Raw genomic sequence first — 54,492 nt, 5'->3', positions numbered from 1 at the left:
AGCTTTGTACTCCCACCGTGATGTCTACATGAAACCCTCTCCGTCCATTAATTTCTCTACCTAAAAAATTAAATCAAATCCAAGGCTTAAAGTGGCCTAATAAATAAATAAATTGAATTGAATACACGCCGTTGAAACTTTCTCAAAAACTACTTTCTTTCATCCCTACTATTTCCCAAAGATGTGGCCCACTTAAGTCTTGGATCTGACTCACTTTTGGGCTCTCATGCTAACATGAGCCAGTGAAGTTGATGAAAGCAGTGGATTTCACACGGACTAACTTGCACGGGCATGTGGAGGTCCTCGACTTGTGCTAACTAATACAAGCTAGACAAACATGCATCAGATCCACACTATCCATCAGGTGAGCTATCACATTTTCACCATGGATTCTAAAGATCGGTCAAATCCAAGACGTAGGTGGACCACATCATAGGAAACAGTGTAAAATACTTAAAACTCTTAAATTCACTTGTGGTGGCCCACATGAGTTGTATCCTGATTTTCAGGGAATCAAATTTCTGATAATGTACACACAATAATGGACGTTTTCATCACTTGAATTTCACTTCTAAATTGTTTCCCACGTTGGAGCCCACACGTGTTGAACAGGCCAAACATTTGATTCCCTTTTTCAAATACAGGTGGATGTGATACACGTGAAGTTGTTCAGTCAATATCAGTGAAAGTTATGCCCTATGTATTCACACAACAATAAGTAAAAAACAAAAATCATAAAAAAGTAATATAATAATGTTTGTGTTTTATATTCGATCTTGATAATTAAAATCCTAGTAAAATTTTTGATATAAGAAAAAAAAATAAAATGAAAATGGCAAAAAGTTAGGCTTTATTACATTTCCATCTTATTTATTTATTTATTTATTTTTAAATTGCATATTAGCATACATAGGCCAGTTTGTTATAAAAGATTAAAATAATGGCTCCCGAGAGCTATTAAGATCCAAGTATAGCTGCCAAAAATAATTAAAATCTGATTATAAGTTTTATTAATGATTACAATTAATTACAGGTTCAAGAACGAACACTTTTTAATTATAGGTCTTTAAAATAATTATAGTTCAAGTATAGACATTGAAAGTAATTATATTCCAATTTTCACAGTAATATATAAAATTAAAACAATGACAATTTCTACACATTAGCAATGGAATAGTGTTTTTTGTCTCTACCCACTACATTCTTTTCAAGTTATCTGCATCTACTAAAAATTGTCACATTTTACTTAGATTAAGAGTGGCAGGTAACAGCCAATCTTTAATTTTTAAATTTCTGCAAGAGAAGTCCTGTTGAATGAAATGCATTTTATTAAAAAAATATGGATTTGTTTAAAGAAAATGACTTCTTTCCCTGTCTTCTAAAATATAACTTTAAACGTCTAATCAATTAAGAGATTTTTCGAGGGATAGGTAGTTTAGAACCTGGGTTTTGCTAATAGAGATCCGTACAAAAGTCACGTGCAAGCGTTTCTTTGAATAAAAAACGTACTGATAAACAATTAAATATTTTTCACTTGCCAACATGTTACGTATGCTCGACATCCTAACCGTAAAGATGTGGACCCGAATGACAAGAATCAGGGCTGTCTATCAGGTGAGGTACGCCAGTGCATCTAATCTGACCGCTGACGGCTATGATATTCGTGTTGATGATTTCTCAGAGGGACCACTTTCCCGTGTTAAGATGTCATGCACACGTGTTGCACGTACGTTTGGAGCCTGTATGCGAAGCTCGCATGCACATTCAAGTACTACCAAAACAGCCAAGTGCTTTTCTGGGTAAGGTTATCTTACACGTCACGCATGTGAATGATCAGGACAATTGATTTGGTGGGCCAGCCATATGTCATAGAAGTTGTGATAATCAACGATCTTACCGCGCTGTTGATGTGATTTTCGCCTGTTGAATGTGGGCCGTTCCTTTTTTTTTAATGGATGCGGACTGTTCATCCGCCGCAAATTTCGGCTGTAGAGGTAAACGGATCTGCGCGGGTAAAAAGGAGGGATGTCGAGATTTCTATCCGGCGTTTGCTGTATACAGTTTCTATGCGGCAGCCTCCTCAAACGTGTAGAGACAGTAATTATTGATAGAACATATGCAAAAAATGGAGGGTAATGAACTGCATTAGCCATGTGATAAAATGGTATCCGTAAAATAAACGGTTGAAAAACGAAGTCAGAATTGAACCATTAAACCTTGTGAAAGTTGCATTGCTAGAGTTGTTCAATCACTATAAATTTTGGTGCCTATTTTATCCACATGGTGACCCACTAGATCAACGGTCGGATCATCATATGTTTTCCAAATGCACCTTGAGGAAAAAGATACATCGAACTTCTATCCAGCGCCCCACCGCAGCATACTCTCTTTTTCTCAAATTTTATACTCCACGGAGTAGCTGTAAGGTGGAAGAAAATCAAAAGGATGACTTCACAGAGGGTCCAATCGTACCTCTATCTTTTTAAGGCTCTCAATTACCATGATAGTTTACCACCATGTTCATGGTGGTGGTGACTAATCACACGTGGAATATATCTACACCCATCTGGACCATGACCCCTGTCGCTGATGGATAGTAGCTTGATAATCATATTGATCAAACGATCCTAACCTTCTGATTTAGCCCATTGAATTTGAACAGCCGTCCACCCCTATTGTACACCACGAGATCAACAGAGGGGATCGCTGGATCACTTTGGTTTTTGAGCGATGATATGTAAAAAATGGGGCCTGTGATTTGGATGGTTAAGATTGCTGTAAATGCATGTGATGTGTATGGCGGGAAAATCACTGCCATTAAAAATGGTGGTGATCTAGCACTGAAGCCGCATCTTGAAAAGAATAAAGGCATCCTCTCGGCCGAAACCTCAATCAAAGCACGGGATTAGAGACAACTATCATATCTCATTTTAGGAAGAGCTTGTACTGGTGATTTTTAGAGCATTGGGAGTTACAGTGCTACTATTTTCACTGGAATACTTAAACAGTCCAATCCATTGATCTAGATTGATCGTTAGGTCAATCTCACATTTCTTGGGCCACCACGAAAGCATCAGAGTAATACGACAAAAATTAACCATTTGACAGTGGCCTTAAATGTGGATGATGCATATCATTTTCACAAAAATAGGCTTAAGCAACAATTTGATCCGTCGATTTGTTAGGGGCCATTATGGATTATGTTGATGCAAAAATTTGATTCATTCATTTAGACATTTAACTATCTTCACTGGAAGAAGATAAATGAGACCCTAGTTAAAGTAGAGGATCCTCTGATGCCAAAGTCGGAAATCTGGGGATAGTAGAATTGGTTTAAGGGTAAATATGATATATGTATGTGTCCTGTGTACGTGTACTTTCTCAATAAGAGATGCCCTCATTATAGCTGAGGAGAGGTCATAATGTGGAGGAAACCTTTTTATTTGGAAAGTATGTGGGCTCTTGACATTTAGGAATTCTCCCTGCGATGCTTGGTAGAGGGCTCGGGATCCCAAGTTGTGGATACCTCCACAATCCATGGAGAGAACTTTGAATCGCTCCCTCGGATAAAGTCGAATTGCAACCTTGGATATGGTTGGATGCTCGTTAGGGATCGATGTGGATTTGTCTGGCTCTCGGATGAGGTTGGATAAGCTCACCCCGCCTACTAATCTGTCCTTTCAATTAGGAAAAATGTCTTTATGATGTCCAATTTTCATAGCCTTTAACTACTTAATGAGTACTAATAGTCTCTTTAAGTTATCCCTTTGGGAGTCTATTCTAGGTCGTGCCAACCTTAGTCGTCCCAACCTTCCTCCTTAATCCGAGAGTTGGGTTTCTCATCCTTTATTGAGCATCGAGGCATGCCAAATCTTGACTTGACTTGCCTCTACGTGTCGGTCCATTTTTCCCCATAATAAATTGCTTATGATTCTAAAGAATCATTTTTGTGAGGCAATCGTAGCCATCCCATCTATGGATTGGAAAAAGGATGGGTATTGTAAATAAGAACAAATCAAGGGTGGATCGGATCATCCAATCGCTATGATTTTAGCACGATAGCCCATGAAATGTGTTTTGACCTTGGTGTACAGTTAAGATCAATGGATTGGACTGTCCAAGTTAACTGATGCGAGAGCATTGGAGCATTTCTCTTCTTTCAATGCGATCCTGTCCCTCAAATATTTCCAAGTTAGATAAAAACTATTGAAAGATAATCAGAACTATAAGCGGGTTGGAAAGGGAGCCGACATGGTAATGCCCATATCGGGCTAAGAAGTCGGGTCATCAAGGAATAAACGGATACAATTGCCACCCATTTGTTGGCCTCATCATGAACGGGCCATTCGAGAATGCTGGGCTGGCCCATATGATCAGACCCAGACCGAAATAGGTTGGGCTTGGGTTATAACTTTAGGCCCATTGGATGAGCCGCGGTCCAAGTTTTCACAGAGAAAAATGGGCTGGGCTTGGGCTTAAAGTCTACAACATTTTCAATTTAAGGCCTGTCCGGCTCTAAGCATGGCCGAGTAGTTGATCGGGCTGGAGTACTGTTGATACACCGGTTTTCCTTTGTTCGAACCAACTTATCCTAATTCAGGAGTGCGCCATTTAGGTGGGCCGCACATGATGAGTGGACTGACTTGAGTATGGGGCAAGGGCACATGTCCATGAATGGATTGTTCAATCTCTCTTTAGTCGCATCCCCCAGTCATTTTCCTTTCCATCCCATGATGCTTGTTTTGAACAATACAACTTTTTTCCTTTTCAGATTTCCAGGCCATACATCTGGTGGCCCTCATCATGAATGGGCCATTCTCGAAATCTCTCTCCCATCAGACCATCATAACCATCCGATGACTGGTGTGTATGAATTCATAAATTAGGAAATTCAGAGGCCGGGTCCTCTAGCCAACAAGCTTATTCTAGGATGCTGCTTATGGGGCCCACCTGGATGTTTGCATGGCATGTAATCCGTTCCTCACTTAGCGAATTTTATATATATATATATATATATATATATATATATATATATTATTGAATTTATATTATGGTATCTTCTTCAAAAGGTTACATTAATCGATATAATTATCATTTTTTAATCTTCCGTTACATTTCTTTAATGTGCGGGCTAAGAACAAATGAGTTGGTTACTTAGATGGGCCCCACCTTAATGTTTATGTAAAATTTGTTGGGGGACCGCAGAAGCATACAAAGATGAATCAAAACATTCCAATTGTACAATCAACTCCAATCACAAACACTCCAAAATTTACGCGAAATTTTTTTTAAAGAAATAAATTTTGACACAAAGCGACAGTATTAATAGACTATGAAAGCAAAAAATTACAAGAGATAAAGATTATTTGATTCGAACAACCCTCGAATCTACCCAAGTTATGCCCCTGAAACCCTTAGGAACGAATTTAAAAAACTTAGAACACCTCTCTATATCTCCTAAATCCCTATTACACCCATATATATATATATATATATATATATATATATATATATATATATATATATATATATATATTGTCTTTATGAGAATTATAATCGAAATCGAAATCGAAAACAAATCTCACATTTATGCAATTCTGCACGCCCTTGATGACACCTTCGATGACAATTTGATGGGCATCAAATACCCTTGATGTCATTGAATAGAATACCAAAACGTTCCAACGACTAAATATGGATTTTTTAAATTTTTTCGATGGCATCTTTAATGTGACTTTGATAGCATTGACAACCTGTTGATGGTATCGAACCCCTTTGATGACATCATGCAAAACACCATAAAGTGTCCATCAACTAACATGGGATTTTCGGATTTTCTTGATGGCATCGAACAGTTGTCGATGGCATTGAACAGTTGTTAATGGAATAGAACGGTCTCTCGATGGCATCGACAAACCCTGTTGCTAAAAGAAATTGACATCAACAACAATCTCTACAATGTCTTCAATATTCGTTCTTCATAGTTTCTTTTCGTCATTTCTAATTATGCGTTGGATCATAACTCCATCATCACTTCTCGTGCATACTCTGTCTTCTATTTATGTCTTCACCAAGCCCATAAAAATTGCACAGAATTTAAACTTATGTGTGGGAACCAGTTTAATGAGTATGTTAGCCGAATTCACGCTCGTATGAATTTTCTCTAGAGTCACACCTCCATCCTTAAATATTTATTGGATAAAATAGTAACGTACATCAATACGTTTAATACGTGAGTGATAAACATAATTTTTAACAATGTATACCTCGAATGTATCGAATTAGCCATTTTACTGCTTCCTAATGTTTTTTTTTTCAGAATTAGACATGTATCTAATAACAACACCCACTGCATATGAAATATCTAATTTAGTACAAACCATGACACACATCAAGCTGCATTACGGTCGCTTTGTGCCATGATTTTATTTTTTTTTCATAAGAATTTTTTTATATAAAATTTAGAATGTTTGTGATTGGACTTGTTTATGAAATTGAAATACTTTACTTGATTCATCCTAATATTGTTCGGCGGTCTCCCAACAAAATTCACCTTAACCACTCAATCTCTCACCTATTGTTAGGCCCAAAATTCACCTTCATCTATAATTCAGGTGGATCATATGATTGAAAGAGAATATAGGGCAAGAGTCCCCTCTGAGCTGTTTACCCTGGGATGGACCCCTTCACTTATAAATAAGCTTACTTTTAAGATTCAGGATATTTAATAGTTGGAATGAATTTTATATAATCTTCACAATAGTAGTCGATGTTAAAAGCAAAAGTTGGCCTCTCCCTCACAACTGTTTTTCTGGTGTGGCCCACTTAGAACAATGTCAATCAGCCTGACATTGTAGCTTTGGGCCAAAACCTAGATGGCACATCTATTGTCCAAAGTACACGTCATGGTTGCTTCTCAAAAATCAAGTCCTCTTCAGTCCCTCTCTCAAAATAGACTGGGTGGGAAAAAATGAATGGTAAAGGTAGCTGCCCTTGATTTTGACGGCACCCACCGTAATATTTATATAAGAAAAACTATGACTGATCTAAGAGCCGCCTCCCTTGAATTTTCATAGGCCCATATCATAATTATATAAAATCTAATCTCCCCATTACAAGCAAAAATTTAGTCGTGTAGCTCAAAATTCATATTCATTTGCAGTTCACATCAGCTGTCCACATGATTCATAAATACAGCTGAATTTAAGCCATTGGAATAACATGAGGTGATACACGTGGTCAAGAAGAATTTTATATAAATATCAGGATGGGGCCCACCGGGGCTACCGATCCATTTCTTGCAACGTGGACGTGCGAGGGAAGGCAATGGAATAATAATCATGTCGTAGCTTCCTCCCTGAAAAAAATACAAGTTTTTCATCGGACCCAAAAATCTTGCCGCCTAAAACCCACGTGGCCGCGCGATGTAAAATCTTGGCTGAAACATCTCTCAAATCATATGGTGGCCCACCTGAGTCTTGGAATGGACCGAATTTTGGTATGTCAATTTATCCTTGTGGGACGCATCTTTTGAATGGATTGGATGACATATGCAAAAACACGATAGGGTACTTTTCGGCCCACCTGTATTTTTTATCTGCCTGATTCTTTGGGATACAATGTTAATTTAGAAGGGGCGCACCTTATGGACGGACTAAATGCCGGCCGTACATCACGATGGGCCCCACACGCCGCCTGGGGGGAGAGGGGGTGGAACAGGTATATATATATATATATATATATAAACTCGAGATTTTCCGACAAGAAAATTCTTCATCGAGACAGAAATAATATCTAGCTGGCCCACCACATGAACGGTCTCTGCACGTTACCACATAAAGTCATCCACGCAGGAAAAGGAGGAGGTTTTGGCTTCCACTTGATGGATTAGGAAGGACTATTCGTCTGACACGTGCCAGAAGGGCACTGGTCCATGCTCTCTCATTCCAGAAATCGGATTGTGTACTGAGTTACTCAGTACGCTCTTATCGTACTGAGTAAACTCAGTTGGGCCCACCGCGAAAGCATGTGGTTTATCCACGCCGTCCATTCGTTTTTCCAGATCATTTTATGTGTTCAACCCAAAATTGATGCATATACAAAGCTCAAGTGGGCCATACCACTGGAAAAAGTGGAACTATTGATTTCAACCATTGAAAATTTTCTAAGGCCCGCAGTGATGTTTATTTGTCATCCAACCTGTTCATAAGATCAGAAGAACATGGATGAAGGGAAAACAAAAATATAAGCTTGATCTAAAACCTCTGTTGTCCCCAAGAATTTTTCAACGGTCGATGTTCAATTCACACAGTTTCTGATGGTGTGGTCCATTTGAGGGTTATATATACTCCATTTTTGGGATTAAGCACTAAAATTATGTGATAAAAGAGATGGACGGAGTGGATATAATACATGAATGACAAAGGGGCCCACGGAGTTTTCTCAGTACGCTTACCGTACTGAGTTACTCGGTACGCACCTCATTCCAACCCAGATTTGGGGAGGTCGTGATCGTGGCCCTTCTTGATAGATGTGTCGTATATCTGCGCCGTCCATCCGCATGAATTCAAAAATGAATCGGATCCAAATCTTAGGTGGACCATATCACAGAAACATAGTGATTGAATGCTTACAATAATGTTTGGATAACGTTTATTTGTCTTCCAATTTTGTGGCCCACGGGAAGATTTTAATAGTAAATCAATACTTTTTCTTATGCTATGGCCCACTTGAAATTTGGATCTGTTTCATTTTTGGTTTTATACCTTAACATAATCTAGCAAAATGAGTGGATTGAATGGATACAGAGTGCATACATCAAGGTGGTTCCACAGCAAAGACAAAACCTGGAAAATAACACGTTGCTTTTTAATCCGGTCAACTCGTAGACATCTAAAGGTGGGCATGGGACGGCCCGATCCAACTGACTTGACTCATCTGACTTAACCTGAGTTGAATGGGTGAGTCGGTCCGAACCAAACTCAAACCAAGTTGAGTTTGACTAATCCATTAACTCAATCTAACTCGACTCAAAATTTGATTGGGTTATATTCGACTTGATCCGAAACCCGACTCGACCCAATTCTCTAAATCTAGGTGGACAACCTCTCTCTCCCCCTCTCCCTCTCTCATCCTCCACCTCTGCCAAGCTTGGCAGCCGCCACCACCATCACCCTCCTCTTCCTCCTCCTCTCCACTCCCTCCCTCCGTCATCTCCCAATCCGACTTGATGCCAACTCAACCCGACTTGATACTTCTGATCGAATTGGACTCAATCCGGATCAATTCAAGATAGATTGAACTCAGATTGAGCCAGGCATGCTGGACTCGATATCAAGGTAGATCAAGTTTGGGTGTGGCCTATTTCAAAACCATATCGAGTCAAATTAGCCCTAACTTGGTCCATTTGGAGTCGACACCCAGCTCTATGGACATCTAATGCACGGTTAATATGAAAAATATCCAATGGTCCAGATTTTTAATGTGCAATAATCTAATGCTAAGGTGGTCTAGTAGTCTGCTTGTAAGGCTATGACCTATCAAAGATGGGTCCCACAGTTTTGACAGTCTGTCTAAGTTAGAGGAATGGCATTAGTATAATTTATGAGTGCATACTTGCGATCCACCATGCTATGCCAAATTATAAAATACTATAGAAACCCCTTCGTTTCCCCTATTTCTAAATAACACCCACGGTTACAGGGACGTGTCCTCTGGTACATGCAAAGATTCGGCCCCGTCGTGAAATCAGTTGCCTTCAAAATACGCGAATATCTCATGCGGACCGCACAATTGAAATCAATGGAAGGCTGAGGATCAAACTCAGCGTAGAGTTGCAGTCCATATAATGAGTGGATCCGATCAATTTTCACAGTGGCCCATGGCCCATCTTCATGATGGGACACACTTTTACGACGGCTCGGATGTCGATCAGATGCCACACGAGTTAGGAGGGAAAAAACGTGCAGTATGGTAGTTGGGGATATATCTGATCAATGCTCCTCCAGACGCGGATTCCGTAGCGACCACGCCACCACCGACCTCCGTGGTTGCAGGACACTGTGGGGCCCACCGCTATGCATATGCTTTATCCACACCGTCCAACAGTTTTTTGAGTTCATTTAGTAATAAGAGAAAAATTGAAGAATATCAAAATCTCAAGTGGACCACACCACAGGAACAGTAGCGATTGAACGACTACCTTTGAAAAACTAACTGGGGGGGGCAGAAGTTTTGGATCAAGCTGATATTTATTTTTTCCCTTCATCGATGTCTATATGACCTTATGAACAGGATGGATGACAAGTAAAAATCACTGTAGGCCCTTGGAAGATTTCAACGGTGGACGTCAGTATCCCTAATTGTTTCTTGTGGTGTAGTCCACTTGAACTTGGTAAATACTTCATTTTTTCCTATTGCCCTCAAATGTTCTCGTAAAAAGGATGGACGGCGTGGATAAAACACATACATCACGGTTAGCCCACAGAGTCCTACCACCCTGGACGTCCGTGGCAGCGGGGTAGCCACGCAATTCCCCCAGTCGGCGAAGACCGATTCCGACGGAGACTTCCAGAGCCTTCCACATATGAGAAGATACGGCAGAACCGAGAGACCGTAATATGGTACAATCATCTCTCCGTAGTACACGTGGAAAGGAAACGCGTCAATCGGGTCAATCCATCTACTGGAAAATAGATTGGATGACGTATTTGTTTAATTATAAAACCTATATATATATATATATATATATATATATATATATCGCTATACTTCAATAACCTACGAAATATATGACCGTGAATCGTTTCCGTTTTCTACAGTCTCTTTAATTTTAATCAATCCTACGGATAAAATTTTATAATTGGTGTGTATTTTTGGTTATGAGCCATCCATTCTAGGGGAAAATATATGAATGGGCCTGATCGGTACATTATCATGCCACGTGTATTATGAAGAGATGGATGAACGGTATTCCGGTTCTTGCAACTCTGCTATATTAACGGCCCTTCAATAAACCCTTTAGGTCAAGGCAGCAACATTCGTCGGTAGTTGGTGGAGTAAGGGTCACGGAAAGCCAACGTGTCATCTAGGCTATTCTTCTACTGGGCCCCACCAGTGCTCTGAGAAAGGGAAGCGAAAGCTCGTGCGCGGGACTTTCGGTGCCTTTCGGGTCCCACTGTTCCTCAGGGTCAACTCACCCCACGTCATACTTTCCAGTCTCACACGTAGGTGAATAATCACAAGCGCCCTACGCGTGCCGGATGTGGCACACTATTAAGAGATCCTGGACGTTGATCAGATAGGCAACTATGCTATATTTATCAAAGTAAATTTAGATTGGATCACTCATCAGGTGGATGCACGCATGTAAGTTGAATGTGGACCGCCAGCTATCATTTTCTGAACGCTCATTGTTTGGTGCATCTGTGGCCCAGTATGATGAGTATACACACCAGAATCTAGATATAAGGATTTCACGATGGATTCCATCCTGATGAATGGTATGGATCTCAACAAAGCGTGCCACGTCATCACATGAGGCCCCGCCTGTGTTTGGTGTATGTTGATGGTCGGCTGCAATCATCCCTTGGTATTTTTGTTGTATGCGACGAGAGCCTGATAATGCTAGAATCAAGTGGGGAACGATGAAAAGCCTGTGCTTGACGACCTGAAAAAGGACGATTAGAAATTAAACTCTCCTTCTTTGTTAGCTATTCATTAGTAATTCGTCCTAGTGGTCCACCACCACACAGTTTAAGGTGTTATTCTGGGACACGTCCCTTGTCTGTCTATTATGATTACAGCAGCAACGGTATCCAATTACAGCCCTTGATCTGAGTACAGTCTCAGACCAGTACGAGATCTAAATAAGATTGGTTAGGCCGGCCGATTGGGCTCTAGGCAAATGCTAGCCCATGTCTACACCTCAATTAGCTATATCAAAAATAGCTCTGTCCTGGATTCAACCCATGCGCCACTATGATAAGTCCGTGACATCCAATCCGTCCATCATGCGATCTGCCTTATGTTTCCCTTGGAGACCAAAAATCTGAGTGATCCAAAAGTTAGGCGAGCCACACCATGTAAATCATGCCCAAAACCTCTAAAAATCACGCAGCATGACCCACCTGAGTTTCAGGACTGTTGTGTTTACTTGGGGTGCCCATTGGTGGGGGTGCGTCTTTTATATAGGCTGCATGGTGTAAGCAAAATACTTTGGACCCGACACAAAATCTGAAAAGTTTAGTTGTGGAACGCCCAAATCCCAACCGTTTCCTTTGGTGCCTTGATTTGTTTTCTATCCTGCTATTAGAATTGATAGAACAGCTCAATTCAAATTGACCAACTTTGACCCATACATCTAACTAAACAATATATGACCAGAAGATGAGGAAATTGGTCACCTACCCAACTATTTACAGAATATTTGTAATAATCACGCAATTGTTGAAAAGTGGGATTCTTCCTCCCAAGATGAACTGTACCTTGACTTTCACAAGAAGTAACTTTTCAATATGACAGTGCAATAAAATAAAAAGAAATACTTACAATCATTTACAAAAGAGCAATTGCAATAAATTTTTTTTTAAAGTACTTGTATTAAATAAATATCAAGTTTAACGTATGTATGTAAATTTAAATTACAACTAAGAAATTATTACTATTGAATTATTACTATTCCTAAGATAAAATGATCTAAATTAAATTAATAAATTTGATTTGTTTGTTGAATTTGATTGTGTGTGTTTGCTCTCCCAATCTTCCTGCTATTTATAAATTTCTTCAACAGCTATTCTTCCAACATTTTTCTTCTTTATTTGAAAGTTATGACAACTAAGGTATCGCCCTTTAGATACTTTTATTGTAACATTTTTGCTTTTGATTGTTCGTCTTTTTTAAGCCAAGCTCTATTCCTCTCAATCATGAATTGCTCTTGAAAAGGTGTTCAGCTTGTAAATATTTCCGCCGCACTCATGTATCCTTAAAGATCCTTTGTATGATATACCTTTCCTGCAATGACACATGGCCAATCTGGATTGACGGTTCCACGAACGGTTAAAAATATGATATACAACAGTTTTAATATCGGCCTGATTTTTGGGTACCAAAGAGAACACGATGGGCACATGATGGACGGATTGGATGTCTTGCACAAGTCAAGGTGGGCCCCACATATTTCGTTTTAGGTTAATCTCAACGTATAAACCTCTGCACGGAATCCCGTCTCTATTCCTCTAACTACTCAGCTTGCAAAGTCAATTTGAAAAATGAATGCAGTCTCAGTCAATCTATTGAAGGGAAAAAGGAACACAGACCCCTGATATAGTACCATGCACCCTACATAAAAAATGCAAACCATACCATCCACCTTGTGCCCGCTCTCCCTCCTAATCGCTATGTCAGACGACGACCACCACAAACGCCGACATCATTACGGTGTAAGCAACAAGGCCATGCTCATCGCCTTCGGCTCATTGCTCATTGTCGTCGGGCTCGTTATCCTTCTCCATCTCTACGTTAGACGAGTCGCCCGCCGCCAGGCAAGACGGCGTTTTTTGATCGGTCACCTGGCCACAGCCGCCCAAAGGGGGACCCCTGAGCCACCCAAGACGGGGCTCGATCCGTCGGTAATCGACACCCTCCCAATTTTCACATACAAGCGTTCCGACCCACTCAACGATACCGGCGCCGAGTGTTCAGTCTGCCTGAGTGCATTAGAGGAAGAAGAGATTGCTAGAATTCTACCAAACTGTAAGCACATGTTCCATCTACAATGCATTGATATGTGGTTACACTCTCACTCTACGTGCCCCATATGCCGGACTGATGCAGAACCTCAAGCCCAGGAGGCCACCGCGCCGATGGTGTTTGTCGCATCAGCTCCACCGTTGGATCGCACGATGTCGATGGCCTCGGAGGGTCCGTCGGACGCTGTAGGCCAGTCGTCGAAGGGGGGTGAATCGGGTTCACGGCTGAGCTCGTTTCGGAGAATTATCACTAGGGAGAAATCAGATAGGAGAATGCAATCTTGTGGCCAAGCTGATGCTGTTGAAGATATTGAGAGGCAGTGAATTCTGGTATACATCTACCCTATTTCATACACCCCCTCTTTCCTCACCTTGGACTGATATGTTACCATCCAACTACTGCATAAATGTCCATGTTTCAAGTTTGTAAAAATCCAACTCATCAGAAAGAATATCAGATTCGGAAATCAGGTAGGTACACTTATCAAAGACCACCACACCCTACAAAACCATGGACAGACATGGATTGGATGATCAAAGTGCATGTGTGGCCCACTTGATAAGTGGATTGGAATGATTTTTACAATGAATGATATTCATGATGGGGCAACAGGCTGGATTTCATACAAGCATACATGTGAGCAATTGTGCATTGATTGGACTGTAACTTAGTGGTCCAACCAGTTGCATGTGAGACCTCTTATTTGTTATTATTTTAAATTTATACAAGCGGTTCATGTTATAATAGATTGGTTATTTGTACTTTCTGTTTGTGTGTATATTGGGTTTGATAGACTATATATTTATATATTTATGAATCGCACAGAGATTTCTATGGTTATGGACATGGTTTTTTTTTTTTTTTTGGAGGAATTAGTGTTAAACTCAGATTTATACATGATGGGTGACAGTTTGTAATCCGGATCTTCAGTTTTTACAAGTGGGGCCCATAGTTCGGTGATCGATGCCGTTGATATGTTGTATGTGAATTCTTACTGTATTTTCACCTATTGAGGGCTATGATTGTTTTGTTTTGTTTTGGGGGTTTTGGGTGTATGACCATCGACAATGAGGCACATCATATCAATGGTTTTGATCAAACAAAGACCATAGCTCCATTTGGTTAGGTGCAAACGGCATCCCAATATTGTATAGAAAGTCTCAAATTATATTGCAGTCTGCTTGACTTGGTGGGGAAGAAAGAAAAGCAAATTTCAAAGGGTTTGGTAGAAGATTGCCTTTCTTTCCAAGCAGTCATGCACATGTATTATTGAGGAATCATTCGGAAAGTTCGGGATATGCTGATGCACCAATCTACTGAACACGTGGCATGCGTGTATGAAATCCAGGCCACCCATATTGAGGGTCTCTTTGTGGTTCTGAAAGGCCCAAAAGTCACATTGATTGGATTTATCCTAATTCATTTTGCTTTTCCAGCTGACCGCGTCTTTTTGAATCTGTTCATTCATGGCGAGAGGATGATTAGGATCATCCAAACAGTTGAATTTCTGTTGCCTTCTGAAGGGTGATGGAAAATGGGTACTGGTGCTAATAGCCAACACTTGGAATGACGCATTAATCAAAGCAAGATCTGGGAGCATGCTGGCCGCTCGTTTAAGCTGCAAATCATACTCATAGATGGCCTGTCGGAGTCTCTAAAACCCCAATTAAGACATAGGCGGTTTTTCAGATCGTTGGGATCCCAACATCAACCAGGAAAAATAGATTTTGGTGAAGTAGTGTACTGTGGGAGCAGTGGTGACAGCATTCCTTGTAGATGCATCAGTTCTAATGGAAATTTCATGGACAGTGGACAGCTTTGTAAGTCCAGATGGATGGACAGGAGCTTTCGGAATTGAAAACTGGTTTTCAATACCATTGATAACTTCGGAAGTTGCATAAACCATGCAATCTTCACATAGATCTTGAGTAGGATAGTAAAGGGTACTCAAGAAGGATGGACATGCCAGGCTGCCATTAGCAATGATAGTGCAGGCAATAAGCACTACCTTGCCTTTGAAGTAGGAATTACAATGTCCATCCCAGCAGCAAGCCTATGTGCAGTCCTGTCCAAGTGGGGCATGTAGTCGTGGTAATCCCTACCATCGATCTGATCTGCCTCGTGAATGTGGGATGCCCCAAAAGTCTCCCAGATTGAGATATCCTATGCTTTTAATCCATGGCCTACAACAGAGTCATTTGTAAAATAAAGTAATAATCTATATTCAACAAAAACTCATAAATTTGACAGTTTAGGATAATCAGATGTGGAATATTTTCGGGGAACTGATCCGATGGAGGGTTAGAATACCGAACAGTTGCAAACTTCGTCGCTGAACATCAACTTGTAGTTCCTCTTGAAGCAGAGCAGCAAGTTCTCTGTATGACTGTCAGCGCTCCGTGCGGTGGCCATAGGTGGTAATAGCTCAACTAGAACATGAAGAGTTTGTATTCTACAAATTGGAATCTAAAAATGAGCATCCTAAAAGCACAATGCTGACAGCCTACTTTGATGATGACAGAGAGTATCATGTCACCCTCCAAAGCCATGACCCAGTCGAGGAAAAGACAGACATGGCCCGCCCTCTTCACACATTTGAAGCAACAGGAGCTGTTGGAGGGGAAGATGAGACCAAACTGAGCATTGGACAAGATGCAAGTGATGCAAGACAATTAACCACTTGCTCTAAAAGCTTGAATTGATAGAGCATGGCAAATTAATTTATTTATCTTATAACCCAGGCCCCACATCCCATGGATTAAAACACCGGCTGAACCCTCCTCGTGAACCCCACTTCACATGGGTTTTGCTTTACACGAGCCACCCGCCTCACACGGGTGGGGCCTACCTCACACGAGCCACCCACCTTACATGGGCCGCCCATCCCAAGTGTGCCCCTGCATCCCACCGGATACCCCACTCAAGCGCGGTGTGAAAATGCCCTGCATCAGCAAGGCTATTGGCAGCCATTGTAGGCTGAATCTAGGAATCTAGAAAGACTGACACCAGAGACTCCTCGTGAATTGAAGCCTCTTAAAGGTTGATATGATCAATGTACTCATCGTGCCAATGATGCTTGATGGGTTCTTTAACGCGACTCCCCAACAGCCCTTAGTCTCTTAGGGCGATCATGTCATTGATGAATTTAATGGTTTGATGGGTTCTTTCTGGGTGACCCATCAACAGCACAAGTCTCTCGTGCATCAGTAGAACTCAGGGCACAAAACCAAGAGGACTCTCCAGAATGAAGATATAACATTCTGTAATTCAGCTCCCTTGATTGGTTTGGTCAACATCATACACAGTTGAATTGCCAGTATAGTCGGGCTGTCATGCTCTATGAACTTCCATCTTGGACTCTTTTCTTTTCCCCTTCTTTTGTAACACATCTAAGAGCTAGCATGCAGCATTGCAGATTACTGCCTATCAGATGTTTTTATATATTGTCATTCTCATAGCAAGTGTTGTTTCTCAGTCGCTATGAGATGTACTTCACTAATGCCTTGGTTCCTTCCAAAAATCTTAAGGGCGTTTTGATCTATAGTGTGGCTCCATGAAATGTTAAATGACGACCCACTTCATTTTCTCTAAACCTGTTTGGATTGGTGGAAAAATAGATGAAGAAAGGAAAATGTCACATTTGAGAAAACTAGGGAAAACGTGAAAAGGTTTCTTTAAAAATTAAAAAATTAAAAAATTAAAAAAATAGGTCTAAGAGTGGAAAAGGAAATCTGAGGAAAAGGAAATCAATTTCCTCAATCCTCTAGTCTTTTGCAGACGAGAGAAACTGTCAGATTTGAGAAAATTGATTTTATTTCCTCAGTTGCTTTTTTATTTCCACCAACCAAAACAGCTCCACTAAAGGAAAATATATAAACACAATCAAAATGGCAAGAACAAGAAGGCTAGGCTTTTGACTTCAAGAGAGATGTGCTAAACAAAGTCAGATAGAAAGAAATTCATGGAGACAGGATTCTCATGTTGTCATGATCATGCTAGATCCACTCGACATAGATTTCATGGCGGATTATAGGTACTGATGGGCCCCAACTAGTTTGTAAGTTTTCCTCTCACGAGCAATGATAAGGATGTTTTGTCTAACATATCTGCACGATCCTTGTCATCTACACCCTGAATGGTGTTGCCACCAACATGCAGCTACTTTTCAAATGAACTCAAGGGGAATTATCCGTAATAACACTCCGTGACTTAAAAATGTATTGCAGCGAGTCTTGTCACCATTTTATCTTCAATGATGGTGCTGTTAGTTGAAAGAACATGATACCACCTCCTCAGGGGTCAAAGCAAGTGGAGCTCACTTCACATATCACCATAAAGCTTGGGTATGATAAGATTTACTTGTAAGTCATAGAAAGTGTTTTAATATGGATCTTTCACCAAGAATGGCAAGGTTTCATATGGATCATTCAATAAGAATGCCAAGTATTCTACTCAAGATTGAGCTTTTGATGTTTAGGGTGATTAAAAAAAAGTCAAAATCAAATGCTCATGATTTGAGCTAGAGCGGCAGCAGCAACAACAATAGTCACAATAATAATAATAATAATAAAGAATAAAATCTACAAATCCAGTTCACTCTCTACATCACATCTAGCTTAAACCAGAATGAGACTGCAGCATAACTTAAATGCTCAAATGATGAAATGGAGAAACAATTTTGCTGAATTAAGAAGCTGCGTTTGTTTCTCATTTCATTGTAAAGTCAATACAGTCATTACTAACATCATAAGGGCTGAAATTAAAGGCCACACCCACATACATGTAATCTGGCTACCGCTTAAGTCTGCCCCAGCAGGTCCAACCCCAGTAATTGTTCCTCCAGTCAAGCCAGTAAAGCTTCCGTTCTTTGCTGCCGAGCTGCGACAGTTTATACAATCACAAAATGTTATACAATTATGAGAAAAGAATAGAAAGAAATCATCTTTGATCAAGAGGATAAGTGATCAAATATGCCATAAATCACTATGCTCCACAAGCTTTCATTAAAATGTTTGAGCACTTATCACTTATCCAGTAACTCTAATGCACACCTCTACTAATGCAAAACCCTCCTTAGATAGGGCAAGGAACCTTCTAGCAAATTTACATGAATAGCTAGGATGAAGGTAACCTGACGATCATTCAATGACCAAGAACACTCTAAAATCTTTCTAGATTTTTGTACACCACCCTATCTACATGAACGAACTAGAGATCTATAGAAACTTCTAAAAATCTCTTCACTACCATATACACTTCTATCATTCTCTAGAATTTTCTAGGGTTCTCTAAATTGCTCAAGCCTCTTAATCTACAAAAAGAATCAAAATTGGCTAAATACCTGGAATACCCTCTTGGGATTGTCTGGTCTGTGACAACATGTTCTTTAGATAATTAAAAACAAAAAAAAAAAAAAAAAAGAAAAGAAAAAAAGGAGCTTAATTCTTACAAATATGTCCTAAAATTCTATGAGAAATAGAAAGCTGGAGTACACGTTGTTTATCACCACCATCAAACATGTGCATGATGATTAGAGCCATTGATCTGATGAGCTGCCATGTGGATGGGCCACAGCCCTGAATCAAGGCAATCCTAGTCAATGATTGGGGTGATCTTTTCCCGTTGAACAATGGCTTATATTTTGTTCATCATGTTTGAAAATGTCCATTTAGATGCCACTAATATGATAGCTAAGAAAGTCCCAACAAAACAACTAGAGTTGGCCAATTAGTGTATTTTTTTAAGCTACAGGCCCTCCACTATAGAGCTCACCTGACGAACAATCGGGATCTTGTCCAGAAATGTGACATGTTTTGGATCAAAGACAGGGTTTTCTGGATCCATCACAGACACAAAAGTCTACTTCATAAAACAATGGGATCACTAGAGCATACTTTCTCAACAATGACCAAGTGTCCTCATCTCTCTGTTTTTTAATTGGTAATTCTGTCTTTTTTTTCTTTTCTTTTTTTCTTCCTCTAAAAAGTGGTGAAGAAAAGCATTGTGGGCCCTTGTGGTGTGCAGATGACATTCAAAAGTGTCCAACAAATGCACCCTGCTATAATGATTAGATAAAATGAAAATTAGGCCAATCCAATTCATCAGGTGGGCACACGTGAAGTCAGAGTTTTTGGGCGGTGTACACTTTTTTATGGTGCAGCCCTCCTGATGATTGAATCAGCCTAATTTTCAGTTTGTTTGATCAACATGGTGTTTTGCACCAATTGGATGGGTTAGATGTCATACATGCATCACATGGACCCCACAATGCTCGACTTCACTTTTCGAAAAAGGTAAATGAGTAAGCTTTGGTCATTTCAATTCCTCAAAGCACTTTTCAGGCCTTTCAATTAGTCAAGGGACTGTAGAGCAAATTCAGAATTCTTGAGGAAATTTGGGGTAGAATCCCTAATTTTTAACTAAAGCTCACATTTTATCAAGTTTTGTGTGTGATGTGCATGTGGATAGAGGGGGAGTGGGATTACGCTCTTAAAATCAATTTCTAAACGTGTGAGGTATTTGATGAATTAATCATATAGACGCAATTGCAAATTTAATGGACAGAAGTTTCCAATATATATATATATATATATATATATATATATAGAGGACCTATTTTTGTATAACTGATATGGAACTAAAGGCTGATGATTAGATAGTTATGATTATCAGATTATTCCGGTATTTCGATGGTGGACCTAATGTACAGTCTAGATCAGGCGATTGGATGGTTCAAGTATCCCAATGTTACTAGGAGCAGTATAACTAATAGTGATCAAAGAGCACTGGAGCATTTCTCTTAATTTATTATTTTCTTTTACCTACTTTTAATTGTTTTTGTTTTTGAGAGATTACTTTTAAATTTCAATTTTTATTAAGTTTTTGTTAAACCAAGTAAAACTTGATGAATATGGGTCGACTCATCTAGGTCTTCACTCATTGGGTGACTGAGCGGAGCCCTGAGTTCCTGGTTTTCTAACAATAGGTAAGAGATATTATTATATACATATCCATTTCATTTCAGGCGGGAAACATAGCAATGCATTCTCCTCAAACAAGAATTTCTACCATTCTACTCTAATTACACATAATCTCTAGCCAATTCAAGAGAGAAAAGAAAAGAAAAAACCAAAAGAGGGTGCATGTAACTATGTATAAAATAAAAAAAAATAAAAAAAAAGGAAGATTGTAAGTATCAATTTCTTGGAAAACATGGCTGTCCAACCATTTATTTGCTGGGCCTGAAATTCATGCCCAGTCAATCACTCCAAAATCAGGCCCACATGACAAAGTGACATGGCGAAGGTGCCTCGCTGAACACGAACGTAGGAGGATTACGTGTCAAATCGGCACATTTAACAGGTGGGTCCTAGATTGAACATGCCCAGGTCAAAAACCGTGCTGGTACATTCATCAGGTGGACCACAATTGTAAATTGTATGTGAACCGTCGATCTCTTTCCTCATCGACCAGCCTTTTTTTAGAGGTTTGTCCCAAGTGATGACGGGAACGGCCGGATTTTCGGGCAAGGGGTGCTAAATTGGATTGCGTACTGAGTAAAATCTGTTGGGCCCACCACGAATGTACATAGTTTATCCACGCCGTCCATCCATTTTTTCAGCTAATTTTAGGGGTTAAGCCCAAAATTGAAGCATATCCAAGACTCAAGTGGACCACACCACAGGAAACAGTGGGAATAATGATTTCTACCGTTGAAACCTTCCTAGGGCCCACAATGATGTTTATTTGTCATCCAACCTCTTCATAAGATCACACACACATGGATGAAGGCAAAACACAAATATCAGCTTCACCCAAAACTTCTGCTGCCTCCGAGAAATTTTCAACGGTGGACGTTCAATTCACACTGTTTCATGTGGTGGGGTCTACTTGAGCTTTGGATATGCTTATTTTTTTCCTCAAGCCCTAAAATTATATGGTTAAATGGATGGCCGGAGTGGATAAAATACATAAATAACGGTGGGCCCCACAGAATTTACTCAGTGCGCAATCTGCTTCCCATGTGTATGTGTGCAGCTTTGGCACGTGCACGACGAGGCCCCATCACGATCACACATACGCGAATCACGTTAGCGGGGCTCACTAGAAAAACTTTCAAATCTGACCGGGCCATGAGCCCAAGCCCATCCATTACCCTGGCCTGAAATTGACCTGAGCCGTGCACGTGCGCAGATATTGGGTTCCGAGCCATGTAAACGAAATGATGCAAGCAGAGAACTATATATGATGCTCGGGCTAAGTACTACACTTGATATGGAGGCAAGAAATTGTACATGTAACATGATTAACTCAAATAAAACCGACTTGATTGGCAGCCCACTGTCGCCGAGTCACAACCACAATAATATCAGATTGTTTGAACAATCCTTACCCCTGATTCGTGGACGAAAGAGGACCGTTGGATATTTTTCATTTTTAACCGTCCAAAGCATGTCCGCCAATCCATTAGTCAGGTTATTAAATAATGTTAACTTTTAGTTCATGATACATCTACACTCAGTACCATAATTTGGATGGTTTAATTGGACACGTGTATGACACATGTGCAATTTCTAAGTTATTACTGAGTGCCAGCGTATCATCCATCACAGTCTACCAGAGTATAAAAGTAGTTCTCATCCAAAAGCGTACCTCGACGGAAAAACGCAAATCCCGTGACCTGCGACACACAAGGCAAATACAGGCGGATCCGATTTCAGAAACCGAAGCTAAAGAAGCCAAACAACACACCAGATAATAGACCCGGCACGTATCGGCCGATACTGAGAGTTTTCAAAATCCAAAGAGACAGAGACGTTACTCGGATTCAAGGAGGTGAGTGCAGCGGAACCACTGAAATCGCAGCTCTGTTGGGCGACCCCGTTCTTAAGGAAGTAGTTGTTGAAAGCGTAGGAAGCGTGGGATTGGATGTCCTGCGGCTCAAAGCAGGCCCCACCCTGCTGTATGGGCCCACAGTCGGCGCCCCCGGCCCCACATGCCCAATCCAGCGCCGACTGCAAAGCCGCGTCCTCCGCGTTATTTTTCGCGACGCACCACAGCTCCAACGCCTTGGACGATTCCAGAGACGATCTCCTCGTCGTCTTTGGAAATGGAACCCGTGCCGAAGAGGGATTGAAGCTAGGGTTAGGGTTTTGTACGGCTTCCGACGAAATCGCCGACAGGAAGAGAGTGGCGTGGCAGAAGGAGACGATGATGAAGAGAGGGAGAAGAGATTGTGTGGTCGCCATTGGAGGAATTTATTGGAAGATTTGATGGAAAGATGGGGGAGAATGGAAGAGCTGGAAAAGTATAACGCTATTGGGGGTGCGTTTTATTTTAATTATTTAAAATAGAGTAGTGAAGAAAGGGAGAAACGAACAGATCTCGAAGGGGGTGCGCAGGTTACCGTTGAGGCGAGAGTGCGCTGCTTGTTTGCCAGAAGAGGGGGAAGAGTGTCCAGACTCAAGTCACTGACATCATTTACGTGTGACCGTAGAATCCGCGACCCGAGGATTTGTACAGTACACTCAGGTTTCGTCTTTGATAGGTGGGACCCACCATTTTGGATCTCTGCAGACCATTTTCGCTGCCTTCCACCGTCCATGTCCAATGTGAAAAAAAAAAAGGTTTCCGGATCTTGTAGACCGTTGCTTTATTTTCCTTGTCACGAAGTCTTTTTGAAGGCCAAAAATAAAAATGTTAGAATCGTCGTATCAGATTGAGTAGAAGGGCCCACCTTTCACAGCTGAAAATACGAGTATCTGCTGACTGTACTGAAGACCAGATAACTTTTCTATCCTCGTGATCCCCTGTGAGAGAGGGAGGCTGCCTTCCCTTTCATGTTAATTGCTGTGGGTGAAAATGGACCGATGAATAGCGACCAGTACAGGAGAGAACACAGCATTTTTAAGGGGTAGCTTCTTTTTTTTTAAAAAAAAACCCCTACCATTTTTTTTAACACACACACACCCCACACACTCACGCTAGTGGAATTTCACCACATATGGATACTCGAACCCTTGACCGGGTGTTGAAACTCCCATGAGTCTACCAACCCAGCAAGAGGAAGGATCCGTTTTTAAGGGATAGCTCGGCTCAACTACTTGACCATCAGCGGAGGGTCTAATTTTTTTGAATTTTGACCGCTCAAACATATTGTCAAGGAGATCTCTGATCATCAAGGATATCGAGAGATAACCACGACACGCAAGCTTGAAAACTTGAGATCTTATGACCTAACTAAGTCGGTCGACCAAGCTCGGTAATAAGGCTTATCAGCCAACCCTGACCTTGACCTCAGGAATTGAGGGATGTATTGAATAGAAGACAGAGGCATTATGAGAGACGTATCAACTAAAAGATATGGATGGTAAGCTCTTACCTCACTCATAAAACATTGAGCATCTAAAGATTTACTACTCATGAGGAACTCTGACATGTGAAATAACTGTGTTCGACTGATTACCTCGATAAAAGTTACTCATGTTTGACTATGAGAAACCTCCCTCAGTCAAAGGGAGGAATGTTCTTCCATTTATTTATACTATTTTATCCATCATTTTTATCTACATGCTCGACTGTGAGTGACCTCCCTAAGTTAAATAAACGAAGGTGATCTTTCTCGTTCTTACGATTTTTCTTACTGTGCTCGAGAGTTACTTGTTCAACCATAAGGAACATCCTCTAGTTGAAGGGAAAAGCTTTCTCGTTTTTAATAATTTGTCTACAAGCTACATAACCTAAAAATTTACATGCTGGACTATCGAGTATAAATTTACATGCTCGACTATCGACTAAGAACCTACATATTCGACTATCGACTAAAAATCTACATGCTCGACTATTGTATTTACTAAGTAATCATACACGACCACCTACACATAAAGGCAAAACAATGCTCACCACGCTGTGCATGACTCCTTGTATGGAGATACTGTCGTAATATCTTCTTTGATCACCACAGCAGGTGTCGTCCCTTTCCAATTTTCGCATTAATTACTAGGCAACAAAATCGATGAACATATATGAAATGAGCTGATCTTCTCTAGTTAAAGAATCAAGACTCATCGCTCATACATTAGTTTAAAAGTTACTTCCTAAGCTCATAAAGTATAGAGTTCGGAAGAAGGGGGCCACTGTTATCGATAAAATAGAACTAAATAAATGTATGAGACAGATGAGTCGAGCAACGAGACACATTGACTATATATTTATATATTGCTTGAAGGCCGAAAAATCACCCCAACCTTTGATGTTGACTACTTTCTACCTTGGCCTCAGTTATCACTTTGGCCCTTGACCCGACCTCGGGTACCAACCTCAACTTCGGATATCGACCTCGGAATAGAAATATTCGGAGAGAATCTCGCAATATATAAAGATAAGATCAATCCAACAAGGTTTTAGCTGAAAATCACATCAATCGAGGTAAAGTCACATATATTCTTGAAATTAGAGTCCGACTCCAATACGAGCCCCTCCAACATATCCAGCAAATCAACTCGGATACGTAGACTGCCTAGAAAGTCTGTAAATACACTCCATGCCATGTCTAATAGGTACACACAACTATCTTGATTCTACTATGCCTACCGTGAGTCCATATGTGTGACTTAGGCATTGGAGGGTCCCGGCCTTAACCGGCGCCCCCACTATCTTCTATTATTCTCTATTAAATTGTAGGTACTTAGCGACTTACAGAAGGTAAGACATAATTGACCAAATTTGAGCATCAACAACTTCCATTTAAAAAGGAAGAAAGGTAACAATGGAAGGAAGAAAGGGATGGAGGTACGTGGGTGGATTAGCTGTGACCTACATCCAGCCAAGTGGTGTGAACCTATTTATAGGGCCTTCCTCGATGTATGCATTGTATATCCACAACATATATCTAACTTAATTTAGGGCATGGAGAAAACAGTGGTAATTGAAAGCCCATAATTAAGAACGAACTTATTTGTAAATTAAATCTTTCCTTTGGAAAAAATTTTGTATTATGTTAAACTTGTAAATGTTTGGTAGGCTATGGAATTATAATAATCAATGGATTAGATTTCGCAACTGATATCTATTGTTGGGACCAAATGCAATTCCATGTGACCTAATCCTAGGTTCCAAACAGGCCCTAGGTTACACCACATTATTTATTTGCCATCCACAAATATGGATGAAGAGAAAAACAAAATTAGCAGCTTGATTCAAAAATTATGAAGCTTTCAATGGTGAGAATTCAATCCCTACTATGTGGTACACCTGAGATTTTTATCTACTTCATTTTTGGGATCATGCCCTAAATAATCTTGGAAAAATGGATGGACGGCCTGGATATACAACCCTACATCAAGGTGAGACCCACAGTCAAGGTTGCAATCACATCGCTGAATTCGGGGTCGCAGCTAATCCACGTCCGAAATGGAGTATGAGCGGTCACATACCCGCAGTAGGAATGACGGCCGATTTCTCTTATGAATTGAGACAAAATTTGGAAGCTTTTCCTCTAATGTAAAAGCCTTCAAAAATCTCGTTGAATGTCCTTTTCCACCAAACGCCGAAAATTAGCAACAATGGCACTTACAAACTACATTACGGCTCACTTCTAAACACGTCTTCAAGCTCTCTTGGTTCACCGTATTACGTATGTGAAATCCACTCCGTCTATCAAGTTTCTCCTCGATGCTAGACCATTGATTTAACATTGGACAGATTCACAACTCATGTGGCCCACATCAGAGAGAACAATGGGGATCAGACGCTAACCAGAGCGTGGGGTTACCATGGAGTATATCCTTCATCTAGACCGTTCATCATGTCTTATTCACCGGGATTACTAGAAAAATTATCTCAATCCAAAACTCATGCAGGCCACAAAGCGCGAACTTATAGGTTTTATGATCAGTTCTACATTATTCGTAATGGTGTGGTCTATATGACTTTTTATTTGGCTGATTGTTTCAGGTACGGTTAATTAAATTCTATCACCAGATAAACGGAGTAGATTTCACATATACATCTTAGTGTACCTCAAAGAACTTCAGCGTTTTACTACGCTGCTTAAACTGGTGCCGCAGAAGATTCCAGGCAGGTAGCTCCATATCTAAATCCTCCTGATTCTTGATTGATCGTACTCGGCTCTACCGTAGTCAAACAGTCAACGGCACCGATAAAATGATAGCTGATCCCATAAATACAGCCACTAGCTTGCTAGTTGCCTCGTGTTTCCGCACGTGTCACATTGTATAACATCCGATCCCGAGGAAAAGGTAGGCCCCATCAAAAAGATAAGCTCGCAGAAACGTTAGGATGATCCAGCGATCACGCGGCTCCATCTTTGAAATCGACGGAAGGATGATGATCTGACCTAACACGCCCTCGTGGCCCACATGATGAGTACATCAGAATGATTTTTTGCGCCAGATGATCTTAGTGAAGCTTCCCATCTTTTCCAAGGCTCGGATTTTCCACCCGAAAAACAATCAGTATGGTAAACGTATCAAGCTGAGGCAGCATCTGGAATGATCTTTCCTCATAAATAATCAGACTTTCGAGAATTGATCCCACCCAGGCAAGTGACAACGGCTAGTGGTACGGCACCATCCTTCCCGCTAACATTACATTTTTTGTAAGGCATCAGGACCATTAAAACAGTGGGTCCCCCCGTGAGGATTGAATGGGATAAAAATTAGTCCGTTCTATTTATCATCTTTCGCACACTTTTGGAATCAATGGATAACCAAAGGTTTGACTCAATATACAGGTGTGGTCCACCTAGTAAGCAGATCTTAATGGTTTTAGAGAATGGTGATCTTCATGCTGGGGCCTACCATTTTCTCGGCACCGATTTCCTCTAGAAGTGGCATGTCGATGGGAAAGGATGTCATGGTAGCACGAGTAGTATGGTACATGTGATTAGTTCTCTGAACTTTTCAAATTCCAGGTGTGTGGAGATCGATGTCCAGGACCGCTGAGTTGTTAGGCGTCTCTACATATGGCCCAGATGGACGGTTCGCAATCACCGACGTTACAGTAGCATGCGTGATGGTGAGTTGTGACCTTTTAATAAAATCTGTGGGGTACGGGGGTGACTATCATTGTCCAGGTACCAACTTTCATTTGGGGTGCCAATGGGCCAGATTGGCCCGCCGGATTTCGGGCCTGGCCCGCCTTCGACTGAGTTTAGGCTGGCGTGTTGGTAATAAAAGTTGGCTGGCTTAAAAATCAAGCCCGGCTCGACATTAAACTAGGCTTGGATGTAGATATCCAAAAGCAAGTGTGTGAGCTCAGCTCATAAGGATTATTATTATTATTATTTAATGAAATACTCCCGTCCCTGCATCCGTTCTTGGCCATTTAAAAATAAATAAATAAATAAATAACACCTAGCAATCTCAACCGAGCTAAGAAGAGATGGCGTATAAGAAGGAGAAGGCTCCTCGTCCATCTTCAAAACTTGCGAAATCCAATGGTCAAAAACAAAAGAAAAATAAATGGAGCATCCCATAGTGCTGTCTTTCTCTCTCTCACCTCCAATCCATGCATTTCATCCCTCTCACCTCCTACCTTTGATCCCATCTCTTTCTCTACTCCAACGGGGCCTTTAACAACGGCGTCCCAGCATGTTTGTCTTCTCTATTCATTTATTCGGGTTCGGGTCTAGCATAAACATGTCAAGTGGTCTATTTTGGCCCATCACGAGCCCGGCTTGTGCTTCAGCCTACGGTGGACAATACAGGCCCAGTTTGGACAGCTCAACGCGCCTACCTTTCATAAATTCTGGCAAGTGATCGACCGTACACCTGACATATGTGAGTCATTTTAGGAAGCGGATGGACTGTGACCTCAATTATTGGAAGTTCTTGCAGTTGGAAGCTAGGTAGGGCCCACTGTGATTTTGTGAGAAATTCACCCGATACATCTGTTTTGCCGGGTCACGTTAGGACACTGGGGAGTGACCGTCCACCGTTGAAATATTCACGGGGCAAATAAGTTTTGGATCGGCCTAAATATTTTTTATTTTTCAGTTCATCCAGTGGGAATGACATATAAACATCACAGTAAACTCCGTGAAGACTTCAACAGTAGGCATTTCCATCCTTGTTTTTTCCTGTCGTGTGGCCCACTTGAGCTTTGGATCTGTCTCAATTTTTTGACTCATGTCCTTTAACATGAGCTGGAATAACAGATGAACGATTGGATTTCTCAGAAACATCACAATGGCCCCACCTAGCTTCTGATCACAGGAACTTCATGCGGTTGGGGTCACAGGCAATCCACGTCTGTCAATTTAGGCTGTTGAATCAGGAAACGGATTAGCTACTCCCCCTGCCAGCAGCCCGGTGGCTGGTGGTCGGTGCTCTGTGGGCCCCACCATGATGTATGTGTTTCATCCATCCCGTTCATCCAATTTTACAGATTATTTTAGGGCTTGTTCCCAAAATTGAGAGGGATATACATTTCAAGTAGACCACACCACAGGAAAACAATAGTGATTGGATATCCACCATTAAAATCCTCCTAAGCCCCCCTACTGTTTTTTTGACATCCAATCTGTCTAATACCACTTTGGAAATACAGGAAAACTCATCTTCTCCTCCAATTCTCTTTGCTAATGTGTAGCAAACAGATTTCAGTCAATCCACTTCGGTCGGTCTGGTCACGGGGTGGGAGTCTACATGCACTTTACAGGTTGTTTAATCAATCCTGGGGGCATGTTGCTAAAGAACCAGCGCTCTTAAAACTCCCTTGCTAAACTTGTCTCATTCTTGGCAATTTTCCTAGGAAGATTTTCAAAATATTTTTTAATGACGACTTAAGACAATGAATTAAATAAAATAATTTTTAATAATGTTTGGGAATCCATTTTGGTCTGGTTGGTTAGGATATTCGGCTCTCACCTAAACGACCCGGGTTCGAATCCCAGCAACGGAATTTTTTTTTAGTTTTTATACATTCGACGGCTGGGGTTAATTTTTGGGTTTTGGAAACCATTTTTAAATATTCATTAAATATAATAATTTTCAACAGTATTCACAATTCCGTTGTAGTCTAGTTGGTTAGGATATTCGGCTTTCACCCGAACGACCCGGGTTCGAATCCCGGCAACGGAAAATTTTTTGTTTTTATATTCGACGGTTTTTTTTTTTTTTTATATGGACGGCTGAGATTCGTTTTTTTGTTTTTTTTGGTGGACGGCTGGGATTCGTATTTTTCCTCTGTTGAGTTATTAAATAAAAGTATTTATTTTGAGTTATTAAATAAATCTAAAACATAAATACATGTTTATATAATAATTTTTTAAGTTAATATCACCATGAAAATGCAACATTTTAAAATCAATTGACATAACGAAAAACGTGTGATAATATTGTTTAGTGTATTTCTCATGATAATATTTTCTCACACTGCTAAATACAACAATCAAATATCATTCGGTCTCTGGTTTTGCATTGTTGCACCACCCAACAAAACAGACTTATCGGAGCATCAGATTCACCTACAGCCACCATTTGCTAACTTGGTCTTCTGTTGCGGCCTATTTTGTAAAATCAACATGGTTAGCATCCCCACGCCATTGTTCCCTGTAGTGTGGCCCACCTAAGTCTTGTATCTGCCTAATTTTTAGCCAGATGAAGGGAAAAAACAAAGATCAGCTTAATCCAAAACTTTTATGCCCCCAAAAAGTTTTTAATGGTCGAAATTCACTAAACACTCTTTCCATTAAGGTGGTCCAATTGAGATCGGTATATATCTCATTTTCGTTTTTATATTATAAAATGATCTATAAAAATAGATGGACGGCATGGATGAAACACATACATCATGGTGGGGCCCACAGATCACTGAACACCAGCCATTGGCTGGTGGCAGGAGTAGCCAATCCGTTCCCGTTGAATCAGGTCCCGTTGAGAATGCAGCAATGTGTAGAAAGTGGATCCGCCAGAGTTTTTTCCTCTCTCATATTTCACTTCTTTATAGGTGGGCCACTGAAGATGAGAGTTCTCAGTGTATGAATGTCAAAGTTAGTAGGCTCTCTTGATATTTCAATCTCAGTAATGGTCAGCTTTGCAGCCGACACCCACCTGTGTTGCATGTGAAGCACCTAATCTTAGAACATGGCATGGCCATTAAAGGGACTGTCCTCGATGTAGGGTCAGGCCCACCATCCTCTTTTAGCAGCCTGACGGTCCTGATTATATCACCTGGTGCATGAATTCCCCACCTGAATAGTGTCCCTGGCATTGAGTGGCTGTGTCACACCACCCCACATTAGAAAAACATTCATTGATGAAATTACCAGGAATATCAGCTGAGGAAATGATGCCATGGAAAAGAGCCTTTTTCTAAATGATTCTCCAAGAAGCTGTACCTGGTACCTATATTTCAAAAGGTACCTTCTAAAGGGACCATATCTATTTGCAGTGGAGTGGCCCATTCTGGAATGGGATTTTAAGGACTGCATTTATATGCATGGTGGGGCTTAAATAACTCTGACGTTTGTCTATTTTGAAGCCTCGGGCAGTATCCTCTGATGCCACTGTGCATGCTGTTACTTGTCCATTGGACACATGGGATTCATCGCCGCCAATCCAGACCGTTTGATTCATATGCCCTCCTTTTCGATTTGATGTTCATCAATTGGATGGTTAGATTGTCTAATCAATGTGATCTTCGAGATTTTCTCTACGTGCATTTTGATATGTGATATGATATTTCAAATTGAAGTCCATCGTCCATCCATCAATAATGAAAATCACAAACTGAAATCTTAAATGCATCACTGCGTGGGAAGGTGTTTCCAATACCTTGATGTTATTGAGAAAGATATTTGAAATCATCCCAATAGAATTAAGTTTTCTATCTATATTGGTGAGAGAATCAAGACATATTAATATAAAAATAGAAATGAAGAGACTTACCCGTCAAACTTCTTTCCTCGTAAATTAATTTTTATAACCATCTTAATAACTATGTATAGAGATCACGATTCAAGCGTTCATACTATAAATTTTTATGTAATGATCACAGCTGTAGTGGGACCCACCGAATCACTTAAATTGGATAATCTAACAATCATATCAAAACCAATGATCATATGATCATATGTAGCCCACCTAAGGAGTCATACATGTGTGTCATATGGACAATCCAAATTGAAGAATACTTGCTAACCTAGTTATTGTAGCACAAGTGATTTCTTATTTTAATGTAAAAGGTCAACAATAACAAAGCAAAATTTTCATATAACAGGTTTTGTTAATTAAATAGAAATCCCATTTTTCAAGAAAAAACTACAAAAATGGAAGTCAATTTCCATAGCTAAATGTGCTTTGCAAACATAAAAAACCATCAAATCCAAGGAGATTGATTTCATTTTCATCAGTGAAAGCAAGATTTCACCCATCCAAATAGCTTAGGTATTGTCCAATGACCAAGCCCAAGGTTTGTGCAATATGCTTGAGCTCTAAGTTCATGCAAGCAGCCCATGCTACAACGATGTGAGCTATTGGTAAGGCGGGTCCACCACAGATGGCACATTCACCAATCATTCCCTGAATTGAAAGATCTTAGTTATAAAAAATTTGTTGGTTCTTATTAAAAGTTAATCATTTCTGTATTTTCTTTGTTAACCATAAATATCATGGCCGCTCATTGAAGGGTTAGGGTTATTTTGGGGATTGTTGGTGCTTGGGCCTTCCATGGTATGATCCAGTGCTATAGAGATATTAACATACATATGCCATTGCACCTTTCCAAATTACCAAAAGAAAATTAAAGTGTTTACTGTGGACAAATTCAGTAACAATATTTTCTATTTTATTTTATTTTTCTCTCTGAAAAGTAAGTGAGTTCAAGACAAAAGTACAGAAAATAAAGGCTAAGACTTTTTATTATTAAATGATATAAGGTAGGGTTTTAAAGTAAAAATTGGCCATCTAAGTAATTAGGTGAAGCTATGTGGCTATCGCTTACTTGCGCTTTCCAATAGCAGAATGTGATGCCTCACATGTAATTATTATGAAAATTTTCATATCATATATAGTTAATTAAAATTGGAATGGATTGTATTCTGAACTTGATTGAGATACCAAAAAGAAAAAGAAAAATTAGATGCATTTTTTTATTCGGATAATTAGACATTCCTGGACCTAACCCTACTCCTAATCTAGCAGACTTACGTGGATGGGATTGACTTTTCAAGGGCTAGCTTCTTTTTTTTCTTTTTCTTTTTTTTTTTTAAATCTTGGCATTGGTGGGAGATTTTATGGACATTCCTAGAGAAGGGGGACCCGCCCAGGCATGTATGTGTAGCTCACTCTATATACTTATATTGTCTCTCTTGGCGCTTTTTCAGCCATTTTTTCCTTAGTTTGTTTTCCCAGACAACTGACGGGGTCCGAATGTATCAAAGTAGACCATCAGCTTATGATGGGTCAATGGTGGACATTTGTTAATTTTTACCACTACAAGATTCGTAAGAGGGGATTTGCATCTTGGACTGGTAAAAAGAATGTCAGGTGACCATCGGCATGTGGATGTCGTAGGCGGATGGTATATAAATTTTCCTTCTTTTTTTTTTTTTTTTCAACGATATTCTACAACATTCTGAGCATGTTTCCTAGTTGATCTAGGTTCACAAGATCTATGATTGACCGATCTAGGTCATTCATTGCCTCTCAAGGCGCTTAGGTTATATTCTTTCTATTTAGCCAATTTTCAACGCTTTTCTTTAAGTGTATGCACGTGGTTTTATCAAAGTTCTGTATGGGTATGAGTTCAAGCGTGTGCTATTGGCTTTGATTATGGGTTTGAGGCTCGGGAGTCTCTTGATCTAATCCGATAACTGCATTTATGATGTATCGAAGGTCCTGCTTCTTAGTTTTGCTACGGTTTCAACGGTTGTTGAGAGATGGGCGATTTTAGTGAAATCTAGTCAAGAGACTCAGGAGTAGATTTTCTCAATTCAGGTGGGGTGTCTACAATAGCCTATAATTTCTTCATATACTAAATGAATCTTCTCGAATGACATGCTTAGAAACCCAACTACATCATGCCCTATGTAGGACTAGGCCCAGTTTTGATGGACTACTTCCACTTATGTTTGGGCTTCTTTTGCTCCAAATGTATTAAGAATGCATTTGCAACCCGTTCTACATTGAAATCATATCCAACAAGTGGTGGTTGCTAAGTGAATGGTTAAAAATAAGATGTTTAGAGGTCTATATTTAGTCAAATGGTTCTCCTCATCAAATAAACCTTAAAGGTTATTTGGCACCTTCTATTTAAGTGTATTTAAGGGATTTTGAGAGGATTTGGGCCAAAACCATATTTTGGCATCGTGACTACACTTGGAGTTAATTGAAATACATTTTTTGTTGGAGTGAAAATTATGTTTTGGGCCGAAACCATCTCTTGATGTATTTTAAAACCTCACTTTTTTGTTAGAGTGAAATGCCTTTTCGACTTCCTTTTTAATGCAAGGTGTGCTGCACATATAACAAAAGCGTGGCTAGGCTATTAAGTTGTGGTACGAGTGGCACGCTAATGACGCTCCAACACAATTCATTTAGAGCCTGTTTGATTTTCCATGATACTTGTAAATCCTGGTAAATAAGTAATTATTACTTTTTCACCTCGTTTCAAAATGTGACAGTAATTCTACCTCGAAAATCGATACAAAAATGTTGACTTAAATCTGTAGACCTCACTCTAATATATATGTTATATCCGCACTGTCCATCTATTTTATTTGAACATTTTAGGGCATGAGCCGAAAAATTAGGCTGATCCAATGCTCAATTGGCCCACATGAAAGGAAACAGTGACCTTAAATTGTCCATCATTGAAAGTTGTTTCCATCATTGGGCCCACATTGAGTTTTTTTTTTTTTAATCATCTAACTAGTTTATAGGGTCACACAGACATGGATAAGGGGAAAACACAAATATCAGCTTAATCAAAAACTTTTAAGAGCCCTAAGAAGTTTTTAATGATAGACGTTCGATTCCCGCTGTTTCCTTTAGTGTGGTCCACTTGAGCTTTGAATCTACCTCATTTTTCTAATCACGCCCGAAATTCATCTGACATAACAAATGAGCAGTGTGGATAAGTCACATACATCACAATGGGCCCCACATTAATCTCATAAAATTCTCAATTTAAGTGTTAAAAAAGTAACTTGTCATGTAGTGATTACCTAGGTAAATAATTATTACCTATTTACATGATAATTACATTTTAGTAGAAAAATCAAACAAGGCCTAATCGATTGCAACACTAACATCACATTAATAGAATGATCTAAATTGTCCAAACATTAGCCATACAAATGGATGTTAAAAAAACATTGATAAGTCATTTATTTAAGATCCCTACGTTTGTGGCCCACCTGATGCTTGAAATTTTCTTGTTTTTTGCCGAACTATATATTTCAACGGGCATATTATATCAAATATCACATTTAAAATATTCATATGGGATATTCAAGCTGACTTAATCCAGTTCAAGTTTGGTTAATACGCTAAAGAATTTTTATGAATTTTAAATACAAGCTCCCGAACACAAGGTTTGAATTCCAGCCCATTCCAATTATAAATTACCAATCATAATTTAGGCATTTAGAATCACCTTAAATCTAGTGTAATTGTGATTTGAATTTCAATGCATTTTAAATACAAATTGTCAAATAAACTCTTGAATTATTAATATTGTTACCTGTGTTGTCGATATCGCCGAGCTGAAGATACGGATAATATCAAAGATATTTAAATAATACATTAATATTGGCAACAATGTCTATGCCTAACCCTGTGATATTCCTATTGAAATTGGACAATGAACCATTTCCAATTAACCATCCATGCGGTGGCCGCCGATCAGATGGTTAAGATTTTCCGGTGGATTTGTCTGGAAATAAGATACGTACTGCCAACTCCATATTGATCGGTGTAGAATGACGTATGACCATGACGTGAAAAGGGTTGTAAGCCACCACCGTTTAAGAGACGGCGCGAAACCCATGTACTGGATCTACGCAGATCCTGGGGCGTATAGCTTGTACCGCAGCATTCGGAGGTAGCAGTTTCTAGGAAACGGATTGGCTGGCGTACCACACACCAGCTGTCTTGGCGTCAGCAAATTCGGTGGGCCCTATCAAGGTGGGTCCCACGGTCAGGACAACACCAACTAACGTCTTAGTAAGATGCGGATTTCATGTTAAAGTCCTTTACAATGAAGTTGCTGTGATGGAAACTTAGGTTGGCCCACCGTGATGTTTGTAAAAAATCTATTCCATTCATTCATGTTTTTAAAGCTTCTTATACCTTGAGAAGCCAAAAAAAAACAAAAGAAAATAGACCTGAATCTATTATTCAAGTGGGCCAAAAACGTAAGGATTGAATGTTTACAGTTGAAATATTTATAAATCTGTAGGAGTTTTAAATCAAGCTAATATCTGTAGTTTCAAATTCATTCCGGTAGGAATGACTTTATCAAGGGTACGGATGGCATCTAAACATCACTGTCGACCAAGGGAGGTTTCAACTGTAGGAATTGCCGTGCCCACCCCTACGGTGCGGCCCACGTGACTCTTGCTTCTTGAAATCAGATTGCGTAACTCATTACACTCTTATGGTACTGTGTAAACTTAGTTGAGCCCACCTTGAATGTATGTAGTCTATCCATGCCGTCCATCTGTTTTTACATCTAACCTAAGGGGTTTAGTTGAAAATTCAACCGTATCCAAAGATCAATCAGATCATAACACAGAAAACAGTAGGGATAATGATTTCCACAGTTGAAACCTTTCTAGCCCCCACAGTGGTGTTTATTTGTCATCCAACCTGTTTATAAGATCATAAATACATGGATGAAGGGAAAAAACAAATATAATCTTGATCAAAAACTTCCACGACCCCCAAGTATTTTTCAACGGTAGATGTTCAATTCAACTGGTGTGGTCCATTTGAACATCGTACATGCTTCATTTTTTAGCTAAAGCCCTAAAATTATCTGGTGAAATGAATGGACAGAGCAGATGAAATACGTAAATAATGGTGGACCTCACATAGTTTACTCAGTACGCTAAGCGTACTCAGTTACTCACTACGCAATCCGCATCCTCGCTTCTTTCTCACTTTTTGTCTCAAGTGCTGCAACGATCTCAAAAAACAGATGATCTGGGTGGATTGGTGGAAATCCGCGTACGTGTTACGCGGCTAACAAAAAACCCGCTCCAGTGAATAACGAGAGACTCCCTATTAGTTTAACGCCATTTAAAAATGTGGGTGAATCTGCAGACTTACGTATGGCATAATTGTAGTACAATCCACGCCGTCTAAATCACTAGGCCAACCTCGAATGAATCATAACCAGAATATTGCAATGAAAAGACAGTATTAACCATCTGATTTCTCTCTTTAAATTATGATCATTAGCTATTTACTTATAACAATCCATTTTCCGGGCACTAATTGAATAGTTTGAATTGATTGATCAGTGCTAGTTATATATATATATATATGCTCTATCTACAATGTGATCCAAAATTTGGACGGTCTAGATTGCTGTGAGTGAGGTCCAAAGGTAAGAAATATGAGTCACCACCATTTTTTTTAATAGGGCAAAACAAACTTATGAATCTACCCCTTATCCGCGGAGATGATACGGTATAGCTAGAAAAACAGAAAAAACGAAAAGCCATCCAGATTCATCCATGTACCGATGGATTACGTGATCTAATTCATTACTTTTTCTACAGTTTACACAACTGTATACTCCACCGTTGATGGTTCTTGTTTTCTGCCGTCTGGGTAGGATTGTCTAATAGTATTTATTTTCAACAAATACAACATCCATGCCAGGGTCCTACGTATGGACGGATCTGATTTTAACAACCACCCTGACACATGTACTGTGTCGAGATGGCTCTACCACATTACGGTTCTTCGAGATCCACTGTACCAACTACCTTCCATAATACGCGGTTTGGCCAGTGACGCTGGGACGCGGATTTCCTACGAAAGCCTTTCGCAGGAAGTTCCTGCGAAAGCCTTGTGCAGGGATGCTGTGTGATGCCTACTGAAATGTATTTGATAAATCCATTCCGTCCAAACGTTTTTCGAGCTCACTTTAGTACGTGTGACAAAAATTAGGTGGATAAAAAACTAGAGTCACACGACAAGGAAAATTGAGAAAAGAAATTTCTACCGTTAAAACCTTTCTGGGCTCCACCTTGATGTTTATATGCTATCCAAACCGTTTATAAGGTCATTCCCAATGGGATGAAGTGAAAACACTAAAAATATAGCCTGATGTAAAACTTTTATGGCCATAAAAATGCTTCAAAGGTGCTCACTGAATTCCCACTGTTTCATCTCGTTTAGCCCATTTGATCGTGTTATACACCTAATTTTTGGTAGAACATCCTAAAATAAGCTCTCAAAACGGATGGACAGGGTGGATTTCTCATAAACGTGAAGTAGGCCTGTTCAGCATCCATGCGAAGGAACTTCCAGCAAAAGGCTTCCGTAGTAAATCCGCGTCCGTGACGCTGCTATTAAAAAGTGGCTAGTGGTCGGGGCTCCGTGTCCCATAATGATGTATGATTTTTATCCACGCCGTCCATCCATTTTTAAAGATTATTTTAGGGCTTTAACCGAAAAACGAGACAGATCTAAATCTAATATAGACCACACCACAGAAAACAGTAGTGATTGATTGTCCACCATTAAAAACACCCCAGGGGCCACTGTAACGTTTGTTTGACGTCCAACATGTTTATTAGGTCACAAAGACCTGGATGAATGGAAAAAACAAATATTAGCTTGATCCAAAACTTTTTTAGCCCCCAAGAAGCTTTTAATGGTGAACGCTCAATCAACAATGTGTGCTTCATTTGAGATTTAAATTTACCTAATTTTTTAATCATATACTAAAATAATTCAAAAAAAATAGATATACGGCGTGAATGAAAAACATACATCATAGTGGAGACCAAACTACACCTACCACTGGCCAATCCGGCTAGTGGCAGGATCACTGGCGAATCATTTTTCCCAGGAAGCAGATTGGCTACTGCCCTGCCACTAGCCACCAGCCAATGCCCGATAGTAGGTGCTTTATAGGTCCACAATAATTATGTATTTCATTCCGTCCATATATTTTTCTACGTAATTTTATGGTATGAGCCCAAAAACTAAGTATATCCCAATCTCAAGTGGGCAACATTACAAGAAACAATATTGATTGAACGTAGACTACTAAAAACTTTTTGGGCTATAAAAATTTTGGATCAAGTGAAATATATATATATATATATATATATATATATATATATATATATATATATATATATATATATATATAGAGAGAGAGAGAGAGAGAGAGAGAGAGAGAGGCATGCTCACCTATGCACATGCACACCTTTGCACACGTGTCATGGGTGTCAAATCTGAACGTTCCATAAGATGCGGAATCTCATAAAATCTTAGGGGGTGAATTTTCACCCTGATCTAAGATTCTGATGGGCCATAGCAAAGAGAAATTCAAATCAAAGGAAGAAACTGTTTGCATTTTTCATGGCCCAGCAAAGATTTGGATCAAAGTAAAATTTTGTACCAAGAGGTTTCATGAGGTTCTGGTTCATGTGGACTGTTCAGATTTTCGAGACTCATCAGATATGATGAGTTCTCAAAAAAGTTTGTATGTAGTACGTACGAACTGGTTCGCAGGTGAGCGTTTCCGCGCGCGTGCGCGTGTGTGTGTATAAACCTTAGTTTAAGTCTGTATGACCTAACCAACGGATTGGATGTCAAATAAACACGACATTGGGCCTTAAGAAGGATTTTAATGGTGAATATCCAATCACCATTGTTTTCATGTGGCGTGGTTCACCTGAGATTTATATCCATCTCATTTTTAGTATCAAGCCCTAAACCAATCTTTAAAAAAAGATGAACAATAAAGGTGGGCACGGGACAACTTGATCTGGCTAACTAGACTCGTCCCACTCGGGTCCGATCCGACTCGACCCAAATCAAATGGGTGAGTCGGTCTGAACCGAGCAAGCTTTGCCTAATCCAAATTCAAACCGAGTCGAGTTCGAGTTACCCAGTAACTCGATTTGACTCGACCCGAAACTCGATCCAGTTATACTCGACTCGATCCGAAACCCGACTCTACCCGACTCTCTAACCCTACCCTAACCCGATCTTAACCTCTTTCCTTCCCTCCCTCATCATCCTCATCTTCCAAGCCTGGCAACCACCCACCACCATCACCCTCCTCCTCCTCCTCCTCTCCCTCCCTCATCTTCCCTTTCCAAGCCCGGCAACCACCCACCACCATCATCCTCCTTCTCTCTCTCTCCTCTCCACTCCCTCCCTCCCTCATCTCTCAATCCAACTCGGTGCCAACTCCACCTAACTCGGTACTTCTGAGCGGATCGGACTCAGTCGGATCAATCCAGGTCATACCGAACTTAGATCGAGTCAGGCATGTTGGACCCTATATCGAGTCGGATCGAGTTCGGGTCAGGCCTATTTCAAAACCAGATTGAGTCGAGCCCGCCCTAACTCGGTCCGACTCGACTCGATGCACAATTCTAATGAACAGCATGGATAAAAGACATGCTTCATAGTGGGGCTCACATAGCACCGACCACCCGCCATCGGGCCGGTGGTTGGTGCTCTGTGGGGCCCACCATGATGTATGTGTTTCATCCATTTTTACATATCATTTTAGGGCTTGATCCCAGAAATGAGAGGGATATAAATCTCAGGTGGACCACACCACATGAAAACAATAGTGATTGGATATCCACCGTTAAAATCCTCCTACGGCCAACTGTACTATTTATTTGACATCCAACCTGTTGATTAGGTCATACTGACCCATATGAAGGGGAAAAACAAAGATCATCTTGATCCAAAACTTTTATGGCCCCCAAAAAATTTTCAATGGTCGACATTCATTCAACACTGTTTCATGTAATGTGGTCCACTTGAGATTGGGATATACCTCATTTTTGGTCTCATTTCATCAAATGATCTAGAAAAATAGAAGGACGGCATGGATGAAATACATACATCATGGTGGGCCCACAGAGCACCGACCATCAGCCATTGGCTGGTGGCAGGGGGAGTGTTCCCGGGCCATCTAATCATCGGCTTGGATCATAGAGCCATGTTCCCCATGCGTACAAAAGGAAAACCCGAACATAAACTTGGGCTCGAGCACTGTACAATGCTTCTTCATGTATTTGATCTTGGATCTGTTTAAATTTTTAGCCCGTTTGTTGTCGATGAGAGGGAAGGGTAGATAGAAAGAAAAGGGTGGAGCGAGGATTTGGGCGAGAAAAGTGATAGAAAAGATTCGATGGAAAAGCTTGGGTTTGCGGGGTTGGGGTTTGAGCCTTTGCTTTTGTCTTCATTAAATCCGCCTTCTTTTGCTCTCTCTCCATGACTCTTACTACGCCACAAAACTCCCTTCTTCTTTGGCAGTTACTGTAATTTCCTCCAAAAACCTTCCCAATTATCATAACTATGCCACTAGAAGAGGAGCGCTGCAGCAGCAGTGGCAGCCGATCTTTCAAGAAAAAGAAGCAGAAGAGGATCCCTCAGCGCGGGCTTGGCGTTGCCCAGTTGGAAAAGATCCGTTTAGAAGAACAGCATAAGAAGAACGCCGTGTTTGCCATCCCTTCCATCCCCTTCTCCTCTCCTTCTCCCGCCCAACTCCATCTCAGCTTACCAAATCCCGTCTTCAAGACGTCCGACCTGGTCCCGAGTCTTGAATTTGAATTTCCCATCCCATCCCCATCTCTGCATTACGCGCATCATAGCAGTAGCATCCCATCCCCATCTCTGCTTTACGCGCATGATAGAAGTAGCATCCCATCCCCATCTCTGCATTACGTGCATGATAGCAGTAGCCAGGTCGCCAGCGGCAGCTGCGGCGGGTATTCATTTATTCATGAGTTGTATGGGACTCCCAAATTTAAAACTTCATTCCAATACTATCCGGATTCGCAGATTGAATCAAAACCAGTTTGGCATTTGCAGAAAAATCAACAAACAGTTCAGCAGCCGCAACAACAACAAACTTCTTCATTGGTGAGGAAATCGTTTAATCTTGTATCTGTTTCCATTTTTTTTAAAAAAAAATTTCTGAAATGATTAGAGAGATTTGAATTACAGGTCAATATTTCAACGTCATCGTCATGTTCGTCATCTGTCATTAATCTTCAGATGGAGCCCCCTTCAAACCAAAGCTATTGCAGCAATTACATACCACCAGTAAGGCATGAAGAAGAAAGGACACGCATCAACGTTCGGCAAGATGTAATTCAATTGATTTTTCAACATCTTCTCCTTTTAAAATTGAAAATTGGATCTGTTTCTGATAGTGGATTTGATTGGAATGTAGTATAGATGGTTGGCATGAAGCGCCCCCGGCAATTTTCTCTGGACGAACTGCCTGGTGCTGTCCCCTTCCAATGCAAACTCATGCCATTTCACATATGGGATGAATCCTTGAGCGGGCTCGATTTGTTCAAATACGATTCGCAGAAACCTCTAATAAGGTTGCTGACGGTTTCCATTGTCTGTGTTCTTGGCGGTATCATGTTTATCAGTTGCTGATTCATGTTGTTGGATCTTCTTCCTTCAGAGAGGTTCCTTGGAGCTCTACTGCAGTCCATACCGTCCATGACTTCCACCGCCGGACCAAGATCATCAAAGAAAACAGAGATTTAGATGGTGATTTTCTCACCTTGGGTCCCCCAACCGCCTACTCGAATCCCAAATCAAAACAATCTGTACCGATTCCGGACGCACATTTTGGCGAATGCAATCCAGTCCAATTTAAAGTAAGACAAAAGCAGAGCAGAAATCCGATTCTTCAATCCACATTGTAAGAGAAATTTCTATGATTCGTGTTTTTTGGTTTAATTTTCTTGTGATGTTTGTTTAGCAGAGCAGGGAAGAAGAATCGTTATTCGGTTTCTGCGGGCCAGGAAAACAACAACAGCCCTTCTATAGCTTTCTGGCGGAGCGGTCAACTAACTTGAAAGATTGGAGAGGAGTTGATAGTGTTGATTTGAATCTGAAGTTATAAGGAGTGTGTAGAAATGTGAGAGATCCATTTGCTCATGATTCAATGTCTTAATGGTGCAGATTTGCTTGCTGCAATAACTTCATGTTTCTCCATCAAGCCCGTGTGAGAAGAGGAGAATATGGAAAGAGTTTCTAGCCATATGAGAAAGATAATTTGCTTGATGGAATGACTTCATGTTTCTCAATGAGCCATGTGAGTAGGAAAGGTATGGAAAAGAGATTCTGGCTTTGAGAGTGAGTTTTCTTTTCTTTTCTCTTCATTTTTTTTTTCTGTTTTCTTCTTCTTCGTCTTCTTCTTCTTCTTTTTTTTTTTAGGAAACGTTTGGTCATTTGATTTTTTTTTTTTTTGAGCGGATGTTATTTAATAAACGTTTGATACGCAAGTAAACCACGCAAATATAAACCAACTAAAATGTGGAAAATAAGATTTAGTCCGAAATTTCCTTAATAAAAAAGGAAATTTTACCAAAAAAAAAAAAAAAAACTACCTAATTAACATGGAATTTACATTTTATCTATTTTTCTAAAAGGTTAAAAAAAACTACATTAATTCATATAATTATCATTTCACTTCCTTCCGTCACACAGCCAACTCGAGAGCAAATGGGTGCGTCTCAGGTGGGGCCAACTGTGATGTTTATATAAACTCTAGCCTGACCATCGGGCAGAGCTGTACACAAGTTGAACCAAGCCGAGCTCAGCCCAGCTTGGCTCGGATCAGCCTGCAGGCTACCTCAATTGGAACTCGACTTGGCTCTGTCCCTAAGCTTGACTAGGCGGCTCTACTCAATCAGCAACTCAGCTGAGGTCAAGTTCGAGCCTACGAGCTGAGTTATATATATATATATATATCTATATATATATATATATATATATATATATGTGTGTATTAGATATGTGCATGGGTCAGGTTAGCTCGGCCAGGTTGCTCAACTCACCTCGGCTCAAAATTGGATTCAGACAGAGTTAGCTGGTTTTTGGAGCTCAAAAAAATTTCAAGCCGAGTTCGAGCTTACCCAATCTCGACTCGACTCGGATCAAACCTCAACTCGAATTAGCACGGGGACTTGGTTATTTTGATATTGATGCTGCTTGCCAAGTGTTTGATGAAATGACTCAATGAAGTGTTGTTTCGGGTGTGTACATTCTCCGCAGGATTAGCAAGTGGTGAGGAAAGAATGGATATGAAACAAATCACTACAAAAAAAAAAAAAAACTTTACATTATAAGACTCCCCCTGTATCTTGATTTTGATGTTGCTTGCCGAGTGTTTGATGAAATACCTTAAAAGTGTTGTTATTGTTTTGTATTATGTGAGAAATTAAAAATACATTCTATGTATTTGAGAAAATGCTGCATTGGCTTGAACTCTGCTTGAATTGGCCTAAGCTACTGACCGAAACGAGCTGAGCCGAGTTCGAATTAGGGTTAGCTACTAGTTGAGCCAAGCCAAGCCATCCCAAGCTCGACTCGGTTTAACTCGTGTACAGCTCTATAATATGTGTGTGTGTGTGTGTGGAAAAGGTTCTATAAGGTCGAGCTCATGGAAACTCTCCATGAGGTCTAGTGTGTGCGCCCCACCATGTTGCGTGCCGAACATCAACACCGTGCATTTGATGGGTCCCCTTTAAATTATGGGATATTCCAAAAATTAGTCGTACAGGGAACTCAGGTGGGCCATACCATCTAAAATCATGTAAAGACATGCCTAAAACATATAAAAGCACTTGGTGGGGCCCACTTGAAATTTGGATGTGTCTGAAACTTGGTTTGACCCGTCATCCAAGTGGGACACACATAATGGATGGCCTGGATTTGTGAACCACATCTCGATGGGCCCAAAAAATAATTATGAATTTTTTAATGGAGGGTAACCCCTCTCAACTTTTGTATGTGGTGTGGCCCACAAAAGTCACGGAATGACTTGATTTTCAAGCACTAGACCCACTATGGAATGGTGCATCTGACTAATTGGGTAGATGTTCAACATACATCATGGTGGGGCCCACATAGCTCGACCTCATGGGGAGTTCCCATGAGCTCGACTGTATAGAACCTTTTCCGCCATATATATATATATATATATATATATATATATATATATATATATATATATATATATATATATATATATATATATATATATATATATATGGGAAAAGGTACTATGCGCTCGACCTCACGATAAGCTCCCGTGAGGTCGAGCTGTGTGGGCCCCATCGTGATGCGTGTCGACCATCAACACCGTGCATTTGATGGGTCCCCTTTAAATTATGGGATATCCCAAAAATCAGCCGTATACGGAACTCAGGTGGGCCATACCATCTAAAATCATGTGAAGATACCGTTAAAACATATAAAAGCACTTGGTGGGGCCCACCTGAGTTTTGAATGCTGCTGAAACTTGGTCTAAACCCTCATCCAAGTGGGACACACATAATGGATGGGTTGGATTTGCAAACCACATCTCGGTGGGCCCAAAAAAAGATTATGAATGTTTTAATGGTGCACGGCCCCTCCTCACTTCTATATGTGGTGTGGCCCACACAAGTCACGGATTGACTTGATTTTTGAGACCTAGGCCCACGATGGAACGGTGCATCTGACGGATGGGGTAGATGTTCGAAACGCATCACGGTGGGGCCCACACAACTTGACCTCATGGGACGGACTCTTGAGGTCGAGCGCATAGTACATATAAAATAATTTTTTAAATATATAAATATATCCAAGGTATTTATACTAAGTGAACCCGACCCAAGTTGAATCGATTCAAACCGAGTCAAGTTCCCAGCCGAGTCAAGTCGAATTTGATCTAGCTGAAATTCGGCTCAAAAAAATTTTGAGCTCAAAAAATCAACTTGACAAGTCGATCCAGGCAAGTTAACCGAGCTAACTGGCATCGTGTACAGCTCTACCATCAGGTGTGTCACCCCACATTAAGTCAAGAGCAAAAATAAAAAATAAAAAATCTGCTCCATCTTTGATTCAAGTGGATCACATGATTGGAAGAAGTGTACGAGGCAATCTTACCCTCCAAAATGTATCCACTGGTGTTGTTCCTGTGAATCATATGGGTAGCCCACCAGAATCATTTCTCAACCTAATTTTGTCTAGGGCCTAATGATGTACTAAATATCTAATGGCCTGAGTGGATCTTACATAATATCAGAGTGGTCTTCTTGAAATCAAGAGTTGTGTTGTAGGGATTAATTTTTTCTCTTATGCTCCCCTAGACTTAAATTTGATTTTTGGCTAGGCCTTAATCCTAGTTTAGGACCCAAGCCAAAAAATGAAGCTGACTGTGATTCAAGTGGGACACATGAAACAATTGGGTGACAGACGTCCACCATTGATTTTCAAGAAACTCGGCATGATGATTATATGAAATCCACTCTAACCATTAGATGCCACACAAAAAATTAAGCCTGCATTTAAATTTCATGTCCATCCAGGTGGGTCATACCTAGGGAAAGTGTGGTGGGTGATTGTTGCTTGTACATTGTTTTCAATCATGTGGTCCACCTGAATCTCAGATGGCGGTGATTTTTAGGCCCTTAGCTTGGCAATAGGTGACACACTTGGTGGTTGGGATGGATTTTACATCAACATCACGGTGTGGCCTCCTCATTTGCACCGACACATTTACTGCCGCCTGTAAAAAAAGGCATAATGGAAGGTAAGGGAATGATAATGGTATGGATTAATAAGGCAGCTTTTTTAAAATATTTTTGAAAAAGGTATCTGAATAATATGGATTAATAAGGTAGATTTTTAAAAATATTTTTGAAAAAGGTATCTGAATGTAAATTTCATATTAATTAGGTAGTTCTTTATAAATTTCTCAAAGCAAGACCATTTGATGTTATTAATTTAATCGTGGGATCTAATGGTTTGGTGACCAAATAAGAGTGATTTTTGGTTCATGAAACATCTAAACTAGTACCCATAATTTGTATTGTTCATTTCGAATTAATGGTATGCTACAAATATGATTTCTCTTACTGCTGGAGTATCATCATCCATCACACACTGCCAAATTATCAAAGTACAGAAAGTGTGGAATGTGTTTACACCCAATCTGACCAATCCAACGGCTAGCAAGCCAACACGTGGCAGCATCACAGTACGGAAGATTAAGTTGAGATCCTCACTGTCGATTTAATCAGCAGGAGGAGATTGTGGAACAAAAGAAAAGAAGTCACAATAAGATGGGTTAATACATTTGAGTAAAAGTTGTCACTATATATGTGGTAAACTAAGAAAGGCTATGCTTGAGGAATGATTAACCGATCAGAGAAAGATCTCGAAGATTTATCTTGAGTTAGAAGAATAATCGGTCATGCCTACTAATTGACAAATTAGCTTAGAGATCGAATCCAATACGCGTCTCCAGTAAACAACCTTACAATTTTATAAATTCAGCAAAGACTGAAAAGCTCAGGCGTTCGCTGTTCCAATACAATGCATCTATTTTCAACATGACATTGAATATCCTCTGTCCGCTATGAACATTTATTATAATTATAATTCAGTCTAACTCCTCCACTGTTAGCCAACACTATGCTGCAAATCAACCCGAATCAATTAGAATAGAATTTAGCTACCTTGCCACCCTATGATAAGTCTATGATCACATTATTAGACTTAAGAAGATCTCCAGGTCTCGAATGGATGGCCAGTGGATCCATCTTGCCACGTGCCTAGAGATTCCAAGCTACTATCTTGCCACGAAGCTCAATTCAAGCAATGAACAAGTTGCCCCTTAACCAAGGCTGCCTTACCACGAAGCCTAGTTGAGCAACAAATATGTGGTCATTTCATGACAACCTTATCAATAGAGCGAGGTTTCAAGTAATGAATGGATAGCCATGACTATCTTTCCAAAAAGGTAGGACACGAAGCGACGAACATGTTGTCACTACATTGACCTTCCCGCTACGAAGTACATGGCTGAGAAATGAACGGTCGATTGTCTAACCACAAACAACTTACGTATGAAACTCAACAATGCAAAGTACAAAACCGGCTATCATTTCCCAACGATCGTCTCGTTTGGCATCCAACCATGCAATAAACTATCAAATATCCACTCGCCATAAGCTATTTTGCCATAGAACCTAGACCTGTGCAATGAACAAGTAGTTGCCACAAAAATTATCCAATTATGAAGCTATCCGAGAGGTGAACAAACATCCACCCCCTCCCGTAAACCAAGATTGCCTCGCATAACGAAGTTTAGCCATGCAACGAATGAATTGTCGTTATCAACGACCATTTTCCCATAAAGTAATTAAGTAGGCGATCCAGCTTTCTTCCTTAATGACCTTCTTGCCTATGAAGCTTGGAAATCCGCTAGACGGCAAATGGATTATCGTTAGTTATCCCTCTCTTTTTATCAACTAATTGTGAATACATTTATATTATTAATTTTATCAGCTTTGGATTGCTTTTTCTTCTTTTATTTTTCGAAGTTATTTCGGCTTAATATTGAACATCATAAGCTATCACACACTAAATTGAAAGTCATTTCTCTAAGGTATAAAAAAACAAATAAAAAACAAATAAAATAATTTAAAAAAATATTAGAATGACGAAATTACTTGATTTTGTGCAATCATTGGGATCTATTTTGACATTTGGAGTCACAAGGGGTTTGGTACAGTTCAATTCAAACTATGTTTAGCTTTGGTGTGCTCGACGTGTACACATCACACCAATGACCGAATTAAAGCCGTAGCCAAATTGTACGGGAAACACACCAGCTCCGAGGGGCCACCTTGTTGGGTGCGTGACATCCAGTCCGTGCATCAGATGGGCCCCTCCTGAGTAGGCCCAAAATCAGCCTGATCTGCTTCAAGTGGACCATACAATGGGGATCAATGGAAAGGGGACGCCTATTGTAAGTTTGCGTGCGTGTCGGGAGGGATTGGTAGCCACTGGACGCGGATTGCGTCCTACCCCCGCCCTGACGGTAATCCGTCCGGACAGGGCTCTGTGGGGTCCACCGCGATGTAAGTATGTTATCCACACCATTAATAATTTTTATATGGTCAGTTTAAGGTATAATGCAAAAATAGAATTAGTTTCAGCGCTTAAGTGGACCACAAAGTGGGGATTGAACGTCCACCATTAAAAGCTTCTTGGGAGCTGGAGAAGTGTCAGATCAAGCTGAAATTTGTTTTTAAACTTCATCCAAGTCTGCATGACCTTATTAATAGGTTGGGTGGTAAAAAAACATCACGGTGGCTGCTAGAAAGGTTTCAACGGTGGGTTTCATTATCACTGCATCTTCCTTTGATGTGGTCCACTGGAGCTGGAGCTGGTTAACTGCTTAATTTTTTGTATGATATCTTAAAATGACAGTATAAAAACGATTAACAATGTGGATAAAATACTTCATGGTGGGCTAATTTTTCGTATGATATCTTAAAATGACAGTATAAAAATGATTAACAATGTGGATAAAATACTTACTTCACGGTGGGCTCCACATAGCCCTTCCCGGACAGATTACTGTCCGGGCTGGGGTAGGATGCAATCCGCGTCCGGTAGCCACTATGGTTTTTATATTCCATCCAAGCTTTTCCAATCAGCTACTATAAAGGTACTATGCGCTCGACCTCACGATAAGCTCCCATTAGGTCGAGATGTGTGGGCCCCACCGTGATGCATGTCGACCATCAACACCATGCATTTGATGGGTCACCTCTAAATTATGGGATATCCCAAAAATCAAATTACCTGCACTAGGACCATATTGTGGACAGTTTAATTTGACTTAACCTACGTAGTACTAATGAAATTTCAACTTAATTTATAACATCCTTCGCGTCATCCATAATACACTGCCATAGTATATATAAAAATTCTCCAACTTTTCCCTTACGTCACAGAGACGTAAATGATGTTCTCGGGTTCATTTGCATGTGCCAAATTTCGCATATACATGTCATTACGTCCTCTCTGAAGGATATGGTGGAAGCCTTTTTCACATGAAATTTTTCTATTAGGATGATAGATGGGTCCCACCAAGATGTTAGTGATAAATCTACCTCGTCCATACATTTTAAAAAATAATTTTATGATATAAACCCAAAACTAAGATAGATCAAAATCTCAAGTGGGCCACACAGTGTTGATTGAACTCTTACCATTAAAAACTTTTTGGGGCTACCAAATTTTTGGATCAAACTGATATTTGTGTTTTTTTCAATCATCCAGGTCTTTATGACTTAATCTACAGTTGGATGTCAAATAAATATCATGGTCAGCCTAAAAAATATTTAACGGTGAGAATCATTATCACTGCTGCTTCCTGTGGTGTGGTCCACTTGAGATTGGATCTGCCTTAGTTTTGGGATAATGCCTTGAAATGATAAGGAAAATTGTTGGACGGGGTAGATTTCTCAAAAACATTATGGTGGGCCCCACTTAGTTTTCCAGCACGCAAAAAGCTTTTGCAGGAATCCCGCGCTTGAAAAAATTGCTATGGGAAAGCCTTTCACGTTGCGTTGGAAACCTAAGTGGGACCCACCGTGATGTTTTTGAGAAATCAAATATGTCCATCCGTTTTATGACATCATTTTAGGACATGCATAGAAAACGAGCCGAATCCAATACTCAAGTGGGTCGAAAACGTGAAGATTGAACTTACACAGTTGAAATATTCGTAGGTCACAGAAGTTTTGAATCATGATAATATTTGTATTCTCAGCTAATCCTAGTAAGAATGACGCTATGAATGGTATAGATGGTATGTAAATATCACTATAGACCCAAGGAGGTTTCAACTGTAGGAATTTCCCTAACCACATTTTCCTCTAGTACGGCTCACTTGGGCTTTGGATACTGTTCATTTATGATAAAATGTACTAAAATGAACACACAGAATAGATGGACGGGGAGGATTTTTCACAAATATTACAGTGGCCCCCACCTGAGTTCCCAGCGTAGGAACTTTTTGGGCAGGATATCCACGTGTGGCGCCTATTAGAGGTTGACCGGTTGAGTTACCTGACTCCCTAACGAAGTGATGTCGCCAAGTTCTGTGGTCCACACCATGATGTATGTTTTGTATTTACACCGCCCATCCATTTGGAGAGATCATATTAGGGCATGATCCAAAGAATGAGTCAAATCCAAAGATCTAGAGGACCCCACCACAGAAAATAATGGGGAGAGTAACGCCCACCATTAAAAAGTTCTAAGGGACTCAAAAGTTTTCATCAAGCTAATATTTGTGTTTTCCCTTCTTTTATATGTGCGTTAACACATGAACAGATTGGATCTCAAATAAAAACCATGGTGGACCTTTTGAAGGTTTCAACGGTGGGTGTCACTCTCACCACTGTTTTCTATGGTGGGGTCCACCCCAGCCCTAGAAGTACCTCGCTCTTTAGACCATATCCTAAAATGATCTCTCCAAATGTATGTACGGTGAGATACAACACATACATGATGGTGGGGCCCACGGAACTTGGTGACGTCACTTCAGTAGCGAGTCTGGCAACTCAACCTCTGTAAGTATCCAATCCGCGTCATCTACTCAACCTTTGTTAGTATCCAATCCCCCTCAGCTACTCAACCTCAGAATCCAATCCCTATCTTCTAATAATGCACGCACTTTGCTAAGTCAGCTATAAATATAGGTGGGGCCCACCATGATGTTTTTTAGAAATCTATCCCGTTCATCCATTTTTTGAGCTTATTTTAGGACTTGAGACCAAAAGCGAGCAGCATAATGTACTCAATTGAGCCATACCGAAGGAAAAGAGGGGTAGGGAAATTCCTACCGTTAAAACCTCCTTGGGGTTACAGTGATATGTACATGTCATCTATACCATTCATAATGTCATTCTTATTAGGATTAGCTGAGAACACAAATATTATCCTGATTCAAAACTTTTGTGACCTACGAATATTTCAACTGTGTAAGTTCAATCTTCACGTTTTCGGCCCACTTGAGTATTGGATTCGGCTTGTTTTTGTATGCATGTCCTAAAATGATTTCATAAAACGGATGGACGGATTGAATTTCTCAAAAACATCACGGTGGGTCCCACTTAGGTTTCCCATGCAATGTGAAAACTCGGCACCGCAATTTTTTCAAGTGCAGATTTCCTGTGAAAGCCTTTTACGCACTGAAACCTAAGTGGGGCCCACCATAATGTTTTTGAGAAATCTACCCCGTCCATCCATTTTTTCTTATCATTTCAGAGCATTATCCCAAAATTGAGGTAGATCCAAATCTCGAGTGGACCACACCACAGGAAGCAACGGTGATAATGATTTTCACCGTTAAATATTTTTTAGGGCCCACCGTGATATTTATTTGACATCCAACCTGTAGATTAGGTCATAAAGACCTGGATGATGGAAAAGAAAAAATACAAATATCAGCTTGATCCAAAAATTTGGTAGCCCCAAGAAGTTTTTAATGGTGAGAGTTCAATCAGCACTACGTAGCCCACTTGAGATTTTGATCTACCTTAATTTTGGGTGATACCATAAAATTATTTTTAAAAATGTATGGACGGCATAGATTTATCACTAATATCTTGGTGGGACCTACCTAGCATACCAACGGAAGAATTTCATGTGAAAAGGCTTCCTCCGCATCCTTTGGAGAGGGTGAAGAGGCTTGCGTGAGAAGGAAACTTGGTCTTTGAAGCTCACGTTAAGAGCATCTTCATCTGGACCATTTGCCTAATCCGGCGGTTGATAGGAAGGCTCACCTGTGAACGAGTTCGTACGTACTACATACGAACTTTTTTGAGAACTCATTATATCTGATGAGTCTCGAAAATCTGAACGGTCCACATGAAGCAGAACCTCATGGAAACCCCCTTATGCCAATTTTTACTTTGAACCAAAACTTTCGATGGGCCATGAAAAATGCAAACAGTTTCTTCCATTGATTTGAATTTCTCTTTGCTATGGCCCACCAGAATCTTAGATCAGGGTGAAAATTCACTCCCTAAGGTTTCATGGGATTCCGCATCTTATGGATCATTCGGATTCAACACCCATGACATGTGTGCAAAGGTGCGTGTGTATATATATATATCAGCCTGAACTAAAAGTCAGGTAGGTTGCACGGCACGCAACAGGGAAAGCACACGGGCCCACCGTGTTGCGTGTGTGACGTGCGGTCCACAGAAGCCCGATACCACTACGAGTTGAGGCTTGAATATTTTTCAGACAGTTCCTATCAGCCATATATCTCATTGGATCAACGCTCTGGATCATTGAAACTTTACTCTAGATCCAACGACTACAGTCCCGAGTTATCCTTTAACATTATTTAGGCCGTACAGTTGGCAAGCTATACAAGTTCAACTACTGGACATCAGGACCATGAAAACAGTAGGCCCCACCGTGAAAAATCACCTGAGACTACATTCACTCTTATCGGTTGAGCCACACCGTTGTGAACCAATGGACGACCGATGGTCTGAGCCACCATACAGGTGTAGCATACCTAGTGAACGGATCAGCCTGCTTTTGGGGAAGTATGATGTGGCATGGTACTGATGTCCTATACAAGTGGCGTGTTTCCAGGAAAGATGGCAGAGTACCACGACTTATGGTACGTGTTCTGTTTAAGAAAACCCACGAAGATTGTTGAATCCAAGGGACGACTCAACTCGTATATCTTGACCGTCCATCGCTTACATCCCACACTCCATGTGTCTCTATGCAAAGTATACTGCAATCAGATAATCATATCCATCCCAAAGATGGCCTTCTCTTTTATAGCCATCCATCTTAGCATTTTCTTCCCAGAGTGATTTTTTTTTTTTGGACCCATAGGCCTGTGACCTGCCCCACCAGATGGATTGATCAAATGCTATTTTGTACATGAATGAATCTTGATCGTCTAATTTATATGCTAGCGAGAATCATTTGATTAATCGGATTTTTTTTCTGGGCTGTGGATGAAATAGGACCGTTCGTTTGATAGGTTCGATCATTAAATGGCCGTAGCACCCATTGGTGGCATAAGAATCGACAGTGGGGAAAATATTCATTGGATGGTTAGCATTGGGCAGTCCAGGCTATTTTTGTCAGTGGCCAATCGATGATGGAGCCTACGGATGGATGGTTCATATTATCATACGAAAGCCTGAAGCCACGTGTATGGTACATGATAGGGAGACACTACAGCTCCGTATGCTTCCAGGCAAGGTCTTAAGACTCGTACGTTCCTGAGTCGAGTCCCAACTCGGCCGAGTCGGGTGACTCAGCCCAGTTCCCAAACTTGGCTGAGTCTGACTCATTCAACCTCACTTTTAAGCTCTGATGCGTGGTACTGAACCAGATTGGGTGGTCCGGCCAGGTCCGAGTTAACTTGAACAAGTCACATGGGCCTCGTCCGAGCCTTCAAACCTTGCCCTCCATGGGGACCGGATCTCCTGCCTTTCGCTGGTATTTGAACTTTAAAACATTAACAGGATTAGATCCATGTTTATTTTATTTTATTTTATTTTATAAATCAGTTGATAATCCCGATCGAGCAGATTCTTGATTCAGCAATATGCAGAACAGACCACACTGGTTTAGGTTGTGTTTTTTTTTTTTTTCTGATGACAGGTGACAGCATGGCTGCATGACATAAGAGCTCTGTACCTGGGCC

At 40.4% G+C, this 54,492-nt stretch overlaps 3 protein-coding genes and 1 non-coding gene across 5 annotated transcripts; 3 read left to right on the top strand and 1 right to left on the bottom strand.

The window, feature by feature from the left end:
- Positions 1–13,334: 13,334 nt before the first annotated feature.
- LOC131245324 (E3 ubiquitin-protein ligase ATL41-like) lies at positions 13,335–14,589 on the top strand. Its single transcript, XM_058244692.1, has one exon. The coding sequence runs from the start codon at positions 13,350–13,352 to the stop codon at positions 14,070–14,072; it is 723 nt and encodes a 240-aa protein (XP_058100675.1). The 5' UTR covers positions 13,335–13,349; the 3' UTR covers positions 14,073–14,589.
- A 3,695-nt stretch (positions 14,590–18,284) lies between these two features.
- On the bottom strand, positions 18,285–23,332 carry LOC131245325 (PLASMODESMATA CALLOSE-BINDING PROTEIN 5-like). The gene is made up of 3 exons (XM_058244693.1): positions 22,571–23,332; positions 22,402–22,429; positions 18,285–18,627 (listed from the first exon to the last, which is right to left on the bottom strand). Exons 1-3 carry the CDS (start codon positions 22,995–22,997, stop codon positions 18,462–18,464), a joined length of 621 nt encoding a protein of 206 aa, XP_058100676.1. The 5' UTR covers positions 22,998–23,332; the 3' UTR covers positions 18,285–18,461.
- A 6,447-nt stretch (positions 23,333–29,779) lies between these two features.
- On the top strand, positions 29,780–29,852 carry TRNAE-UUC (transfer RNA glutamic acid (anticodon UUC)). The gene has a single exon. It is a non-coding gene; the product is annotated as a tRNA-Glu (tRNA).
- An 11,199-nt stretch (positions 29,853–41,051) lies between these two features.
- On the top strand, positions 41,052–43,115 carry LOC131247193 (uncharacterized). Of its 2 annotated transcripts, none has more exons than XM_058247617.1 (5): positions 41,052–41,852; positions 41,937–42,080; positions 42,171–42,322; positions 42,409–42,607; positions 42,715–43,115. In XM_058247617.1, the coding sequence occupies exons 1-5, from the start codon at positions 41,286–41,288 to the stop codon at positions 42,853–42,855; spliced, it is 1,203 nt and encodes a 400-aa protein (XP_058103600.1). In that variant the 5' UTR covers positions 41,052–41,285; the 3' UTR covers positions 42,856–43,115. The 2 variants fall into 2 exon arrangements, with proteins under 2 accessions (XP_058103600.1, XP_058103599.1); XM_058247616.1 differs by having other exon boundaries at positions 42,712–43,115.
- Positions 43,116–54,492: the final 11,377 nt, after the last annotated feature.

The sequence above is a fragment of the Magnolia sinica genome, chromosome 5, assembly GCF_029962835.1.
Source record: "Magnolia sinica isolate HGM2019 chromosome 5, MsV1, whole genome shotgun sequence".
Classification (NCBI taxonomy): domain Eukaryota; kingdom Viridiplantae; phylum Streptophyta; class Magnoliopsida; order Magnoliales; family Magnoliaceae; genus Magnolia; species Magnolia sinica.
Note: the sequence above shows the minus strand (reverse complement) of the source record. Positions and strands in the feature narration are given on the sequence as shown.

Excerpts from the sequence above, each read along its gene's own strand:
- LOC131247193 (XM_058247616.1), top strand. The coding sequence starts at position 41,286 with ATGCCACTAGAAGAGGAGCGCTGCAGCAGCAGTGGCAGCCGATCTTTC. Across the intron at positions 42,081-42,170 it reads GCATCAACGTTCGGCAAGAT|ATGGTTGGCATGAAGCGCCC; the intron begins GTAATTCAATTG and ends AATGTAGTATAG. Across the intron at positions 42,323-42,408 it reads TCGCAGAAACCTCTAATAAG|AGAGGTTCCTTGGAGCTCTA; the intron begins GTTGCTGACGGT and ends TTCTTCCTTCAG.
- LOC131245324 (XM_058244692.1), top strand. The coding sequence starts at position 13,350 with ATGCAAACCATACCATCCACCTTGTGCCCGCTCTCCCTCCTAATCGCT.
- LOC131245325 (XM_058244693.1), bottom strand. The coding sequence starts at position 22,997 with ATGGCGACCACACAATCTCTTCTCCCTCTCTTCATCATCGTCTCCTTC. Across the intron at positions 22,430-22,570 it reads ACTCACCTCCTTGAATCCGA|GTCACGGGATTTGCGTTTTT; the intron begins GTAACGTCTCTG and ends TGTGTGTCGCAG. Across the intron at positions 18,628-22,401 it reads ATTTGCGTTTTTCCGTCGAG|CTCGGCAGCAAAGAACGGAA; the intron begins GTACGCTTTTGG and ends AAACTGTCGCAG.